The sequence below is a fragment of the Lolium perenne genome, chromosome 6 (genome assembly GCF_019359855.2).
Source record: "Lolium perenne isolate Kyuss_39 chromosome 6, Kyuss_2.0, whole genome shotgun sequence".
NCBI lineage: Eukaryota > Viridiplantae > Streptophyta > Magnoliopsida > Poales > Poaceae > Lolium > Lolium perenne.
The window spans coordinates 128010466-128082554 of NC_067249.2; the positions used below are offsets into that span (position 1 = coordinate 128010466).

At 46.4% G+C, this 72089-nt stretch overlaps 3 protein-coding genes and 1 long non-coding RNA gene across 4 annotated transcripts; 2 read left to right on the forward strand and 2 right to left on the reverse strand.

Annotated features, from left to right (window-relative positions):
- Nucleotides 1–13909: 13909 nt before the first annotated feature.
- Nucleotides 13910–15287, reverse strand: LOC139830042 (E3 ubiquitin-protein ligase PUB23-like). The gene has a single exon (XM_071821439.1). It carries the CDS (start codon nt 15194–15196, stop codon nt 13922–13924), a length of 1275 nt encoding a protein of 424 aa, XP_071677540.1. The 5' UTR covers nt 15197–15287; the 3' UTR covers nt 13910–13921.
- Nucleotides 15288–22586: 7299 nt separating this feature from the next.
- LOC127334581 (E3 ubiquitin-protein ligase PUB23) lies at nt 22587–25850 on the forward strand. Its single transcript, XM_051361075.2, has 2 exons — nt 22587–23739; nt 25449–25850. The coding sequence occupies exons 1-2, from the start codon at nt 22678–22680 to the stop codon at nt 25662–25664; spliced, it is 1278 nt and encodes a 425-aa protein (XP_051217035.1). The 5' UTR covers nt 22587–22677; the 3' UTR covers nt 25665–25850.
- A 10698-nt stretch (nt 25851–36548) lies between these two features.
- On the forward strand, nt 36549–38502 carry LOC127334582 (uncharacterized). The gene is made up of 3 exons (XR_007872274.1): nt 36549–37092; nt 38046–38094; nt 38209–38502. It is a non-coding gene; the product is annotated as an uncharacterized lncRNA (long non-coding RNA).
- A 1273-nt stretch (nt 38503–39775) lies between these two features.
- Nucleotides 39776–41335, reverse strand: LOC139830041 (E3 ubiquitin-protein ligase PUB23-like). The gene has a single exon (XM_071821440.1). The coding sequence runs from the start codon at nt 41238–41240 to the stop codon at nt 39957–39959; it is 1284 nt and encodes a 427-aa protein (XP_071677541.1). The 5' UTR covers nt 41241–41335; the 3' UTR covers nt 39776–39956.
- Between the last annotated feature and the right edge of the window lie 30754 nt (nt 41336–72089).

The window sequence follows — 72089 nt, forward strand, 5'->3', positions numbered from 1 at the left end:
CTGAGTAGCCCATGTCAACATGAGGACTTTGCAAAGTCTCCACAAGGGTGGCCACATTCTCGAACTAAAAGAAGATGTCTCTTTTTGCAAGGATTGTGTTTGTAGGGCTTGCGTACAAGGAAAAATGCATGGAGCTCCTCACAAGGCCAAGACTATCATCTCTACCACAAGATGCTTGGAGCTCCTACATGTTGATCTCTTTGGTCCACCATCTCATGAAAGTCTTGGAGGAAAGAAGTATTGCCTCGTCATTGTTGATGACTATTCACGCTATTGTTGGGTATTCTTCTTCAAGTACAAGAGTGAGACTCAACGGACCATGATGGAGTTTGCCAACCAAGTTCAACGCATGTACGACAACAAGATCCTCGCAATAAGGTGCGACAATGGAACGGAGTTCAAGAACTATACTTTGGATGACTTCCTCGGCGAAGAAGGAATCCAACACCAATACTCCACGCCATATACTCCCCAACATAATGGGGTCGCCGAAAGGAAGAATCGAACCTTGATCGAAGCCGCTCGAACCATGATGATGGAATACAAGTCCAACTACAATTTTTGGGCGGAAGCTATCTCTACCGCATGCCACGCTACTAATCGTCTGTACTTTCGCAAAGGTCTTGAGAAGACACCATATGAGATCCTCACCGGCAACAAGCCAAATGTGTCATACTTCAAGGTCTTCGGATGCAAATGCTATGTGCTTGTCAAAGACACACGTCTATCTAAGTTTGATTCAAGAGCTCAAGAAGGAATTTTCGTTGGCTCTGCTACGGATTCTCACGCCTATATAGTATTCAACAAGTCAAGTGGGCGTGTTGTAGAATCTTGTGATGTGACATTCGATGAAGATGATAGATCTTTGGAGGAGCGAAGTGCTTCTTGTGAGAAAGGAGATGCAATTCCCTTGGATACCATAGGAAGAATGGGTGTTAGCATTCGCCGACCTCAAGAGCTACCTTCTATGAGTACCGGGGAAGGACCAAGTTCCACCCAAGTGGAGCCATCTACACCACAAGGCCAAGCTTCTTCCGTTGATCTTATAAATGCAAGTCAACCTCTACAACAACCTCAAGATCAACCTCGACATCTACAACAACAATCAAGTCCAAGTTCACCTCAACAAGCTCAAGAACAACATTCACCGCAAGCTCATCTACCACAACAACCAACATCAAGTGACCAAGGTCAAGCTTCAAGTTCTTCTCCGAGTGGTTCGAGGATAATCTTTATGGACAATACTATTTCCAATACCCCCGAGCCGTCCGGATCTCATGACAATGATGCCCCTTTCAACGACAATGGAGGTCAAGGCGAGGACCTAAACCGTGATGAAGGCCAAGATGACTCACAAGAATCATCACCTTTAGCCGACACTCGCCGTAAAGACCCTACTACAAGACACTTGCGTCTCAAGTCTCATTCCTTGCATAATATCATTGGTGATCTAAAGAGAAAAGTGACCACCCGGAGGCAACTAGTAAACTTTTGCGAGCACCACGCCTTTGTCTCTATGGCGGAACCACTTAAAGTTAATGAAGCTCTCAAAGATCCCGATTGGTTGAATGCAATGCAAGAGGAACTCAACAACTTCAAGAGGAATGATGTGTGGACTCTCATGAAGCGACCCGATCATTGCCGCAATGTTATCGGCACCAAATGGATCTTCAAGAACAAGCAAGATGAAAGTGGCATGGTCATCCGCAACAAAGCAAGATTGGTGGCACAAGGCTATTCTCAAGTCGAAGGCGTGGACTTTGGTGAAACCTTTGCACCCGTTGCAAGGCTTGAGTCCATCCGTATCCTTTTGGCCTTTGCCTCACATCATGGCTTTAAGTTGCAACAAATGGATGTTAAGAGTGCTTTTCTTAATGGTCCTTTACATGAGGAAGTATATGTGAAGCAACCCCCGGGGTTCGAGGACCCCCATTTCACGGACCATGTCTTCAAGCTCAAAAAGGCCCTATATGGACTCAAACAAGCTCCTAGAGCTTGGTATGAGCATCTAAAGGAGTTTCTTGAAGACCATGGTTTCGAAGTGGGGAAAATCGATCCCACTCTTTTTACTAAGAAGGTCAATGGGGAGCTTTTCGTATGCCAACTCTATGTATATGACATCATATTTGGCTCTATTAACACAAAATTCAGTGATGAGTTTGCTATGTTGATGACAAATAGGTTTGAGATGTCAATGATGGGTGAACTCAAGTACTTTCTTGGGTTCGAGATCAAGCAAATGCGACAAGGCACCTTCATCAATCAAGCAAAGTACCTCCAAGACATGCTCAAGCGCTTTGATATGAAGGACGCCAAGGGCATTGGAACTCCGATGCAACTCAAGTGTCAACTCTCTCTTGACGAGGCCGGCAAGGCAGTGGATACCAAGCTCTACCGTTCGATGATAGGTTCTCTTCTTTACCTTTGTGCCTCTCACCCGGATATAATGTTAAGCGTTGGTATGTGTGCACGGTTTCAAGCAAGTCCGAAGGAAAGCCACCTAGTGGCGGTCAAAAGGATCTTTCGATATTTAGTTGATACCCCACACTTCGGATTATGGTACCCAAGGGACACGGACTTTGCTTTGATTGGCTTCACCGACTCCAATTGGGCGGGCGACAAGGTTGATAGGAAGTCTACATCCGGAGCTTGTCACTTTCTTGGAAGATTTTTGGTGTGTTGGTCCTCAAAGAAGCAAAATTGTGTCTCCGTCTCCACCGCGGAAGCCGAGTATATTGCCGCGGTGAGTAGTTGTGCTCAAATCTTGTGGATGAGGCAAACCTTGCGGGATTATGGACTCGAGTATAGCAAGGTGCCTCTTTTGTGTGACAATGAGAGCGCAATCAAGATCGCCTACAATCCGGATCTTCATGGCAAGACGAAGCACATTGAGATACGGAACCACTTCATCCGGGATCACATTGCTCGCGGAGATATTGTACTATCCTATATTGGCACCAAGGAGAATTTGGCGGACATCTTCACGAAGCCCTTGGATGATAAGCGTTTCATTGAGTTAAGGCATGAGCTAAATATCATTGATCCATCGAACTTTGCTTGACCGTCGTGCGCACATACCACTCGTAACCTTTATATCTAGATGAAAGGCACGCATGAACATAGGGGGAGTGCGGTTTAAATCCATTGAGCTATCCCTCCCCCCATAATGCATAAACAAATCCAAAACATTTGCTATTTGTCAATTGAGTGACTTATGAGCTTCATGTTGAGTTGTAGTCCGTGAGTCCTAGATACATCTACGCGACCTCACACTACTATACTCTTACATGGTGGCTTCGGCCACCAACCCCCCTCTTTGAGGGGTTTTTCGGTTCTTTGTGTTTCATTGTGACCTTCGTTTGTCTTTCTTCTTTGGTTTCTTTGTCTTGTTTTTGAAGAACCTCTTTCAAGCTTGTTTTCTCGTGATTTTTGCAAGCTTTGTTGTTTGTTCTTTTTCTCCATCCTTATAGTTTCTTTACCCTCCTTTTTGGTGTTCCGATGCCAAAGGGGGAGAAGTTCCTATGTGGATGGGACCTTTGTTGTTTGTAGCCTTTTTGGTTCTAGTTGCTTATCTTTTCTTATGGCTACATCAACAACCCTATGGAGGCATCTTGTGGTGAGTTTGGGTATTCTCAAGGCTATGGTATGATAACTTCACCTTATGGTGAGTTTGGGTATTCTCAAGGCTATGGTATGATAACTTCACCCAAATCTCTTTGCATGATCTTATATTGCCTCCATATTGTGCATATGCTACTTGAACATGTCATTTATCTATGTTGCATATGTGCTTGGTTTGTAAAAACTAGGGGGAGTGATGTCTCTATAACATGTGTATTTGTATTCAAATACATATTCATGATATGCACATGTGTAGGGGGAGCTCCATCGAGTTTTTGCAAATCTAAGTATCTCATCATAATATCATATGTTATTGTCAACTCTTGTGTTGTCATCAAACACCAAAAAGGGGGAGATTGTAAGAGCAAACTTTAAACCCCAAGTTTTGTGTGTTTGATGACAACACTTGAGTAATCTCACCGTGTGCCTTGAGTATCATTGTTAGATTTGCAAGAGCACGGTGACCTCGCTGGACACGTCAAGATCGGAAGAATGAAGCGTAGTTGATAGGTTTTCTGGTTTTGTGTGTGTTTAGCGAGGTGACATGGATGGAGGGAAAAAGGGGAGAAAACCAGTTTTAGCCAGGCCGGTACTACCGGTACCTGTAGCGGTAGTACCGCTACCCCTATAGGTACCGCCCACGGTACCGCTCTGAGTTCTGCGCTCGAAGTGTCCCACAGTACGAGTTGCGGTACCCCTGCAGTACCTGGAGCGGTAGTACCGCTCACGAGCGGTAGTACCACTCACGGTACCGCCTAGGTACCGTAAACTAGTTACGGCAGTACCGCTCTGGTACCGCTCCGGTACCGCTTTGGATCCAGTAAGGTTTGCACCCCATTGCGGTACCTCGAGCGGTACCTCCAGCGGTAGTACCGCTCTGCGTCCATGTTGACCAGATCTGGGGAATTCGAACTCAGAGCGGTAGTACCGCTTCCCAGAAGCGGTAGTACCGCTTAGGCAAAAACTGGACATAACGGTTGGATTTGGAGGAGCATATTTAAGGGCTCCTTCTTCCCCAACACGATTTTATCTCTTCCCTCTCTCTCTCCTCCATTGTTGCTGAGCTTAATCCTTGGGGATCTCCCTCACCATCCAACCAATCTTGCCCAAACTTTGAGGATTGGTGGAGGAGACCCCGATCTATAGTTCTACCAAGAGAGATTTCACCAATACTAGCTATTCCTTAGTGGATCTTGGTGGTAGGGTGGTAGGGTTCCTATTGTGGAGCATTGGAGAAGGGTTCCTATTGTGGAGCATTGGAGAAGGGTTCCTATGGTGGAGCATTGGAGATGTGCAGCTATGGAGTCTAGCTTGGTGATGTACTAGCTCCATAGGGTGTTGGGAGCATCCTTGTGTGTGGAGCTCGCCCCAACCTTGTGAAGGAATCACCGCCTCGACTGGTGCCTTAGTGGAAGAGGGAGAGCATCTTCGTGGAGCTCTCTCGAGGAAGAAGGTGAGGCCTTCCTTCATGGTGTGGCCGTCTAGTCTCTTGTGTGAGACTAGCACCTCCTCAACGCAGACATACTTCCTATTGTGGAAGGAACTGCGGGAAACAAACCTCGCCTCGCCTCCGCGCTCCCGGTTGTCTCGCTCCTTACTCTCGTTATCTTCTTGATTCCTTTACTTGTTGTACTTGTCCGAGAATCATTGTAGGATCACCCCTATCGCTAAAGTTCTCACCTTTACCTTCCGTTGCATAAAAATAGAAAAAGACTAAAACTTGCCGTAGCGCCATTCACCTCCCCTCTTGTTCGCTACGATGCATTCACGTTCTTTAATAAAGAACAAGTATAATAATTAAATTTGTGGGGGTTCTATGGTTTTCTATGGTTCCAATTGGTTTCTGGAGTAAGGATTAGATGGATTACAACAAAGTTGGACTCATCAACACCTAGGGCTTGTAAGGTTGAGTTAAGCCTAGGCATCCTAAGTAATTATTTATACATGGTTGCTATCAAGGTTGGTTATATCATACTGGTGATAGATGGCTATTGTCTATAGATCCTAATAGACATGGTTGATGGCTTTTCCTTATTTACCTGAAAAGAATAACTTTTGAAGAACATAATTCTTAAATAATAAGAAGTGTTTCAATTAAGGTTGAGGTTGTTAGGGTTTGCTATTGGATCCATTAAGTAAGGAATAATTGGCTTCTAAATAGGATGGTTCATAATTATGAAGTACTTGTAGGGTTTAGTGGACTATGGTTATGTAATGGTAAATATTGGGCATAGATGCTATTGGTGTTCATCACAATGATGTGATGCTAAGCATGGATAATTAAGGATGATGGTTTTGGTCATAATAACTAGGGTTTGCACTTGGTTAACCCTACATTATCATCTACGTTTTATTAGGATGAGTTCATGGTATATCAACTTACAAGTACTATGGCTTCTATTATTTTATGGGAAGAAGAACAAGTACTTAGTTGCTAATTGTGGGTCTATAATTCAATAGGAAATAACATGATCACAAGTTATAACCTAGGGCTTAGGTTTATTAGCAATTTAGGGTTCACAAAAAAAATAATAGAGCTAGGGTTCCTAATGGAATTAGGGTTTTAGGGTTTTACATGAAATGGTGAGGTTGTAATCTTTATTCAACATGTAATTAGGGTTTCCTAATCTACCATATAGTTAGTAAGGTAATAACTTCATTATAACGTTGAATTTATTAATAACTTTGGAATAAAAACAATATTGGATTTGACATTTTGTTATATTTGAACAATTTAATAATTAGGACAATTACTAATTAGGGTTTAAATCCTTTTAACAAGGATTTAATCATTATTAGTAAAGGAAAATTAGTTTTAAGATTTTCCTTATTTCCTTACTGGTTTATGTTTATTAAAAAAATTAACTAATTATTGAATTTGATTTGAATTTGGAATAAAAGAAAAGACTTAATTATTAAGTTTAAAACAATTAAATTTTTATTAAAAATAAAAATTTCATTTTATATTTTTATTAGATAGAGATTACTTTTTTAAGAATTTTGATATCTTATTTACATTTTTCTGAGTTATGATGGATTTTCTAAATTACTTCAAAGTTTCAGACATTTTCTGTAATTTGAAAATAAACTAAAAACAACTAAACCTACCCGGCTAATGTACCCACAGCCACTAGCTAGTGGGCCAGCTGGTCCACGTCAGCGCCACGTAGACGTGGATCGGGTCAAATCGCCAACATGGCCAGGGAAGCTCGCCGGCGATCGGACGAAAGTGACAACGTCGGCGCTAGGCTACTCCCTCAGGCGAACTACCAGACCGATTCGACTCAGCATGGTGTGGTGATTACAATGGTAGCGGCGCCCCCTCGAAAAGGTCGCCGGAGTTGCTCCGGCGAGCTCCGACTACGGCGGCGCCCGATGACGGACGGTGCTAGCATGCTACGGTGGTTGCTAAAACAAATTAAAGGGCTCCAGAGATGCGTCGTCTCACCCTGAGTACGATGCACTGCTCTTCGAGGTTGATTGGCGACGGAGGTGTTCTCTAAAGCGTGGATTCCAGCGATCACCGGCGACAGAGAAGTCGTCGATTCCCCCGATTCCTACCTCCCCTCCTTGATTCCTTGTGCTAGGTGAACGAGTCGAGGATGGTGACGATGGTGGTGACCACGCCGTGGCTTGGGAAGGATCCAATCAACGGCAATCGGAGATGACCAGAGGTCATAGTTTAAAATAGCCGGCTATTGGAAATAGCGGCAACATTTCTAGGAGCTATGAAAGGCTATAGCTGAGCTATAGCGGCTAAATCATCCATTTAGTGGTTTTGCTAATTCATGGGGAAAAATCAAAATTTATATATATCTCTATCAAGAATTCATAAATTTGATAATTTATTGGCATTAGGCATAACATATTAACACGGTTACATAAAAACTATGAATAAACACAGTTCGGTCCACATATTACAACATTATAAGTAGCAACAATTTCTAGTTTTCCTTTTTTCCTTTTCTTTCCCACTATATTTACAGCATTATAGCCTTAGCGGCTATTTTTTTACCTGTTTTTGGGGCTAATAGCGGGTTTTTGAGGCTAATAGCGGATTATCCCGTCTTAGCCTTTGAAGGGCATAGCTGTAGCGGCAGGTCCCTCTGGCCAGCTATAGCCGACTATAGCCGGGCTATAGCCGGCTATTTTAAACTTTGCCAGAGGTGCTAGGGTTTCGGGTGGCGGTGAGAATGGGGAAGAAACGGAAGAACACGAATAGAGGAGGACTTGGCGGGGTACTTATAAGCTCTCCGACGTGTGCTGGCAGTCAACATTGGCGGCGACTACGGGACGTGGAGGCTGGCCAGCGCCGTGGTGCTCTCGCGCGCATCGAGCAGGCAGAGACTTATCCGTTCGAATCGGTAAGTTGGACTGGTTCTGGTGGGCTTGGCCTTCGGTGGGTGCTCCATGGGCTGCTTGGTGGGCTGTGGTGCTGGGCTGCGGTGGACATGTAAGCCTGTTTCTTTCTTTTCTTTTATTTCTGTTTTCTTTTTTCTGTTTTCCATATTGTTAATTTAAATACTGTTTTTGAATTCAAATATTTTGTAAATTTTAATGTTTGAATTCAAGGGAGATTTACTCCAGGCATTTAAAATATTGTTGTTATATATTAGCAATTTTAATATGGTACTAAAACATTGATTTGTTAATTCCAGTTGATATTTGAATTAATTATCCATATAGGCCTGAATCTGAATATTGTCTTTACAAATATTCAAATTATTTCCCAAATGATTGTTTTCTTATTTTATGACATGTAGGGTTTTATTGGGTTTTATCTTGCAAGAAACAATTTCAAGGTAATACTTAGTTACAGATTTCAAATAAGAAAGTGATTTTAATGGCATGATTTCATGTGCTAAAATATCTCTAAGGACTTGATCTCCTATTTAAGAATGTTGTCACTTGCTTATTATTTTATGTGCATAACTATGTGTTAATGAATTGGAAATTCTACTAAAACTCCTTCCAAGTTTAGTACTATTATTATTGGTTTTAGCACTAGGTGTTTCTTATGTTCAATTATTGAAGCATAAGGTTTAACTAGTGAGAAATTGTAAGGTTCTAATGATATTCACCTAATGGCATATGGTTTGGAACTCAAATGTGAACTAAGTTTATATTTTTGATCACCCAAATGATGCACAGACTATGGTTTAGTCTCCCCTATCCATGATAAGGTGGTTACTTGCTTAATAGTTGATGTTCTCCTTTAGTTACTAAGGACTTGAGAACTGGTTTTGTCTTCTCCCAATTAGTTTCTATTACTATCCTCAATATCATTAAAGTAACTAAAGTGGTTATGGTTCTTTTTATAGTTAACTTTGGTTATATGGATGAATGGTTTCTCACCATATAAAGTATAGAGTTTGACTCTAAGGTTTTCTTAGGTTCTTTAATTTAGGAATAAATGAAATGTAGAAGTGATAGGATTCTACTTATGATCACCAAGTGATTCACAAGTTAAGGTTGGGATATAAGCCTAGGGTTGCTTACTAGTTACCTCCCTATGATTTTATGTGGTGAATAATATCTTCTTATCCTATTAGGCTTTTACTTATCCTCACATACCTCAAGAGCATGATCAGGTATTAGACATGATCAACTTGTTCTTAATTACTCTACCTCAAGTTCTTAGGTTTATGATCATTACTCAATTTATAATGATCAAGGTTTGGCTTCCTAAGGTATTGTTCATGAACTAGGTTTCTCACTTCTTAGGTAAAGTATTGTCTTGATCAATTAGGTATAGTACTTCTTTGATACTATCATGGGTGGACATGTCTATGATAGTTTCAACAAGTTATATCCCAGAAGAATGACTGAGATAATTACTTACGGTTCTTATCAAGGAATGATGATTTAATCATTTGGATAATATGAATAGTTCTCTCCCTCAAATCCAAGTGTTGGCTCAACTATCTTGAGTGTAACACCAGGTATTGAGCTCTCTTAGATAGGAATGGTTATTCTAAGTTTGATGGTGTTCTCCTAAATCTCCTCCTTACTTTATCAATTCATGGATACGGTATTATTCTATTTGATGGTTATTTCACCACTCCAAGATGAAATGGTTTATCTCCTAATCCTTTAGTTCAAGGTTGTCCTTGATTCTTAATTAGGTAAAGCTAGGATTGGTATGAATGATCTCTCATTTGGGAAGGACTTGAATAATATCCCAAGGTTATGTTCCAAAGGTAATAATGTGATCATCATATCTAGGGTTAACATAATTGGGTTCTCTCTCTAGTGAATGTCCTAATTAATATCCTAGGGTTCTTCTTAAAGATGATGATTTGCATACATGGATGTATATCCAAGGTTTAGCTCAAAGTTGATCATTGCTTCTCTAATAAATAATATAGAACTCTCACTTCTCTAGGTTTGATGTTTAATAAATTGGAATAGAGAAGAATACATACTTCTAGAGTTGATCTCCTTTGCCCTGTTTCCAAGAATTAAGTGGAATGAATACCATGAGGTTCATGGTAGGAACATAGATTGGTTTAAGACATGTAAAAGATAAGTAAAGAATGGTTTCTCGATTTATTGTTACTTGATTGACAATTAAATGTATGTTCATATGTTATGGCAAAGAATACCATATTTTGATCTTTTATAAGATCAAGTAATTGATCCTTGATTAATATATTCTTGTGTTGGTTTTAGTTCCATTTGATCTAACCCCTTAGATCAAATCATCTTTACCCAAAACAATGTTTTAACAAAGGTCACATTGAGGTTTATAACACTTGACTTGATGAGCTACTTCAATTCCATCAAGGTCAAGTGAAACTTCAGTTACTGTGACTGTTTTACTTTAAAGTGCGAAAATTCCCCGGATTTTCTATGCATGAATGCAATGCACACATCTGTTTCCTCTATTTTTGTAACCCCAAATCCTGGGATATTACACGTTGCCAGCGGCGCGTCCAGATCCGAGTTATGCCCATCCGAGTTCCTCCGGTAAACCTCCATGGCCCTATCAAACTAACCAAAGGAAGCAGAATCATTTCATCAAACATAATGTAGGCGCTACAGATTATGGAAGAAAGAGTCATACCAGTTGGGAGACGTCGGCGCCGCTGTCGGCTCTGGTCACTAAGTCGTGATGGTATCCATGGAAGGAGTTCACCGACGCCTGGATGATGGCCCATCGCGTCGACATTTCCTTTTGGCTCCTCTTCATTGTCACTTTGTTGTAGTCGCTCTTGATGAGCTTGCGCTCATCGAACTCGGCATTGATCCTCGCCCAATACTTCCCGTATTTTTGGTTGGCGCCGATGATGGAGTCATGGCTCACCGTCGCCCACGACTCGCACAGACAAAGATCCTCCAAAACCGTCCACTTGGGGCCTCGTGTGCCCGACGCCTTCTTCTTCTTTTTCTTCTTCACGCCGTCCGTGTCTACCTCCACGAGATCATCATCACCGGCACCCTCCTTGTCCTCTTCCTCATCGTCGTCGTCGTCCTCGTCCTCGTCCTCCACCTCCTCCTCTTCATCGTCCTCCTCGTCCTCACCCCCGCCCTCTTCCTCAGCACCCTCAGCACCGGCGCCGTCGAATTCGAGCGGGCCCCTGCGGCCAGTGAAAGGGTCGCCGTCCGGACCGGGTCCTGGCTCGCCCTGCTCGTACGCCAGGGAGTAGAGGTTGTTGGGGTTGAAGCCGCCATGCGGCAGCGCATCATGGTAGTGGGGCGACAAGTTAGGCGTCACGCACCCGGGAGTGGCGGAGGGGCCGTAGAAGGCGGATGACGACGGAGAGAACACTCCCGGAACGTACGCCGGCGCGTTCGTATTCCATGGGCTCGCGTTGGTGGCGGCGAGACACCCGTGCTGGCGCGCCGCCAGAGCCTTCTTCTCCTGCTCCGCCGCCCTCCGTCCTTTCCGCTCCGCCGTCGCCATCCTCCGTCGTAGACAATCTTGCTGCCATTGATCTTCGGTCCATCCTTCCGGCTTCTTCTTCGGAGACGGCGCCTTCTGCGGCTTCGCGAACGGCGCTTTCGCCCCTTTCTTCGCATTGCCCGGCGGCTTCTTGGCCGCTTTCTTGGCCATCTTTTTGGGGGCTGTCGGCGGCGCCATGGAATGGGGAGAGGGTAGCGGCGGCGGGTGGACAGTGGGAGGGAGAAACAAATCGGCGGGATAGGAGAAATGAATCGGCAGCGGGATATGTGTTGGGAGGCCAGAAATGCGCGGCGGGATAGGCGCGATATGGCGGGAGGGGCGGGATTTGGCGGGAGTGGGAGACGACTTTTCACTGAGCCGCTGACGCGTCGGGCCCGCATCGCTTCGCCTCGCTTTTCGTTGTGTCCGGCATGCCGGAGCGTCCCCTGTGGGGCGAGGACGGACTCGAGGCGCCGGACACCGTATCGGGGCGCGCCGAACAAAATGGGCTTTGGGGGACGCGGCTAGAACAGTTTTTTGGTCCGGCGCGCTTCAAATTCCTTTGGGGACGCTTTGAAGGACGCTCTTATGATGTACTCCGTACTCCGTATCACTTCGTTTCCGGACGTGCCATTTTCTCCATAAGTCATGGGATCATCATCCGCATGGTCATAGCCGCTATGTGTCCGTGTTCGTGAGAGTTCTAGACTTCTAACACGATAGCTCCCACACCTCCGCCATGGTCTGACACAAGGTCATGGCCATTAAACACATGCATAACGCATGGAATGTATCTCCCCGTTCTCGCACATTTTTTGACAAAGCAAATATATTAGTATTACCAATTACGTTAGCCTCCGCAACAACAAAATGTCAAAAGATATCACGGATGCATACAACCAAAAAATAAAAATAAAAACCAAAGTGGACAATTCCTTGCAGCTAGAGCGCAAACCACCCCAAAAACAACATCTAGTATCTAAAAACGATGCCTCCAAGGAGAAAATAGTGCACCAACGACGTCGTAGTCCGATTAAAGATCTTAGATTTTCACCAGGGGTGGACCTAGAATACAATTTGAGAGGGGGCAAATATGTGCTAAATAGGGAAAATCAATTTGCTAAGTGGGAGTAAATCACATTCTATGCTTGGCATCACAAGGGAACTCAAATGTTGAGTGGGCGGCTGCCTCCATTGGCTACACGCTAGATCCACCATGGTTTTCATCCCTAGACACTACGGGAAAAGGAGGCATAGCTGTGCGGCCAATTGCACGGCAAAGGCGTCTAAATGCACGGTAAAACCTTTGCCGTGCGCTCAAAACATGGCCGGCAACGTCCAGACGCTTTGCCGTGCAGCATTTCATTGTCGTGCGGCCTGCAGGGTCTTTGCCGTGATGTGTTTCTTTGCCGTGCGTTCTGCTCAGACTTTGCCGTGCGTACGTTCTTTGCCGTGCGCCACTGCTGAGTATGCCGTGCTATTTTTCACTGCCGTGCGCTGCTCTAAATCTTTGCTGTGCGACTTGTGTTTGCCGTGCGTGATGTTTGCTGCGCACGGCAAAGATTTCTTTACCGTGCAGAGGCTCACGGCAATGATTGTCTGCACGGCAACGACAAATTTTCCCGTAGTGAGAGAAAGTCCGCGCTCTCAAAATAATGCTTTCAACCAGTTTAATGTTAGGTACAATAAATTAAGGTCTGACGTTGGGTTCCACCCTGAAAGATAAGACTTTGTTCTCCTCCAGTGCTGCCACCCTCACACGCCGAGGACACTTCTGCAAATAATGAATCACCGGTCGAAGTATTCATCGCCTCGAAGACTCGGTCCGTCCTTACCATTCCTCCAATCGTAGCTGCCATGACATTCTCTGCCATTATCACCCCATGAAAATCGAAACATCAACATGTCTCATGATGTCAACGGACAACGGAGCTTTGCGCCACACCCTCCTCATGCCGCACGGACTGATAATAAGGGTGTGCACGACCGGATCCCATCTAAGCGTTCCGTAACTCGTCAACGACCAGATCAAGTAGGACATCAATCACCATCTTTGCGGGAGAAGAACCCTAGGATCGCCTCCTTATTCAAAACCATCAGACCCCCACACCGCCGGTCAGATGAGCGAACGAGAACACAACTGTGGCTCTCGTGTAGCAGAAGTGAACACATGGCAACATCAAATAATCACTTGATTTAGACGTAGGAAAGCCTTCATGATTTATTCCAGAAAATGTACACCGGGTCTGATAATAGTCTAATTAATGAAGAAACAACATGAATTTGTATGTTCAAATTACAACCAATTAATCAGTTTGAAGAATGTGCGATGCCACATTGTGCAGATAATTACAACGACCAAGTTAAAGAGAGCAATTTGCTCGTCGTAGATATGATCTAGGCGTGATCAAATCATCAGGAAGGGTAATGCGCCTTCAAGTGTGGCTGCAGGCACGGCGAGTTCTTCCAAACCCTAGCGTGCGTCGTGAGCAGCTCCTTGGCCTTGGCCCTGGCCCGCTCGCCGGAGTCCACCTGCAGAAGAAGCAGCAGCTTCGCCACCACCCCGACGGCCAGCATCTCCTGAAGCACGGCCGGCGTCGGGGAGTGCTTGGCCACGGTGTGGAGAGCGCGCACCGCGCTCTCGGTGGTGGCCGGCGACACCCTCATAGCCTTCTTGGACACCACGGCCAGCCCGGCCGGATGCGCCACCAGCTCGGACCGCCCCTCCGCGCACCCGCAGAGGTGGTCGATAGCCACCACCGCCAGCTCGGCCGAGTGCCGGCTGGCCTCGTCGAGGAGCAGCTCCACGAGGACGGTCATCGCGCCGGCCTCCACGGCCTTGACGCGATTCCTGCCCCACGGGCAGAGCCGGCACAGCACGTGCAGCGCCGCCTTCACGGCCTTGGCGGACACCCTGTCGGACACGACGCGCACCACCTCCTGGACCACGTCGGGTCGCACCGCCATCAGCCGCGCCGGCTCCATCACCGACACCATCGCCTTGAGCAGCAGGACGGCGTACGTGCGTGAGCGGTAGCTCGGCCGCCGCAGCACGTGCAGGACGGTGTCCAGGAAAGCGCCGTTATTTCTCTCTAGGATCTGGAGCAGGCTCTTCTTGGAGGGCTTGAGCGAGTAGATGACGCTCAGGGCGTCCTCCTCCGGCGGGCTCGTGGACGTCGGGGAATCCAGCGATAGTTCGAGCAAGTCTTCAACCGACCTTGAGGCGGCGCAGTGGTGCCTGACGACGGAGACGAGGAAGTCGACGGCGCCAGGCGTGGCTTCGACGCAGCGCTTGTTGCGGTCGCTCTCGGCGGCGATGGCCTTGATCTCCCTGAGCGCTGCCAGCTCCTGGCGCCGGCCCGCGCCGCGCGCCTCGTCGACGAGCGTGGCGACGCGGCAGGCGTCGACAGGGGCGCGCGGGGTGGGGAAGCGCTCGACCTCGTGCAGGGCGCACCAGGCCTGGATGAGGCGGCGGAGGGTGTGGTTGGGCGTGGCGTCGCGGTCCTCGGGCGCGAGCTTGCGCTGCGTGACTGGGCAGGTGACGTGGTGGGCGGCGTCGAAGAGCCAGCGCTCGATGCTGGCGCGGTCGTAGGTGATGCCGGTGGCGAGCGTGACCGGGTCTCGCATGATCTCCAGCGAGATCGGGCAGAGGAAGTAGGGCGGCACCTCCACCGACGACCCTTCCTCCATTGCTGTCGGGTTGGAGAGAAGTCTACCTGCCGAGAGATTGCAAGTGCCCTTGGAGAGTTGGAGATTGAGTTTAGAAGCTAGCTGAGACGAATGAAGATTGACGAAGTTGTTGGAGTTGAAGAAATGGGAGAGATGCCCGTTTTATAGTGGAGCCTGAAGCGAAGAAGTCCGCGCGTGTTAAATGATAATTAAGTAATCCAACACTCAGATTAACGTGATGAATTCCTGGGAGTTGAGCTAGCTTGCCCCCGCTGACCATGGAGAGGAGAGCGGCTCCACGTTTTGACTTTCGAATTGATCCTTGCTCTATTCTCATCCCTTTGCTTGGTCTTTCACTTTTCTTCGGCAGTACCAGTAGCCTCTCGCTCGCGGCCGCAGGGTCGATCTAGTATTAGCAAAGGTAAGTTCGCTCACGAGTCGCGATCGCCTTATTTTTCTTCCTCTCTCAGATCGCGCGCATCGATCAGTTGGCTGATTAGCTATTGTACACAACAAAGGACCGCGTAAACATGCATGCAAACAGCCACGAATTCAGAAACACCACGAGTGGATGCACCTTGATGGATGCTATCAGCACGCGGAAAAGAATGACATTTATTTGCATTAGCTTAGCTAGCTAGTACACGCAAAGAATATACTACCTCTATCAATAAATAGAGTATCCAAATACGTTTAGATTTAGACAAACCTTCGGATGTCCATTCATGAACGGAGTATGTGATTAGTCGATATTTATTTTTAGACAAAGTGCATGCTCACCTACTTGGACAAAACCAAGAAATCCTAAGATTTTTTTCTCTACAAAATAGAATTTCCTAGCCAATTAATAACCAACTAATTTATAAATCCAATTTTGTTTACATGTCCTGCACTCTTTTCTCGACTTCCACACTAGGTATCATCGGGAAATAAATAAAACAATAGCTCTCATGTACAGTGATATGGGCATACCTTACCCACTATTAACATGACATGATGTGGCTCAATGAAAGGCCCATGAAGCCCATGGCACAACAAGTAATCGAAGCCCCGGAACCTGGCGTGCAACGCAAGGACAAGCTCATACAGGGATAGTCGAACATGTAACCGACCTAGAGTCCTGAGACCCAGCCTCCTATATAAGGATCGGGAGGGGTCGATGGGGAGGACGATTCCACAACACGCGATCTAGAGCACACTATAACCATCATGGCAGCCTTGTAACACTAATCATCATCAGTCAAGAGAAAACAAGAATCACATAGGGTTTTCCCTCCGGGAGCCTGAAGCTAGGTAAATGATGTCCCGTGTGTTGTTTTGTTTGCACGCTGACAAATAAACTAGCACATCGTCTTCCCTAAAACCAAAGTCCATAATTCATGGGCATTGACGTGGTACCCCCACGTCAATTGATGCCGTATGTGGAAAGCTTGTGCAATGCAGTCATGGCTTTTGCAGTTCCAACCTTCAAGATCTACGACTAGGCGATCCAGGAGGAATCGATCTACTTCGGTACATGTTTAGTGATTCATTCGGGATCATAGCACAATCATCTAGCTTAAGGATTTGATCTGTATTTACTTAAAAACTGATGTTGCTTGCGGCTGTGAGGACAATGGTTGGACCATTAGGCTCTTGTCACCTCTGGCTTTAGGGGCAAGGGTATTTACGGATGTGCTACTCACAAATCTCTTATCTCTATTTTATTTGTTACACATTTATATGTATGCATAGCTGCAGGTGAAACCTTAACCTTGGCCTATTTCCATCATTGAACACAATCCCCTTAAAAGTAAACTAGATAAGTCCGGTAAACTGAAGATAAAATACACTAGCAAGTCTTGTAGACGTTTACTTCATAACCATTTAGTAGTGCTTCCCAAGGTTCGATTAAACCTAGGTGTTCTAGGGAAAAAGCTTACCATATTACAATCCGTAATCCAGATCGAAGGTATCATTTATGTCGGGACCCATGAACTAATTGCTATGATGGGATATTTATGTCTTAATGATTTTGATACTTGCTATGATAATTGCTCTAGGGCCCATCATAAGGGGTGTATTTTCTCATATCTATGGCTGCAGCTAATTTAGGCTCCGCCCCTAAGGAAATGAAACTTGACAAGATATTCACCATGTTGTGTAGAAATCTAAATGCTAGTAAATCCATGTCGCGCTCGGGAACACTTGTCACATATAAGTTCACACACACTTGAGCTTGTCCTCTTGCTGCATAGAGGATTGGATTTTCTTTTATTGTGAGCATTTACATATTGCTATTTACTTTCAATACTTAATTTTATTGCAAACTAGCACATGGACCCTCGCAAATGCGAGGGCATCACCTTTATTACTTTAAAAGTGACTATTATTTGCTTTTATATTCTACAATCACTTTCAATTTAATTTATTTCCTTCGTCATTAAAATATACACTATGTTTAGATATGGACACATTCATAAATGATTGATTTTGAAAAAAATTACCTAACTACATTTCCAAGAAATACAAATAATAACTATGCAAACTTTTTTATGGCAACAATTTATTATTTTACCGTGAATTTGCATTCAATATATACGACCAGAATTTTTTGAGAAATATTTGAATTGCTGACTCAATTTTTTGAGAAATGTTATAATTTTAATTTACAGTTACTGACTCGTTGAGGTTTATTTTTTACAGTCATTTTACATTAATTTTTATTATTGCATAAAAATAATTCATTCGAACAATTTAACGAAACAAATTTTTATGTCAACAAATTATTATTTTATGTGAAACATATTAAACTTATGGATCATTTATATATTGTGTGACAACCTGAGATATATCCGTGATGTGTCGTGATAGTGCAGTTAATATATACATTTGAATCTTCTTGTACATAGAAGGAAGAAATAAAGCTCGTGTTGATATAATATATATAACCGAACATTTGTTTGAATATTTATTTAATCTTGTTCACTCGTTGAGGTTTTTTTTGTACAACCATGATTAGGTTTTTTGTCTTACTAAATATTATTATACACGTTAACATGAGATATTTCATCGGGGCACATAAACTTAGATCTGTAAGTAGGCAGGTTGGTAATTCTTCCTCTCTCTCTCTCGCATATGTTTGTTGCTTGCGTACATATAAAGGACTCTAGCTGAATCAATAAAGTCCAATATATGAACAATATATGTGACTTGTTGGACGTACCTGTCAAACATGACCACAATGTATGGCTAGTTCATGTTACCTAAAATCTTCAAATCTTAGTCACTAAAAATGTAGATATTACAACCAAAATTATTCTACCTTTTTTTTTACCGACCTACGATTTAATACTCTCTTTTTTCGGACATGAACCTGTTGATGCAGCCAGACATAAAGAAACGGGCTCTATCCATACGATCAAATCTCTCTTTTTTTACTTTTTATTTAACATCCCATACGTATCCCTTCATGTTAGCAAGCCATGAACTTTGGACTCGACCATTCAACCATTGAAGTGGTTTAGAAGAGTCCACTTTTTCATTATTGCCGCAACACGATTTGTGTTCCATTTTTTTTTGTGGCTCATGAACCTTTTTTTACGGCCGGCCGGCCGGGAAACACACGTATAAAATCTATTCATAGGATACGTATCGATGGATCCAATGAGAAAAAAATAAAAATGAATTATTTGAGGTGTGGGGCCTGCCAGGACATGTGTCTCTCATCTATTGGACCTGCATAATAATACGTGCAGGGCTTTCTCCTGGTTGGCTCTCCCGGGGACAGGAGAGCCGAACCAGGAGAGCCCTGCACGTATTATTATGCAGGTCCAATAGATGAGAGACACATGTCCTGGCAGGCCCCACACCTCAAATAATTCATTTTTATTTTTTTCTCATTGGATCCATCGATACGTATCCTATGAATAGATTTTATACGTGTGTTTCCCGGCCGGCCGGCCGTAAAAAAAGGTTCATGAGCCACAAAAAAAAATGGAACACAAATCGTGTTGCGGCAAAAAAGAAAAAGTGGACTCTTCTAAACCACTTCAATGGTTGAATGGTCGAGTCCAAAGTTCATGGCTTGCTAACATGAAGGGATACGTATGGGATGTTAAATAAAAAGTAAAAAAAGAGAGATTTGATCGTATGGATAGAGCCCGTTTCTTTATGTCTGGCTGCATCAACAGGTTCATGTCCGAAAAAAGAGAGTATTAAATCGTAGGTCGGTAAAAAAAAAGGTAGAATAATTTTGGTTGTAATATCTACATTTTTAGTGACTAAGATTTGAAGATTTTAGGTAACATGAACTAGCCATACATTGTGGTCATGTTTGACAGGTACGTCCAACAAGTCACATATATTGTTCATATATTGGACTTTATTGATTCAGCTAGAGTCCTTTATATGTACGCAAGCAACAAACATATGCGAGAGAGAGAGAGGAAGAATTACCAACCTGCCTACTTACAGATCTAAGTTTATGTGCCCCGATGAAATATCTCATGTTAACGTGTATAATAATATTTAGTAAGACAAAAAACCTAATCATGGTTGTACAAAAAAACCTCAACGAGTGAACAAGATTAAATAAATATTCAAACAAATGTTCGGTTATATATATTATATCAACACGAGCTTTATTTCTTCCTTCTATGTACAAGAAGATTCAAATGTATATATTAACTGCACTATCACGACACATCACGGATATATCTCAGGTTGTCACACAATATATAAATGATCCATAAGTTTAATATGTTTCACATAAAATAATAATTTGTTGACATAAAAATTTGTTTCGTTAAATTGTTCGAATGAATTATTTTTATGCAATAATAAAAATTAATGTAAAATGACTGTAAAAAATAAACCTCAACGAGTCAGTAACTGTAAATTAAAATTATAACATTTCTCAAAAAATTGAGTCAGCAATTCAAATATTTCTCAAAAAATTCTGGTCGTATATATTGAATGCAAATTCACGGTAAAATAATAAATTGTTGCCATAAAAAAGTTTGCATAGTTATTATTTGTATTTCTTGGAAATGTAGTTAGGTAATTTTTTTCAAAATCAATCATTTATGAATGTGTCCATATCTAAACATAGTGTATATTTTAATGACGAAGGAAATAAATTAAATTGAAAGTGATTGTAGAATATAAAAGCAAATAATAGTCACTTTTAAAGTAATAAAGGTGATGCCCTCGCATTTGCGAGGGTCCATGTGCTAGTTTGCAATAAAATTAAGTATTGAAAGTAAATAGCAATATGTAAATGCTCACAATAAAAGAAAATCCAATCCTCTATGCAGCAAGAGGACAAGCTCAAGTGTGTGTGAACTTATATGTGACAAGTGTTCCCGAGCGCGACATGGATTTACTAGCATTTAGATTTCTACACAACATGGTGAATATCTTGTCAAGTTTCATTTCCTTAGGGGCGGAGCCTAAATTAGCTGCAGCCATAGATATGAGAAAATACACCCCTTATGATGGGCCCTAGAGCAATTATCATAGCAAGTATCAAAATCATTAAGACATAAATATCCCATCATAGCAATTAGTTCATGGGTCCCGACATAAATGATACCTTCGATCTGGATTACGGATTGTAATATGGTAAGCTTTTTCCCTAGAACACCTAGGTTTAATCGAACCTTGGGAAGCACTACTAAATGGTTATGAAGTAAACGTCTACAAGACTTGCTAGTGTATTTTATCTTCAGTTTACCGGACTTATCTAGTTTACTTTTAAGGGGATTGTGTTCAATGATGGAAATAGGCCAAGGTTAAGGTTTCACCTGCAGCTATGCATACATATAAATGTGTAACAAATAAAATAGAGATAAGAGATTTGTGAGTAGCACATCCGTAAATACCCTTGCCCCTAAAGCCAGAGGTGACAAGAGCCTAATGGTCCAACCATTGTCCTCACAGCCGCAAGCAACATCAGTTTTTAAGTAAATACAGATCAAATCCTTAAGCTAGATGATTGTGCTATGATCCCGAATGAATCACTAAACATGTACCGAAGTAGATCGATTCCTCCTGGATCGCCTAGTCGTAGATCTTGAAGGTTGGAACTGCAAAAGCCATGACTGCATTGCACAAGCTTTCCACATACGGCATCAATTGACGTGGGGGTACCACGTCAATGCCCATGAATTATGGACTTTGGTTTTAGGGAAGACGATGTGCTAGTTTATTTGTCAGCGTGCAAACAAAACAACACACGGGACATCATTTACCTAGCTTCGTGCTGGAGGGAAAACCCTATGTGATTCTTGTTTTCTCTTGACTGATGATGATTAGTGTTACAAGGCTGCCATGATGGTTATAGTGTGCTCTAGATCGCGTGTTGTGGAATCGTCCTCCCCATCGACCCCTCCCGATCCTTATATAGGAGGCTGGGTCTCAGGACTCTAGGTCGGTTACATGTTCGACTATCCCTGTATGAGCTTGTCCTTGCGTTGCACGCCAGGTTCCGGGGCTTCGATTACTTGTTGTGCCATGGGCTTCATGGGCCTTTCATTGAGCCACATCATGTCATGTTAATAGTGGGTAAGGTATGCCCATATCACTGTACATGAGAGCTATTGTTTTATTTATTTCCCGATGATACCTAGTGTGGAAGTCGAGAAAAGAGTGCAGGACATGTAAACAAAATTGGATTTATAAATTAGTTGGTTATTAATTGGCTAGGAAATTCTATTTTGTAGAGAAAAAAATCTTAGGATTTCTTGGTTTTGTCCAAGTAGGTGAGCATGCACTTTGTCTAAAAATAAATATCGACTAATCACATACTCCGTTCATGAATGGACATCCGAAGGTTTGTCTAAATCTAAACGTATTTGGATACTCTATTTATTGATAGAGGTAGTATATTCTTTGCGTGTACTAGCTAGCTAAGCTAATGCAAATAAATGTCATTCTTTTCCGCGTGCTGATAGCATCCATCAAGGTGCATCCACTCGTGGTGTTTCTGAATTCGTGGCTGTTTGCATGCATGTTTACGCGGTCCTTTGTTGTGTACAATAGCTAATCAGCCAACTGATCGATGCGCGCGATCTGAGAGAGGAAGAAAAATAAGGCGATCGCGACTCGTGAGCGAACTTACCTTTGCTAATACTAGATCGACCCTGCGGCCGCGAGCGAGAGGCTACTGGTACTGCCGAAGAAAAGTGAAAGACCAAGCAAAGGGATGAGAATAGAGCAAGGATCAATTCGAAAGTCAAAACGTGGAGCCGCTCTCCTCTCCATGGTCAGCGGGGGCAAGCTAGCTCAACTCCCAGGAATTCATCACGTTAATCTGAGTGTTGGATTACTTAATTATCATTTAACACGCGCGGACTTCTTCGCTTCAGGCTCCACTATAAAACGGGCATCTCTCCCATTTCTTCAACTCCAACAACTTCGTCAATCTTCATTCGTCTCAGCTAGCTTCTAAACTCAATCTCCAACTCTCCAAGGGCACTTGCAATCTCTCGGCAGGTAGACTTCTCTCCAACCCGACAGCAATGGAGGAAGGGTCGTCGGTGGAGGTGCCGCCCTACTTCCTCTGCCCGATCTCGCTGGAGATCATGCGAGACCCGGTCACGCTCGCCACCGGCATCACCTACGACCGCGCCAGCATCGAGCGCTGGCTCTTCGACGCCGCCCACCACGTCACCTGCCCAGTCACGCAGCGCAAGCTCGCGCCCGAGGACCGCGACGCCACGCCCAACCACACCCTCCGCCGCCTCATCCAGGCCTGGTGCGCCCTGCACGAGGTCGAGCGCTTCCCCACCCCGCGCGCCCCTGTCGACGCCTGCCGCGTCGCCACGCTCGTCGACGAGGCGCGCGGCGCGGGCCGGCGCCAGGAGCTGGCAGCGCTCAGGGAGATCAAGGCCATCGCCGCCGAGAGCGACCGCAACAAGCGCTGCGTCGAAGCCACGCCTGGCGCCGTCGACTTCCTCGTCTCCGTCGTCAGGCACCACTGCGCCGCCTCAAGGTCGGTTGAAGACTTGCTCGAACTATCGCTGGATTCCCCGACGTCCACGAGCCCGCCGGAGGAGGACGCCCTGAGCGTCATCTACTCGCTCAAGCCCTCCAAGAAGAGCCTGCTCCAGATCCTAGAGAGAAATAACGGCGCTTTCCTGGACACCGTCCTGCACGTGCTGCGGCGGCCGAGCTACCGCTCACGCACGTACGCCGTCCTGCTGCTCAAGGCGATGGTGTCGGTGATGGAGCCGGCGCGGCTGATGGCGGTGCGACCCGACGTGGTCCAGGAGGTGGTGCGCGTCGTGTCCGACAGGGTGTCCGCCAAGGCCGTGAAGGCGGCGCTGCACGTGCTGTGCCGGCTCTGCCCGTGGGGCAGGAATCGCGTCAAGGCCGTGGAGGCCGGCGCGATGACCGTCCTCGTGGAGCTGCTCCTCGACGAGGCCAGCCGGCACTCGGCCGAGCTGGCGGTGGTGGCTATCGACCACCTCTGCGGGTGCGCGGAGGGGCGGTCCGAGCTGGTGGCGCATCCGGCCGGGCTGGCCGTGGTGTCCAAGAAGGCTATGAGGGTGTCGCCGGCCACCACCGAGAGCGCGGTGCGCGTGTTAGCATAAGCCGTTGTATGGCGACGGCGACATGACGCAGCTAGCGGGCGCAGCGGAAGCATGACGACGCCCAGGTCTCGCGGAGGAGCAGCGGGCTCACGAACGAGGAAGACCGGATCGTGAAGCGTTTGTGCGCGGGGCGATCGGTGAGTGCGTTGAGTCAGTTTGTACCGTTGTAGCTAGCTGCATGTCGTGTGTGCATGATCCACTAGGATAGGTGAGTGCTGTTAGTGGTGTGAGTGCATGGGGTGCGTGGGTGCTGCGCCACCGGACGGCTATAAAGCCAGCCATGTATTGATCGTTTGAGTAAGGGGAGTTGCAGCAATGTAGCCAGCTGAATAGAAAAGATTCGGGCGTCTGTGCGCCCGCGGCGGCGCTCCGTGCGCCGGCCCGTGAAAAATTCTGTGCTGTGTCTCCACTCCTTCTTCTACCTTCGTCTGTGCGAGAGAGAGAGAGAGAGCACCGGCGTTTGTCGCCGGAGGGGCTGGTTCGGCGTGTGTCGCCGAGGCCAGCCCCAACATGTGGTATCAGAGCCTCGTGCTCGGGCCGTGGCGCGGCGAGGCTGCGGCGGATGCGGCGCGGCGGCGGCGGCCGTGGCCGTGGCGGAGGTGAAGCCGTTCGTGCGGCAAGGTGAAGGCGGCTCGGGCGGCCGCGTCGTCGCGTCGGAGCGCGACATGGGCGCGAGCCGAGGGTGCGCGGATCACCGGAGGAGCAAGGCGACAAGATCGCGTCCTGGGCACGCAGGGCCGGCCGTGCCGATCGCGTTGGTGCGCGAGGAGGACACGAGCTGGGGCGTGCTGGAGCGCGGCGACGATCGCCGAGGAAGGAGAAGACATGGTCCAGCCGCGCGGCCGGCCGTGGCGATCGCGTCTGAGCGCGTCATGCGCGAGCTGGGGAGTGCTGGTCATGGGGCGAGTGGGTGCGTGTGTGCGCGGCCGTGGCGACGTATGTGCGAGCCACGGCTATCAATCCCCACTCCCTGTAATCTCCATTGGCAACTCCAGGAGGTCGAGCTCGGGTTGCAGAATTAGTAAGAGGCGTATGTGCGCCAGGGCGTTTGTGCGCCGGGAAGAGAAGCTGCGGCGTGTGTCGCCGGAGATGAAGAAGGGCGTTCCCCGCGTCGACGAGGAGCGGGCGTCCTGTACGTCAGGATGGCGGCGCAGTCACGGCTTAGGGGGGTGAATGTTAGCATAAGCCGTTGTATGGCGACGGCGACATGACGCAGCTAGCGGGCGCAGCGGAAGCATGACGACGCCCAGGTCTCGCGGAGGAGCAGCGGGCTCACGAACGAGGAAGACCGGATCGTGAAGCGTTTGTGCGCGGGGCGATCGGTGAGTGCGTTGAGTCAGTTTGTACCGTTGTAGCTAGCTGCATGTCGTGTGTGCATGATCCACTAGGATAGGTGAGTGCTGTTAGTGGTGTGAGTGCATGGGGTGCGTGGGTGCTGCGCCACCGGACGGCTATAAAGCCAGCCATGTATTGATCGTTTGAGTAAGGGGAGTTGCAGCAATGTAGCCAGCTGAATAGAAAAGATTCGGGCGTCTGTGCGCCCGCGGCGGCGCTCCGTGCGCCGGCCCGTGAAAAATTCTGTGCTGTGTCTCCACTCCTTCTTCTACCTTCGTCTGTGCGAGAGAGAGAGAGAGAGCACCGGCGTTTGTCGCCGGAGGGGCTGGTTCGGCGTGTGTCGCCGAGGCCAGCCCCAACAGCGCGCTCTCCACACCGTGGCCAAGCACTCCCCGACGCCGGCCGTGCTTCAGGAGATGCTGGCCGTCGGGGTGGTGGCGAAGCTGCTGCTTCTTCTGCAGGTGGACTCCGGCGAGCGGGCCAGGGCCAAGGCCAAGGAGCTGCTCACGACGCACGCTAGGGTTTGGAAGAACTCGCCGTGCCTGCAGCCACACTTGAAGGCGCATTACCCTTCCTGATGATTTGATCACGCCGAGATCATATCTACGACGAGCAAATTGCTCTCTTTAACTTGGTCGTTGTAATTATCTGCACAATGTGGCATCGCACATTCTTCAAACTGATTAATTGGTTGTAATTTGAACATACAAATTCATGTTGTTTCTTCATTAATTAGACTATTATCAGACCCGGTGTACATTTTCTGGAATAAATCATGAAGGCTTTCCTACGTCTAAATCAAGTGATTATTTGATGTTGCCATGTGTTCACTTCTGCTACACGAGAGCCACAGTTGTGTTCTCGTTCGCTCATCTGACCGGCGGTGTGGGGGTCTGATGGTTTTGAATAAGGAGGCGATCCTAGGGTTCTTCTCCCGCAAAGATGGTGATTGATGTCCTACTTGATCTGGTCGTTGACGAGTTACGGAACGCTTAGATGGGATCCGGTCGTGCACACCCTTATTATCAGTCCGTGCGGCATGAGGAGGGTGTGGCGCAAAGCTCCGTTGTCCGTTGACATCATGAGACATGTTGATGTTTCGATTTTCATGGGGTGATAATGGCAGAGAATGTCATGGCAGCTACGATTGGAGGAATGGTAAGGACGGACCGAGTCTTCGAGGCGATGAATACTTCGACCGGTGATTCATTATTTGCAGAAGTGTCCTCGGCGTGTGAGGGTGGCAGCACTGGAGGAGAACAAAGTCTTATCTTTCAGGGTGGAACCCAACGTCAGACCTTAATTTATTGTACCTAACATTAAACTGGTTGAAAGCATTATTTTGAGAGCGCGGACTTTCTCTCACTACGGGAAAATTTGTCGTTGCCGTGCAGACAATCATTGCCGTGAGCCTCTGCACGGTAAAGAAATCTTTGCCGTGCGCAGCAAACATCACGCACGGCAAACACAAGTCGCACATCAAAGATTTAGAGCAGCGCACGGCAGTGAAAAATAGCACGGCATACTCAGCAGTGGCGCACGGCAAAGAACGTACGCACGGCAAAGTCTGAGCAGAACGCACGGCAAAGAAACACATCACGGCAAAGACCCTGCAGGCCGCACGACAATGAAATGCTGCACGGCAAAGCGTCTGGACGTTGCCGGCCATGTTTTGAGCGCACGGCAAAGGTTTTACCGTGCATTTAGACGCCTTTGCCGTGCAATTGGCCGCACAGCTATGCCTCCTTTTCCCGTAGTGTCTAGGGATGAAAACCATGGTGGATCTAGCGTGTAGCCAATGGAGGCAGCCGCCCACTCAACATTTGAGTTCCCTTGTGATGCCAAGCATAGAATGTGATTTACTCCCACTTAGCAAATTGATTTTCCCTATTTAGCACATATTTGCCCCCTCTCAAATTGTATTCTAGGTCCACCCCTGGTGAAAATCTAAGATCTTTAATCGGACTACGACGTCGTTGGTGCACTATTTTCTCCTTGGAGGCATCGTTTTTAGATACTAGATGTTGTTTTTGGGGTGGTTTGCGCTCTAGCTGCAAGGAATTGTCCACTTTGGTTTTTATTTTTATTTTTTGGTTGTATGCATCCGTGATATCTTTTGACATTTTGTTGTTGCGGAGGCTAACGTAATTGGTAATACTAATATATTTGCTTTGTCAAAAAATGTGCGAGAACGGGGAGATACATTCCATGCGTTATGCATGTGTTTAATGGCCATGACCTTGTGTCAGACCATGGCGGAGGTGTGGGAGCTATCGTGTTAGAAGTCTAGAACTCTCACGAACACGGACACATAGCGGCTATGACCATGCGGATGATGATCCCATGACTTATGGAGAAAATGGCACGTCCGGAAACGAAGTGATACGGAGTACGGAGTACATCATAAGAGCGTCCTTCAAAGCGTCCCCAAAGGAATTTGAAGCGCGCCGGACCAAAAAACTGTTCTAGCCGCGTCCCCCAAAGCCCATTTTGTTCGGCGCGCCCCGATACGGTGTCCGGCGCCTCGAGTCCGTCCTCGCCCCACAGGGGACGCTCCGGCATGCCGGACACAACGAAAAGCGAGGCGAAGCGATGCGGGCCCGACGCGTCAGCGGCTCAGTGAAAAGTCGTCTCCCACTCCCGCCAAATCCCGCCCCTCCCGCCATATCGCGCCTATCCCGCCGCGCATTTCTGGCCTCCCAACACATATCCCGCTGCCGATTCATTTCTCCTATCCCGCCGATTTGTTTCTCCCTCCCACTGTCCACCCGCCGCCGCTACCCTCTCCCCATTCCATGGCGCCGCCGACAGCCCCCAAAAAGATGGCCAAGAAAGCGGCCAAGAAGCCGCCGGGCAATGCGAAGAAAGGGGCGAAAGCGCCGTTCGCGAAGCCGCAGAAGGCGCCGTCTCCGAAGAAGAAGCCGGAAGGATGGACCGAAGATCAATGGCAGCAAGATTGTCTACGACGGAGGATGGCGACGGCGGAGCGGAAAGGACGGAGGGCGGCGGAGCAGGAGAAGAAGGCTCTGGCGGCGCGCCAGCACGGGTGTCTCGCCGCCACCAACGCGAGCCCATGGAATACGAACGCGCCGGCGTACGTTCCGGGAGTGTTCTCTCCGTCGTCATCCGCCTTCTACGGCCCCTCCGCCACTCCCGGGTGCGTGACGCCTAACTTGTCGCCCCACTACCATGATGCGCTGCCGCATGGCGGCTTCAACCCCAACAACCTCTACTCCCTGGCGTACGAGCAGGGCGAGCCAGGACCCGGTCCGGACGGCGACCCTTTCACTGGCCGCAGGGGCCCGCTCGAATTCGACGGCGCCGGTGCTGAGGGTGCTGAGGAAGAGGGCGGGGGTGAGGACGAGGAGGACGATGAAGAGGAGGAGGTGGAGGACGAGGACGAGGACGACGACGACGATGAGGAAGAGGACAAGGAGGGTGCCGGTGATGATGATCTCGTGGAGGTAGACACGGACGGCGTGAAGAAGAAAAAGAAGAAGAAGGCGTCGGGCACACGAGGCCCCAAGTGGACGGTTTTGGAGGATCTTTGTCTGTGCGAGTCGTGGGCGACGGTGAGCCATGACTCCATCATCGGCGCCAACCAAAAATACGGGAAGTATTGGGCGAGGATCAATGCCGAGTTCGATGAGCGCAAGCTCATCAAGAGCGACTACAACAAAGTGACAATGAAGAGGAGCCAAAAGGAAATGTCGACGCGATGGGCCATCATCCAGGCGTCGGTGAACTCCTTCCATGGATACCATCACGACTTAGTGACCAGAGCCGACAGCGGCGCCGACGTCTCCCAACTGGTATGACTCTTTCTTCCATAATCTGTAGCGCCTACATTATGTTTGATGAAATGATTCTGCTTCCTTTGGTTAGTTTGATAGGGCCATGGAGGTTTACCGGAGGAACTCGGATGGGCATAACTCGGATCTGGACGCGCCGCTGGCAACGTGTAATATCCCAGGATTTGGGGTTACAAAAATAGAGGAAACAGATGTGTGCATTGCATTCATGCATAGAAAATCCGGGGAATTTTCGCACTTTAAAGTAAAACAGTCACAGTAACTGAAGTTTCACTTGACCTTGATGGAATTGAAGTAGCTCATCAAGTCAAGTGTTATAAACCTCAATGTGACCTTTGTTAAAACATTGTTTTGGGTAAAGATGATTTGATCTAAGGGGTTAGATCAAATGGAACTAAAACCAACACAAGAATATATTAATCAAGGATCAATTACTTGATCTTATAAAAGATCAAAATATGGTATTCTTTGCCATAACATATGAACATACATTTAATTGTCAATCAAGTAACAATAAATCGAGAAACCATTCTTTACTTATCTTTTACATGTCTTAAACCAATCTATGTTCCTACCATGAACCTCATGGTATTCATTCCACTTAATTCTTGGAAACAGGGCAAAGGAGATCAACTCTAGAAGTATGTATTCTTCTCTATTCCAATTTATTAAACATCAAACCTAGAGAAGTGAGAGTTCTATATTATTTATTAGAGAAGCAATGATCAACTTTGAGCTAAACCTTGGATATACATCCATGTATGCAAATCATCATCTTTAAGAAGAACCCTAGGATATTAATTAGGACATTCACTAGAGAGAGAACCCAATTATGTTAACCCTAGATATGATGATCACATTATTACCTTTGGAACATAACCTTGGGATATTATTCAAGTCCTTCCCAAATGAGAGATCATTCATACCAATCCTAGCTTTACCTAATTAAGAATCAAGGACAACCTTGAACTAAAGGATTAGGAGATAAACCATTTCATCTTGGAGTGGTGAAATAACCATCAAATAGAATAATACCGTATCCATGAATTGATAAAGTAAGGAGGAGATTTAGGAGAACACCATCAAACTTAGAATAACCATTCCTATCTAAGAGAGCTCAATACCTGGTGTTACACTCAAGATAGTTGAGCCAACACTTGGATTTGAGGGAGAGAACTATTCATATTATCCAAATGATTAAATCATCATTCCTTGATAAGAACCGTAAGTAATTATCTCAGTCATTCTTCTGGGATATAACTTGTTGAAACTATCATAGACATGTCCACCCATGATAGTATCAAAGAAGTACTATACCTAATTGATCAAGACAATACTTTACCTAAGAAGTGAGAAACCTAGTTCATGAACAATACCTTAGGAAGCCAAACCTTGATCATTATAAATTGAGTAATGATCATAAACCTAAGAACTTGAGGTAGAGTAATTAAGAACAAGTTGATCATGTCTAATACCTGATCATGCTCTTGAGGTATGTGAGGATAAGTAAAAGCCTAATAGGATAAGAAGATATTATTCACCACATAAAATCATAGGAGGTAACTAGTAAGCAACCCTAGGCTTATATCCCAACCTTAACTTGTGAATCACTTGGTGATCATAAGTAGAATCCTATCACTTCTACATTTCATTTATTCCTAAATTAAAGAACCTAAGAAAACCTTAGAGTCAAACTCTATACTTTATATGGTGAGAAACCATTCATCCATATAACCAAAGTTAACTATAAAAAGAACCATAACCACTTTAGTTACTTTAATGATATTGAGGATAGTAATAGAAACTAATTGGGAGAAGACAAAACCAGTTCTCAAGTCCTTAGTAACTAAAGGAGAACATCAACTATTAAGCAAGTAACCACCTTATCATGGATAGGGGAGACTAAACCATAGTCTGTGCATCATTTGGGTGATCAAAAATATAAACTTAGTTCACATTTGAGTTCCAAACCATATGCCATTAGGTGAATATCATTAGAACCTTACAATTTCTCACTAGTTAAACCTTATGCTTCAATAATTGAACATAAGAAACACCTAGTGCTAAAACCAATAATAATAGTACTAAACTTGGAAGGAGTTTTAGTAGAATTTCCAATTCATTAACACATAGTTATGCACATAAAATAATAAGCAAGTGACAACATTCTTAAATAGGAGATCAAGTCCTTAGAGATATTTTAGCACATGAAATCATGCCATTAAAATCACTTTCTTATTTGAAATCTGTAACTAAGTATTACCTTGAAATTGTTTCTTGCAAGATAAAACCCAATAAAACCCTACATGTCATAAAATAAGAAAACAATCATTTGGGAAATAATTTGAATATTTGTAAAGACAATATTCAGATTCATGCCTATATGGATAATTAATTCAAATATCAACTGGAATTAACAAATCAATGTTTTAGTACCATATTAAAATTGCTAATATATAACAACAATATTTTAAATGCCTGGAGTAAATCTCCCTTGAATTCAAACATTAAAATTTACAAAATATTTGAATTCAAAAACAGTATTTAAATTAACAATATGGAAAACAGAAAAAAGAAAACAGAAATAAAAGAAAAGAAAGAAACAGGCTTACATGTCCACCGCAGCCCAGCACCACAGCCCACCAAGCAGCCCATGGAGCACCCACCGAAGGCCAAGCCCACCAGAACCAGTCCAACTTACCGATTCGAACGGATAATATTGGAGACGAAGTCTTCGTCTTCGTCTCTGCCTGCTCGATGCGCGCGAGAGCACCACGGCGCTGGCCAGCCTCCACGTCCCGCAGTCGCCGCCAATGTTGACTGCCAGCACACGTCGGAGAGCTTATAAATACCCCGCCAAGTCCTCCTCTATTCGTGTTCTTCCGTTTCTTCCCCATTCTCACCGCCACCCGAAACCCTAGCACCTCTGGCAAAGTTTAAAATAGCCGGCTATAGCCCGGCTATAGTCGGCTATAGCTGGCCAGAGGGACCTGCCGCTACAGCTATGCCCTTCAAAGGCTAAGACGGGATAATCCGCTATTAGCCTCAAAAACCCGCTATTAGCCCCAAAAACAGGTAAAAAAATAGCCGCTAAGGCTATAATGCTGTAAATATAGTGGGAAAGAAAAGGAAAAAAGGAAAACTAGAAATTGTTGCTACTTATAATGTTGTAATATGTGGACCGAACTGTGTTTATTCATAGTTTTTATGTAACCGTGTTAATATGTTATGCCTAATGCCAATAAATTATCAAATTTATGAATTCTTGATAGAGATATATATAAATTTTGATTTTTCCCCATGAATTAGCAAAACCACTAAATGGATGATTTAGCCGCTATAGCTCAGCTATAGCCTTTCATAGCTCCTAGAAATGTTGCCGCTATTTCCAATAGCCGGCTATTTTAAACTATGACCTCTGGTCATCTCCGATTGCCGTTGATTGGATCCTTCCCAAGCCACGGCGTGGTCACCACCATCGTCACCATCCTCGACTCGTTCACCTAGCACAAGGAATCAAGGAGGGGAGGTAGGAATCGGGGGAATCGACGACTTCTCTGTCGCCGGTGATCGCTGGAATCCGCGCTTTAGAGAACACCTCCGTCGCCAATCAACCTCGAAGAGCAGTGCATCGTACTCAGGGTGAGACGACGCATCTCTGGAGCCCTTTAATTTGTTTTAGCAACCACCGTAGCATGCTAGCACCGTCCGTCATCGGGCGCCGCCGTAGTCGGAGCTCGCCGGAGCAACTCCGGCGACCTTTTCGAGGGGGCGCCGCTACCATTGTAATCACCACACCATGCTGAGTCGAATCGGTCTGGTAGTTCGCCTGAGGGAGTAGCCTAGCGCCGACGTTGTCACTGTCCGATCGCCGGCAGGGAGCTTCCCTGGCCATGTTGGCGATTTGACCCAGTCCACGTCTACGTGGCGCCTGACGTGGACCACTGGCCCACTAGCTAGTGGCTGTGGGTACATTAGCCGGGTAGGTTTAGTTGTTTTTAGTTTATTTTCAAATTACAGAAAATGTCTGAAACTTTGAAGTAATTTAGAAAATCCATCATAACTCAGAAAAATGTAAATAAGATATCAAAATTCTTAAAAAAGTAATCTCTATCTAATAAAAATATAAAATGAAATTTTTATTTTTAATAAAAATTTAATTGTTTTAAACTTAATAATTAAGTCTTTTCTTTTATTCCAAATTCAAATCAAATTCAATAATTAGTTAATTTTTTTAATAAACATAAACCAGTAAGGAAATAAGGAAAATCTTAAAACTAATTTTCCTTTACTAATAATGATTAAATCCTTGTTAAAAGGATTTAAACCCTAATTAGTAATTGTCCTAATTATTAAATTGTTCAAATATAACAAAATGTCAAATCCAATATTGTTTTTATTCCAAAGTTATTAATAAATTCAACGTTATAATGAAGTTATTACCTTACTAACTATATGGTAGATTAGGAAACCCTAATTACATGTTGAATAAAGATTACAACCTCACCATTTCATGTAAAACCCTAAAACCCTAATTCCATTAGGAACCCTAGCTCTATTATTTTTTTTGTGAACCCTAAATTGCTAATAAACCTAAGCCCTAGGTTATAACTTGTGATCATGTTATTTCCTATTGAATTATAGACCCACAATTAGCAACTAAGTACTTGTTCTTCTTCCCATAAAATAATAGAAGCCATAGTACTTGTAAGTTGATATACCATGAACTCATCCTAATAAAACGTAGATGATAATGTAGGGTTAACCAAGTGCAAACCCTAGTTATTATGACCAAAACCATCATCCTTAATTATCCATGCTTAGCATCACATCATTGTGATGAACACCAATAGCATCTATGCCCAATATTTACCATTACATAACCATAGTCCACTAAACCCTACAAGTACTTCATAATTATGAACCATCCTATTTAGAAGCCAATTATTCCTTACTTAATGGATCCAATAGCAAACCCTAACAACCTCAACCTTAATTGAAACACTTCTTATTATTTAAGAATTATGTTCTTCAAAAGTTATTCTTTTCAGGTAAATAAGGAAAAGCCATCAACCATGTCTATTAGGATCTATAGACAATAGCCATCTATCACCAGTATGATATAACCAACCTTGATAGCAACCATGTATAAATAATTACTTAGGATGCCTAGGCTTAACTCAACCTTACAAGCCCTAGGTGTTGATGAGTCCAACTTTGTTGTAATCCATCTAATCCTTACTCCAGAAACCAATTGGAACCATAGAAAACCATAGAACCCCCACAAATTTAATTATTATACTTGTTCTTTATTAAAGAACGTGAATGCATCGTAGCGAACAAGAGGGGAGGTGAATGGCGCTACGGCAAGTTTTAGTCTTTTTCTATTTTTATGCAACGGAAGGTAAAGGTGAGAACTTTAGCGATAGGGGTGATCCTACAATGATTCTCGGACAAGTACAACAAGTAAAGGAATCAAGAAGATAACGAGAGTAAGGAGCGAGACAACCGGGGGCGCGGAGGCGAGGCGAGGTTTGTTTCCCGCAGTTCCTTCCACAATAGGAAGTATGTCTGCGTTGAGGAGGTGCTAGTCTCACACAAGAGACTAGACGGCCACACCATGAAGGAAGGCCTCACCTTCTTCCTCGAGAGAGCTCCACGAAGATGCTCTCCCTCTTCCACTAAGGCACCAGTCGAGGCGGTGATTCCTTCACAAGGTTGGGGCGAGCTCCACACACAAGGATGCTCCCAACACCCTATGGAGCTAGTACATCACCAAGCTAGACTCCATAGCTGCACATCTCCAATGCTCCACCATAGGAACCCTTCTCCAATGCTCCACAATAGGAACCCTTCTCCAATGCTCCACAATAGGAACCCTACCACCCTACCACCAAGATCCACTAAGGAATAGCTAGTATTGGTGAAATCTCTCTTGGTAGAACTATAGATCGGGGTCTCCTCCACCAATCCTCAAAGTTTGGGCAAGATTGGTTGGATGGTGAGGGAGATCCCCAAGGATTAAGCTCAGCAACAATGGAGGAGAGAGAGAGGGAAGAGATAAAATCGTGTTGGGGAAGAAGGAGCCCTTAAATATGCTCCTCCAAATCCAACCGTTATGTCCAGTTTTTGCCTAAGCGGTACTACCGCTTCTGGGAAGCGGTACTACCGCTCTGAGTTCGAATTCCCCAGATCTGGTCAACGTGGACGCAGAGCGGTACTACCGCTGGAGGTACCGCTCGAGGTACCGCAATGGGGTGCAAACCTTACTGGATCCAAAGCGGTACCGGAGCGGTACCAGAGCGGTACTGCCGTAACTAGTTTACGGTACCTAGGCGGTACCGTGAGTGGTACTACCGCTCGTGAGCGGTACTACCGCTCCAGGTACTGCAGGGGTACCGCAACTCGTACTGTGGGACACTTCGAGCGCAGAACTCAGAGCGGTACCGTGGGCGGTACCTATAGGGGTAGCGGTACTACCGCTACAGGTACCGGTAGTACCGGCCTGGCTAAAACTGGTTTTCTCCCCTTTTTCTCTCCATCCATGTCACCTCGCTAAACACACACAAAACCAGAAAACCTATCAACTACGCTTCATTCTTCCGATCTTGACGTGTCCAGCGAGGTCACCGTGCTCTTGCAAATCTAACAATGATACTCAAGGCACACGGTGAGATTACTCAAGTGTTGTCATCAAACACACAAAACTTGGGGTTTAAAGTTTGCTCTTACAATCTCCCCCTTTTTGGTGTTTGATGACAACACAAGAGTTGACAATAACATATGATATTATGATGAGATACTTAGATTTGCAAAAACTCGATGGAGCTCCCCCTACACATGTGCATATCATGAATATGTATTTGAATACAAATACACATGTTATAGAGACATCACTCCCCCTAGTTTTTACAAACCAAGCACATATGCAACATAGATAAATGACATGTTCAAGTAGCATATGCACAATATGGAGGCAATATAAGATCATGCAAAGAGATTTGGGTGAAGTTATCATACCATAGCCTTGAGAATACCCAAACTCACCATAAGGTGAAGTTATCATACCATAGCCTTGAGAATACCCAAACTCACCACAAGATGCCTCCATAGGGTTGTTGATGTAGCCATAAGAAAAGATAAGCAACTAGAACCAAAAAGGCTACAAACAACAAAGGTCCCATCCACATAGGAACTTCTCCCCCTTTGGCATCGGAACACCAAAAAGGAGGGTAAAGAAACTATAAGGATGGAGAAAAAGAACAAACAACAAAGCTTGCAAAAATCACGAGAAAACAAGCTTGAAAGAGGTTCTTCAAAAACAAGACAAAGAAACCAAAGAAGAAAGACAAACGAAGGTCACAATGAAACACAAAGAACCGAAAAACCCCTCAAAGAGGGGGGTTGGTGGCCGAAGCCACCATGTAAGAGTATAGTAGTGTGAGGTCGCGTAGATGTATCTATAAAATCTATTCATAGGATACGTATCGATGGATCCAATGAGGGTTCGGCTCTCCTGCAGGGAGCCCTGCACGTATTATTATGCAGGTCCAATAGATGAGAGACACATGTCCTGGCAGGCCCCACACCTCAAATAATTCATTTTTATTTTTTCTTTGGCTGAAACTTTCCTTATCCTATCGACTCCTCAGTCCTCACTTTGACGAACTGTTCTGGAGGCTACTGGTTAACCCAACTGAGCACGGTGAGATTGAGGAGCGACGGCGGCCTCAACGATTGAGCGCGCGGCAGCACCCTTGGCGGAGCTCGCGTGGCGCCCTCAGCGGAGCTCGCACGGCGGCCACGACGGAGCTCGCGCGGCGGCCTCGACGGAGCTCGCGCGGCGGCCTCGACGGAGCTCGCGCCGGAGGCCTTGGCGATTGCGCTGCTGACGGCGAGCTCGGCGGAGCTCGTGGCGGCGGGCTTGACGATTGAGCTCGCGGAAGCGACCTCGGCAATTGAGCTTGCAACCGCGTCAAGTTGACTCTCGATTGAGCTTCTCAGAGGCCAAATCGTGGTGCGCTCGCCGCCTGGACGCGGGAAGGGGAATCGCTGCTGGTCCGGGTTAGTAAGAAGAGGGCAAGGGCCGCACCAGGAGAGATGGTGACTTCAGGAGAAGCATCCTGCGTGAAGGCCTGCTCGCCATCAACCAGAAAGTAGGGATGCGAGCTTGATGCAAGCTCCTATGACAAAGGTGAGTGATAGTTCATCAGTTGAATTACCATGTACGGCTCACGCCCCTTGTAGCATATGTATTTGTTTACTATGACACATCAAATTTTGTGGACAACTGCAATGGGGATCACAAATTGCTGGAAATTCCTTGTAGGAAATTTAATGTTGAAGACAACATTTAACCTGAGAACTAAACGAAAGTAAGCTTAACCAATATTCTTACGTATCCAGCAGTAATATGAATGGTAAGATCAATACTACATCCCGTTTTTGGGTAGAGCAATACTGGCAAGCAAACTTCAGATGTAGCCAATTAAAAAGGATTATCTTGTTGATGACTTGATTGGCTACCGGAGACCTGGAAGAAAACAAAAAAATGGGTTTTAGACATAAACTAGAATTTGTTATATTAGAGAAATATTGAACTGGTTAGTATAACTTGTTATTGAAAAATACCCTGCTTGGCAGCTCGTCATTTTGACATGGTATCCATTCCAAGTCTGATAACGCTGCAGAACCTGAACCCTACATACAATGTAATAAAAGTTAGTGCAGATCGAATGGCATGTGCATACTCACATCATTTTTTAACGCTTTAGTAAACAAAATGAGCTTTGCTTGGAGTTACGAGTTCATGATTATGAACTTCCTCAAAGCTGCTTACAACATATTTTCCAATTGCATTTATTTTTATAGTCATCTCGGCATTACAACCAACTCTTGTATCTGCTCGCTTCCGTTGGCATGGTTCGGAAGTAGTGCTCTTTTCTTTATAACCTGCTTTTGAGCATACAAATTTCTTTGTCCGAATAACATTAGTTGAGGATTTATCATGCCAAAATTTCCTGACACTGAAACCTTCATGTCCTGCATAGGTATTGTAGAACTCATATGCCATATGGTCATTCTCAAATTCCATACCTATCACCGGTTTTAACCTCTTCATGTAATGATCATCTGTACCATGGCCAGGGCCTGTCTCTTCAACGTTGGAGGTCTCATGATCTGCACAAACGGAAAGGTAGTAACATCACAATTTAAACTCCTCATTTGTTCTTCTTTAATCTTGTCTACTTCTTTAATCTTGTCTACTCAGTATGCTAGATCATTGAGACAAATAATTAATTATTTGCAGATTGAAGCTACAGCAGCATACCTGTTTGGGAAGCGTGAGGAGCTTCTTCCATGTTGAAGAAGAACACTGTCCTGGATTCTGATCCACGGAGAGGAACTTTCTTGTGAAGGTGTTCTCGATTTTTTTGATCGGGATGCAACTTCCAGCGAGATTGGTACGAGAAAGGGGATCACGCGGGAAAGGATCTCGGGGAGGGAACTGTTAGGCGGGAGGGTAACGATTTGTTAGCTGATTTTCTGGAGATTAACTGTATTTGGAGAGATACGCTGGTTATTTGAGGTGTGGGGCCTGCCAGGACACGTGTCTCTCATCTATTGGACCTGCATAATAATGCGTGCAGGGCTCCCTGCAGGAGAGCCGAACCCGATCAATGAAGTTTGAACCTTGGACTAAGACTCCACGTCATTTACTTGTCTATTTTTTTTTTGGCTCATGAACTGTTTTTTACGGCCGGCCGGAAACACACGTTATGGTCTCTATTCATAGGATACCTTATCACTTCATTGAACGATAAGTAAAGTTTAAACCTTGGACTAAGAGTCCAAGCCATTTAAAGTTAGAACTATGTCACGTCTTCTCTATGTATATAAACGTGTCAAATAGACCTACAAAGTTACGTAATTAATAACCTTTCGTTAAATCACAGCCATTACTTTTATATCTAACTGTTAAGATAATTTAGATGGTGTGGCTTAACGTGGTGGCTCTATTAGACATCCACTTATTTTGATTTTAGTATATAATAATAGATAGACTATACATCTAAAACACCAAACTACTGCATACTTTTTATTGTTTATTTATCAAACGTGCTAACCAATACCTTCAGCTCCTCGTGAGTTCGACAATCTTTATTATTGAAAAGTATTATAATTGATCTCCTGCACTTGGAAGCCATCATCAGTCAACAAACAATGCTTCAACCATGAGGCGACTGGGGGGGCCACCATTGCGAGGTACAACCACCGAAGGTCGGACCTAGAGTTTTCCACTTGGGGCACGAGACTCAGAACTCCAAGAACAATGCCAAGAATGAAGTCTAGTATTGTTACCACCACTTAGCAGGAATTGCTGCAAATGCGGCAAAGTGCTGATCACTGGATACACATACATCTTCACCCCATCCTTCTTGATCCTTGTCACCGCCATCACCTAGCGATCTCACTGAACATGCATGGACATGAAGAACCTATGACTATCGATCCACCTTGGCATGCCCCCCTCGGTCAGACCATGGAAATTACGGCTAACAACTGTAATCGATATACTAAGGTGCTGACACAAGTGGATCTTGGAGCCGCCAATGGTGCTCCACCAACAATGGAGCCACTCGGAGGCCCTGAATTCAGCACATCGACAACCAAATATTGGCCAGCGTTAATTTATGCATACCTTTATGCAGAAAATGGTCAAAACTATCCTTATGCTCAAATAGTCCACATATAGCCTTTGTTGATACAGTTTCGAGAATGAATACAAGGAAATGTGCCCTCTTGTTCAACTGGTAGGAGAAGTTAACACATGGGACACATCAAATAAGCACTTGATCCATGATTTATTCCAGAAAATGTACACCAGGTGTGATAAAGAGTCCAATGAAGAAACAAATTAACATGAATTTGTATGTTCAAATTACAAGCAATTAATCAGTGTGAATGTGGGATGACACGTTGTGCAGATAATTACAACGACCAAGTTAAAGAGAGCAATTTGCTCGTCGTAGATATGATCTCGGCGTGATCAAATCATCAGGAAGGGTAATGCGCCTTCAAGTGCGGCTGCAGGCACGGCGAGTTCTTCCAAACCCTAGCGTGCATCGTGAGCAGCTCCTTGGCCTTGGCCCTTGCCCGCTCGCCGGAGTCTACCTGCAGAAGAAGCAGCAGCTTCGCCACCACCCCTACGGCCAGCATCTCCTGAAGCACAGCTGGCGTCGGGGAGTGCTTGGCCACGGTGTGGAGAGCGCGCACCGCGCTCTCGGTGGTGGCCGGCGACACCCTCATAGCCTTCTTGGACACCACGGCCAGCCCGGCCGGATGCGCCACCAGCTCGGATCGCCCCTCCGCGCACCCGCAGAGGTGGTCGATAGCCACCACCGCCAGCTCGGCCGAGTGCCGGCTGCCCTCGTCGAGGAGCAGCTCCACGAGCACGGTCATCGCGCCGGCCTCCACTGCCTTCACGCGGTTCCTGCCCCACGGGCAGAGCCGGCACAGCACGTGCAGCGCCGCCTTCACCGCCTTGGCGGACACCCTGTCGGACACGACCCGCACCACCTCCTGGATCACGTCGGCTCGCACCGCCATCAGCCGCGCCGGCTCCATCACCGATACCATCGCCTTGAGTAGCAGGACGGCGTACGTGCGTGAGCGGTAGCTCGGCCGCCGCAGCACGTGCAGGAGGGTGTCCAGGAAAGCGCCGTTATTTCTCTCTAGGATCTGGAGCAGGCTCTTCTTGGAGGGCTTGAGCGAGTAGATGACGCTCAGGGCGTCCTCCTCCGGCGGGCTCGTGGACGTCGGGGAATCCAGCGTTAGTTCGAATAGGTCTTCAGCCGACCTGGAGGCGGAGCTTGTGGTGCAGTGGTGCCTGACGACGGAGACGAGGAAGTCGACGGCGCCAGGCGTGGCTTCGACGCAGCGCTTGTTGCGGTCGCTCTCGGCGGCGATGGCCTTGATCTCCCTGAGCGCTGCCAGCTCCTGGCGCCGACCCGCGCCGCGCGCCTCGTCGACGAGCGCGGCGACGCGGCAGGCGTCGACAGGGGCGCGCGGGGTGGGGAAGCGCTCGACCTCGTGCAGGGCGCACCAGGCCTGGATGAGGCGGCGGAGGGTGTGGTTGGGCGTGGTGTCGCGGTCCTCCGGCGCGAGCTTGCGCTGCGTGACGGGGCAGGTGGCGTGGTGGGCGGCGTCGAAGAGCCAGCGCTCGATGCTGGCGCGGTCGTAGGTGATGCCGGTGGCGAGCGTGACCGGGTCTCGCATGATCTCCAGCGAGATCGGGCAGAGGAAGTAGGGCGGCACCTCCACCGACGACCCTTCCTCCATTGCTGTCGGGTTGGAGAGAAGTCTACCTGCCGAGAGATTGCAAGTGCCCTTGGAGAGTTGGAGATTGAGTTTAGAAGCTAGCTGAGACGAATGAAGATTGACGAAGTTGTTGGAGTTGAAGAAATGGGAGAGATGCCCGTTTTATAGTGGAGCCTGAAGCGAAGAAGTCCGCGCGTGTTAAATGATAATTAAGTAATCCAACACTCAGATTAACGTGATGAATTCCTGGGAGTTGAGCTAGCTTGCCCCCGCTGACCATGGAGAGGAGAGCGGCTCCACGTTTTGACTTTCGAGTTGATCCTTGCTCTATTCTCATCCCCTTTGCTTGGTCTTTCACTTTTCTTCCTCCTCGAAATAGGCTTTCGCCCCGCTATATTAATATAGCACCGAACTGATACAAGATAGAGACCACCGCTGGGGCAAACAGCACAACAAAGCCCAGAAGAAAACACAAGAAGAAGAAAAAAGAAAGAAACGATGACAAAGTCGGATCGACGAAAACGCTGATGATCCGCAACCGCTGCGCCCTCCGGAAGATTCCCACCACGAGCTTAGCCCTCCGAAGCGCCGCATACCAAGGCAGCACCTTCAAGAAGGGATGCGACGATGACGACGCTGCTGCCCGGACAAGCCTAGGGTTTCCCCCGGTATGCGGAAGGGAAGTGGGAAGGGGAAACCCCGACGCCCCTCAAGAAGGAATGGTGGCGCCCGCGAGCGTCACCGCGTCGGTGTCGGCCGCCGACAAGGAATTCTCCCGTCCCCCAAAGTCCCACGGTCCCGGACACTCCGTCATGCTCCGCCAACCTTGCCGCCCACCAACTCGCACCACCACGGTCACGCAACCACCACCGCCGTCTCACCGTGACCCACTGACGAAGACCGACGAAACCGATCGGAAACACCCCGAGCCGAGGAGAGCCTGGGCAGCAGCCACGCGGGAGGACGCAACCTCCACCGCCAGCTGCGGTGACAGACCGGACGTAGCTACAGGAGCAAACCAGGCCCCTCTGGCCCGGCCGAGCCCGCCGAGCTCGTGAAGCTCCCGTGGCCGCGCTGCAGTCCACGTGCCGCCGTCCTAGCCACCCTCAGCAGGAAACGCTCCACCAGCCGCCGGGAGCAGGCCTCGGGATGCCAGACCAGGCCCGCCCAAGCCCAGATGGGGCCCAGACAGGCCCGCATCCGGGTCAGGCTGCGCCGCCCGCGCCGCCGCTGACCACCCCCGCCGCCCGCCGCCAAGGGGCCGCGCCGTCGCCACCATGTCACCCAACGCCGCCGCCACCCGGGAGGAGCGCGCCGCCGCCGGAACCCTGCCCACCGGAGCGCACCGGCGCCGGCACCGGGCGACCCGCGTCGCCCGCCTCGCGCGCGGTAGGAGCATGCCCGCCGCCGCCGGCACCGCCCGGGCTTTGCCCGGACGGCCTGTGCCGACGGCGGCGAACGGGGAGGCCGGAGGAGGGGGTCGAGGGGCGAGGAGTGCAGGGGCCCTCTGTCGCCGCCCGCGGGGAGCGACAGCGAGGGCCGGGAGAGAGGAGGGGAACGGGGACGGAGGCGGGGACGACCGGCGGCGGCGCGGGGCTGGGTGCGCGGAACCCTAGTCGCGGGAGCTCTCTATCGAGCCCAACCGTCTTTCACTTTTCTTCGGCAGTACCAGTAGCCTCTCGCTCGCGGCCGCAGGGTCGATCTAGTATTAGCAAAGGTAAGTCGCTCACGAGTCACGATCGCCTTATTTTTCTTCCTCTCTCAGATCGCGCGCATCGATCAGTTGGCTGATTAGCTATTGTACACAACAAAGGACCGCGTAAATATGCATGCTGTTAGGCAACCGACCTAGTCGGTCCATTAGGCCAGATTGTGGCGGTTAGGGTTTAGTCTTGACTCTCACGTTAACTTGTAACTCACGTTGATCCATCAATATATATACGTGTATGTTGAGACGAGGAGAGCCATCGAGCCTCAAGCGATTCAATCTGTTTCATGGTATCAGAGCGGGTCATCCTTTCCCTCTCCTAGCCGCCGCTGGCGGCTCTCCCTAAGCCCTAAACCTACACCTCTTCTCCCTCCTCTCGCCTCCCCACCATGACCCCCGATGAAATCGCCGCCAAGGAGCGCGAGCTCGCGGAGCGCGCCACTTCCCTCGACGCCCGCGAGGCCGCCCTCAACCAGCAGCTCATCGCTGCCAACCAGCTCAAAGCCGCCAACCCACCCAACTCCACCGCTGCCCTCACCTCTCCCATCCAAAACCCTACCACCGCCCACATCTCCAACCCCAACACCTACGCCACAACCATTAAACTGCATGTGCCAATCACCCTGAGCTTCGATGACGACAACTACACGAGCTGGCGCGAGCTCTTCCTCGTCGCCCTTGGCCGCTACGGTCTCACCGCCCACGTCACGGGCGAGTCCACTCCCTCCGACACCGGCCCAAACTCCCCTGGGGCCGCGACGACTACACCGTCCTCTCCTGGATCTACGGCTCCGTCTCCGTCGACCTCCTCAACATCGTCATGCGTCCCGGCGCCACCGCCCGCACTATCTGGGGCACCATCGAGGACCTCTTCCGCGACAACAAAAAGCACTGTGCCATTCAGTTGGAGGCCGACTTCCGCAACACACCGCAGGGGGACCTCTCCATCAGCGACTACTGCGCCAAGCTCAAGGCCCTCGCCGACTCCCTTGGCGACGTCGGGCAGCCCATCTCCGACGAGAATCTCGTGCTCACCCTCCTCCGAGGTCTTAACGAGAATTATGCGCATATTCGCTCGTTTCTGCCGTTTCAGGTGCCCTTCCCCACGTTCCTGCAGACCCGGTCCGCCCTCCTCCTCGAAGAGACGCAGAAGAAGACCGACGCCAAAAACGCCGTGGCCACGACGCTCTGGGCTTGCGGACAGAGCGTGCAGCCGCCGCCTGGCGGGCCTCGGCCTCCACCACCACCACCATCGGCGCCCGGGGGCGTAGGAGGCGTCGGCCGTGGCACTGGCCAGCTCTACGCCAAAAACAACTACCGCGGTGGCCGCGGTCGCGGAGGTGGCCGCGGCGGCCGTGGACACGGTCGCACCGACTCCCCCTGGCAGTTCAATCCTTGGACGGGCGCACCCACTCGTGCCAACCTTCAGCAGCAGCCACCGGCACCATGGCAACAGCCGCCCTGGACCCCTCGGCCATGGCCTGCTCCGGCCCCTGGAGTACTTGGTCCGCGCCCCAGCTTCCCTGCACCGCAAGCCTACGCTACATACGGGTAGCCCTCCACCAGCTACGGCCCTCAGCCGTCACCGCCACCGAGCTACAACCAACCGGCCTTGGATCCTGCCCTCGTCAACGCCCTGAACAATATGCAGCTCTCTGGAGGCGACTGGTACATGGATTCTGGAGCATCCTCCCACATGGCATCCGACCCCGGTAACTTATCCTCCCTCACACCTTGCTCCTCACAAACTTTCACTGTTGGCAATGGCTCCTCCATCCCTATCATCCACACCGGCTCCAAAACCATCTATTCCCCAACCAAACCTCTCTATCTAAATAACATTCTTGTTGTCCCTAATATTATTAAAAATCTGATTTATGTTTGGCAATTCACCATCGATAATTATTGTTCCATTCAATTTGATCCTTATGGTTTCTCTGTGAAGGATCTTCTCACAGGGACCGTGATGCTTCGATGCAATAGCTCCGGTCCACTCTACTCCATGTGCCAAGCTCTTCACCATGCCGCCTTCGTCCTCCACCAACACCCCGACCTTTGGCACCGTCGCCTCGGCCACCCCGGAAGCTCCACCATGTCGCGTCTTGCTCCACATACTTGCCATAATAAAACAGGCACATCCCTGTGTCATGCTTGCCAGCTAGGGAAAAATGTTAGGAAACCCTTTTATTCTTCGACATCTAGAACTTTTCGACCTTTCGAACGTTTGCATTGTGATTTTATTCTTCGACATCTAGAACTTTTCGACCTTTCAAACGTTTGCATTGTGATTTGTGGCTTCACCTATCCCTAGCACTTCTGGATATTGCTACTATCTTATTATAGTCGATGATTTCACACAATATTTTTGGAGTTTTCCCTTACGCAAAAAATCTGAAGTATATGCTACTTTTGTCGCCTTTCATGCCCTCATCACCACCTAATTTCAACTTTCTATTCTCTCCATCCAATGCGACGACGGCAAAGAATTTGATAACTCCAACCTAAACACCTTCTGCACTACCCACGGCATCATCTACCGATTCTCCTGTCCATATACATCCCAGCAAAATGGCAAGGCCGAACGCGCCATTCGCACCACCAATGATGTCATTCGTACCCTCCTCTTCCAAGCATCGCTGCCACGATCCTTCTGGACTGAGGTGCTCCATACCGCCACTTATCTCATCAACATTCGTCCCACCTCCTCCCAACCGCAAACTACACCATATATCTCTTTATACGGTTGCACACCGCGCTACCAAGATCTCCGCGTTTTCGGCTGCCTCTGTTATGTCAACACCTTCTCCACCGCCAAAAAGAAACTTTCACCTTGAGCCACGAAATGTGTCTTCCTTGGATACCCTTCTCAGCATCGTGGTTATCACTGTCTCGATCTCACTACACGAAAAATAATCATCTCTAGGCACGTCACTTTCGACGAGCTATTTCCCTACTCCACCCCAACCACCGAATCCACCCCTCAAAACAACAACGATTTTCTCCAACACCACCTAGCCTACCGTCAGCCTCCCATAGATGCCATGACTCCACCATTCACCGCGGCCACCCATGTCCCGCCTGGTCCTTCTGTCGACGCCACCGGCTCGTCTACATCTGCTCCTTCTCCTGCCCGGGACGACACACCCCGTGTCGCGGTCACCCATCCACCTCCTAAGCCCCTCATCGTTTACACTCGACGCCCCAGCCAGCCCAGAACCACTGCCCCGCCTCCTAACCCTCCATCTATACCAGCCCCTCACCGTACACGCAGCTCCACCGGCAGTCTTCCACCACCTATAGAGAAACTAAATCTTTTTGTCGTTCACTCCTCTCCTATTCCGCATAACTATCTCATTGCCCTCCGTGACCCTGCCTGGCGTCAGGCTATGCTGGAAGAATATGATGCCCTCATGCAAAATAACACATGGTCCCTAGTACCCGCTCCTCCAGGCGCCAACATCGTCTCCGGCAAATGGATTTTTCGCCACAAACATAATGCTGATGGCTCACTCGCTCGTCATAAAGCTCGCTGGGTGGTCCGAGATTTCGCCCAACAGCCTGGCGTTGACTTTGACGAGACTTTTAGCCCCGTAGTGAAACCCGCCACCATTCGCGTTGTTCTCTCTCTAGCCATCTCCCAACAATGGCCATTCCATCAACTCGATGTAAAAAATGCTTTTCTTCACGGCAATCTTACCGAAGAAGTCTATAGCCAACAACCCTCTGGGTTTCACGATCCACGTTTTCCAAACCATGTTTGTTGTCTTCAAAAATCACTCTATGGCCTGAAGCAGGCTCCGTGAGCCTGGTTCCAGCGCTTCGCTTCCCATGCGCGAAGCATCGGTTTCGTTGACTCAAAATCCGATGCCTCTCTCTTTACCTATCATCACACACACGGCACAACCTATCTCCTTCTATACGTCGATGACATCATTCTCACTGCCTCGTCCACCCCTCTCCTTCGTCATATCATCGCCATTCTTAGCTCTGCCTTCGCCATGAAAGACCTAGGACCCTTACATCACTTTCTGGGCATTTCCGTCACTCGCACTCCCACTACCTTACATCTCTCCCAACGTCAATACATACTAGACATATTATCTCGCCCCGGAATGCGTGATTGCCAACCCTCCTCTACTCCCATCGACACTAAACCTAAACTCGGCGCCTCTAGCGGCAACCCCTTTTCTGATCCTTTCCACTATCGCAGTCTTGCCGGGGCTCTTCAATACATTACTCTCACTCGACCAGAAATTTCATATGATGTACAACAAATCTGCCGTCATATGCATGACCCCAATGATTCTCACTTCCAACCCATTAAACGAATTCTTCGATACCTAAAGGGCACAATAGATCTCAGTCTTGTTCTTCACTCCACTTCCTTACACCAACTGGTTGCCTACTCAGATGCCGATTGGGCTGGATGCCCGGATACACGACGGTCTACTTCAGGGTTTTGTGTATATTTGGGTGATAACTTGGTGTCTTGGTCCTCTCGCCGGCAACCCACGGTTTCATGCTCGAGTGCTGAGGCTGAATACCGTGGCGTCGTCTCTGTCGTTGCTGAAACTTGTTGGCTGCGACATCTTCTACAGGAGCTTCGTCGTCCAGTGCACACTGCTACTATTGTTTATTGCGACAACGTCAGTGCAGTATATTTATCAGCCAACCCGGTTCAGCATCGCAGGACAAAGCACATTGAGCTGGACATACACTTTGTGCGGGAGAAGGTGACCATTGGAGCAGTCCGTGTTCTTCATGTACCCTCCAGCTCTCAGTACGCATATATATTCACCAAGGGGCTCCCTACAGCATTGTTCCAGGAATTCAGATCCAGTCTTCACGTCGACTACCCTCCTAGTTCAGCTGCGGGGGCGTGTTAGGTAACCGACCTAGTCGGCCCATTAGGCCAGATTGTGGCGGTTAGGGTTTAGTTTTGACTCTCACGTTAGCTTGTAACTCACGTTGATCCATCAATATATATACGTGTATGTTGAGATGAGGAGAGCCATCGAGCCTCCCGCGATTCAATCTGTTTCACATGCAAACAGCCACGAATTCAGAAACACCACGAGTGGATGCACCTTGATGGATGCTATCAGCACGCGGAAAAGACTGACATTTGTTTGGATTAGCTTAGCTAGCTAGTACACGCAAAGAATATATACTACCTCTATCAATAAATAGTGTATAAGATTTATCTAAATAGCTTAACTAGCTAGTATCCAAATACGTTTAGATTTAGACAAACCATGAACGGAGTATGTGATTAGTCGATATTTATTTTTAGCCAAAGTGCATGCTCACCTACTTGGACAAAACCAAGAAATCCTAAGATTTTTTTCTCTGCAAAATAGAATTTCCTAGCCAATTAATAAGCAGCTAATTTATAAATCCAATTTTGTTTACATGTCCTGCACTCTTTTCTCAACTTCCACACAAGGTATCACCGGGAAATAAATAAAACAATAGCTCTCACGTACAGTGATATGGTCATACCTTCGGTTCCTTTCACGAGGGAATCGATCTGGCGGTTGGTGACCTACGGTTTCGCGTCAACTCCTTCGGCACCCTCAGCCTTCCAGATCCGATCTATTCGGCTGCAACAGAGTCGACCACTTAATTGAATGTCGCGACATCCCCTGCAACGTCCGCTATCGGATCCTCTGGCGAGCTAGCGGACTCCTCGACCCTGCTTTACTATGTCGATGGTGACGCGTACCATGTGAAAAGCCCAAACGATCGCCTGCGGGACAACGTCAACGACTCCGATGAGAACGAAAGCTGCCCTCGCACCACACCTTCGTCGCGCTTCATAGGCGCTATCACTGAACCAAACACCGCCAAAGAAAATGAAGATTGAATGTCTCCGAGGAGGCCCGGGCCAGAGCAAAGAGGGTCGTAGAAGGGCCTATTCCTATATCGCTAGACTTAACGCTGGAAGAATTATTGGCATATGCTTGTGACGGTAAAGCACACGTCCGTTGGGAACCCCAAGAGAAAGGTGTGATGCGTACAACAGCAAGTTTTCCCTCAGTAAGAAACCAAGGTTATCGAACCAGTAGGAGATGAAGGCCACGTGAAGGTTGTTGGTGGAGGAGTGTAGTGCGGCGCAACACCAGGGATTCCGGCGCCAACGTGGAACCTGCACAACACAATCAAAATACTTTGCTCCAACTTAACAGTGAGGTTGTCAATCTCACCGGCTTGCTGTAAACAAAGGATTAAACGTATGGTGTGGAAAATGATATTTGTATGCGAAGAACCGTAAAGAACAATGTTTGCAGTAGATTGTATTCAAATGTAAAAGAATTGGACCGGGGTCCACAGTTCACTAGTGGTGTCTCTCCAATAAGAAATAGCATGTTGGGTGAACAAATTACAGTTGGGCAATTGACAAATAAAGAGGGCATAACAATGCACATACATATCATGATGAGTAGAGCGAGATTAAATCGGGCATTACGACAAAGTACATAGACCGCTATCCAGCATGCATCTATGCCTAAAAAGTCCACCTTCGGGTTAGCATCCGCACCCCTTCCAGTATTAAGTTGCAAACAACAGACAATTGCATTAAGTATGGTGCGTAATGTAATCAATACAAATATCCTTAGACAAAGCATCGATGTTTTATCCCTAGTGGCAACAACACATCCATAACCTTAGAACTTTCTGTCACTGTCCCAGATTTAATGGAGGCATGAACCCACTATCGAGCATAAATACTCCCTCTTGGAGTTACAAGTATCAACTTGGCCAGAGCCTCTACTAGCAACGGAGAGCATGCAAGATCATAAATAACACATATATGATAGATTGATAATCAACTTGACATAGTATTCCATATTCATCGGATCCCAACAAACACAACATGTAGCATTACAAATAGATGATCTTGATCATGATAGGCAGCTCACAAGATCTAACATGATAGCACAAGAGGAGAAGACAACCATCTAGCTACTGCTATGGACCCATAGTCCAGGGGTGAACTACTCACACATCAGTCCGGAGGCGATCATGGTGATGAAGAGTCCTCCGGGAGATGATTCCCCTCTCCGGCAGGGTGCCGGAGGCGATCTCCTGAATCCCCCGAGATGGGATTGGCGGCGGCGGCGTCTCTGGAAGGTTTTCCGTATCGTGGCTCTCGGTACAGGGGTTTTCGCGACGAAGGCTATAAGTAGGCGGAAGGGCAGCGTTGGAGGGCTGACGAGGGGCCTGTAATATCCTAGGTATTGGGGTTACAAAAATAGAGGAAACAGATGTGTGCACTGCATTCATGCATAGAAAATCTGGGGAATTTTCGCGCTTTAAAGTAAAACAGTCACAGTAACTGAAGTTTCACTTGATCTTGGTGGAATTGAAGTAGCTCATCAAGTCAAGCGTTATAAACATCAATGTGACTTTGTTAAAACCTTGTTTTGGGTAGAGATGATTTGATCTAAGGGGTTAGATCAAATGGAACTAATAATCAACACAACAACACCTTACTCAATGATTAATTGCTTGATCTCAAAACAGATCATAATATGGTAAACCTTGCCATAGCATATGAACATCTATTCAATTACAAACCAAGTAACAATAAAATGGAGAAACCATTCTTGACTTATCCTTTCCATGACTTAAACTAATCCATGATCCTACCATGAACCTCATGGAATTCATTTTACTTTAGTCTTGGAAACATAACAAGGAGATAAACTCTAGAAATATATATCTTTCTCTATTCCATATTATTATAATTAAACCTTGAGAGGTGAGAGTCCTATATCCTTTAGGGAAGCAATGACAAACCTAGAGGCAAACCTTGGATATAAATATCCATATGATCACAACATCATCTTCAAAAGGAACCCTAGGATATTATTCAAGACCATCCCTAGAGAGAGAACCCAATTATATTAAACATAGATATTGATGATCACATCATTCTCTATGGAGCCTAACCATAGGTTAGTATTAAAGACCTTTCCAAATGAGAGAGACCAATCATACAAATCATAGTTTTACCTATTTAAGAATAAGTGACAACCATTGAACTAAAGTATTAGAATTGTAAACCATTTCATCTTGGAGGGGTGAGATAAGCAAATATCGAATTGGATAAGATAATATCCATGAGTTGATGAAATAGGGAGGAGACTAATCCAACTGAGTTAACCAAGTGGAATCTCAGTCTAGATACCTAAGTAAATATTAGGAGTACACCATAAACCCTAGAATAAACCATTCCTATATGAGAGAAATCAACCTATGGTGTTATACTCAAGAGAGTTGAGGCAACACTTAATCTAAGGGAGAGAACTATCCATATATACTGATGATTAAATCATCATTCCTTGAGAAGAATCATAAGTAATTATCTCAGGTATTCTCCTTGGATATAAACTTTAGAGGCAATCATAGTAGTCCCATTCAAGAAGGTAAATTAGAAGTAATACACCCTAGTTGATCAAGACAATGCTTGATCATGGAAGTGAGAAACCTATTTAATGAGAGATCCTTTGGAAGCCAAACCTTGATCATTATAAATTGAGTGATGATCATAAACCCTAAGAACTTGAGGTAGAGATATTAAGAACAAGTTGATCATGCCTAATCCATGATCATGCTCTTGAGGTATCTGAGGATAAGTTAAACCCTAATCAGATAAGTAGATATCATTCATCACATGAAATTATAGGAAGATCACTAGTAATCAAATCCAGGCTTATATCCCAACCTTAACTTGTGATTCACTTGGTGATCATAAGTAGAATCCTACCAAATTTATATTCCACCTATTCCACAATTAAAGAACATCAGAAAACCTTAGAGAAAAACTCCATACTTAATATGGTGAGAAACCATCCATCCATATGACCAAAGTTAACTATAAAAAACTACAACAACTTTAGTTACTTTAACAATAGCTTAAGGATATAATAGAAATCTATTGGTATAAGATAAAAACCCAATTCTTAAGTCCTTAGTAATTAAAGGAGAACAGAAACAATTAAGCAACTAACCATATTACCTTGGTTAGGGGAGATTAAACCCTAGCAAATGCAATATGATGTCATCTCAACTCTACAAAACTAGAATTATATCCCAACCCTAGTTTATGCATCACTATGGTGATCATCATTTAAACCTAGGCCATAATTGAGATTGAAACCATGTGCTATTAGGTGGATATACCTAGAACTCTAGAATTGTTCACTAATTAAAATCTTATGCTTCAATTATTGAACATAAGAAGCACCTAGTGCTAAACCCTTTACTTAAACCAATGTGTGGTGATCAACCACTTATCTCTATAACCAAGACCAAGCCATAATAAGAGTAATTCCTTCTCTAGGTATTGTAAGGTGTTATTAAACTACAATATTAATACCAAACTTGGAAGTAGTTCAAGTAGAATTTCCAATTTATTAACACATAATTGTGCACATAAAATAACATGCAAGTAATCATTTCCCAAATGGAAACCAAGACCTAATTCAACCTCTGAATTACTTTGAGTTGAAAATATCAACATTAATCATTCCAAACAGAATTGATTCATAAGAAAAAGTAAATTAAAATATAAACTCATGTCCAATTGCTATTTTGAATAAGCACATATGTATAAACTCAATCTCATACCAGATAATTGTTTCAAATAAAATAGTGGTGTAATAAGCATTACACCAGATCTTAATAAAATTAACATATTGAAATACCTGCAAAATAGAAAAGAGTTTAAATATGAATTCAAATCTGAATTCAAAATAGAAATGCAAAATAGGAAATAAATAAAAGAGAAATGAGAGAAAAAGCTTACCTGGACCTTGCCAGCCGAAGGAGCCCAGCAGGAGTCCAGCAACACAGCCCACCAAGCAGCCCAAGGTCCAGCCTAAACCACAGCCCAACACCAGCCATACCCCTTCGCTTTGGATAAATACAGAGAGGACGTCGTCGTCTTTGTCTCCTCTCCTGCTCGCACGGGAGCTCGACACGGCGACGCCAGCGCCACGTCCCGCGGTCGCCGCCGACATTGTTGACCTCCAGCACACGCCGGGAACCATATAAATGGCGAGGACACCCTCAATTTCCCCTCTCTTTGTCTTGTTTGCGCCAAAATCCGAAACCCTAGCTCGCCGGAGACCATCTCGCCCCACCGTTTCAGACCACCCCTGAGCCCGCCGTTGAGCTCAGGAGGAGCGCCTTGGCGTCCTCGATCATCTGGTACAGCCACGCATCACGGGGAGCTCGGAGGTGGATTAATTTCGCCATTCCCTTCCGCGATACTGAGAGAGAAATGGCGACCGCCGCGTCTTCTCCGTCCTCCATCGACCTCGCTGACATGCCCGTCATGCTCACGGTGAGCCCACGCACCTACTGAGCCTCTTATTGCATCAAACCGTCGCCCATAGCCTCCTAGCAGCGTGTGCCCGTGTCCGTCGCCGTTCGGCCTTGCCGGCGGGCGAGCTCCGGCGACCGCTTAGGAGCGGCGCGGGTACCAATAGCTTCGTCTTGGCGCGCTGAATCGGTTGGTGTGTGTACCCCGCCCGCGCAAGCCCTGGAACGGCGGCGCCGTCGTCAACTGCCCCGCCGGCCACCGTGAGCTGTGCCACGTAGTTGCCACAGTGGCAGCTGACGTGGTCTAGCCCCACCAGTCAGTGACTGTGTGGGTAAACCCAACCGGGTAACTTTAGTCATTTCAGATTTTAATTTCAAATTCATTAATTACTGCAACTTTGCAAATTCATATAAAATTCAATATAGCTCATAAAAATATAAATGATACATCAAAATTCATAAAAAAGGAAACTCTACCCAATAAAAATATAATATGAAATTTTTATTTTTAATAAAAATTTAATTGTTTTATACTTAATAATTAAATCTTTTCTTTTATTCCTAATTAAATTAAAATTCAATAATTAGGAAAACCTTCTAAAATAAATAAAAACCAGTAAGAAAATAAAGAAAACATTAAAGCTAATTTTCTTTATTTGTTATTTTGATAAATCTTTATTAGTGGAAATTTAAACCTTAATTAATAATTACCTTAATTATTAATTCATTAAAAATAATAAAATGCCAAATCCAACATTATTTTTATTTCAAAGTTATTAATAACTTCAAATTCCTTAATGAAGTTATTAATCAAAGAATTATAGGGTAACCAGAAAACCCTAGCTCCATATGGTAGAAAAACAGGAATTCATCATTTCATGTATAAACCCAAAACCCTAATTCAATTAGAAACCCTAGTTCCACTATTTCATATGAACCTTAATTTGTTTCTAAACCTAAACCCTAGATTAGAACATGTGATCATGGTATCTACTTCCAAATCATAGAACCATAGTAGCAACTAAATACTTGTCTTGGCCACATAAAAATGTAGAAAACCTATCACTACTATATGGGTATCCCATTTGTTCACCTTCATCAGACCTAAATAATCAAATAGGATCAACCAAGTGTAAAGCCCTAGTTCCTATTCCCAAGATCACCATCCTTAACTGTCCATGATTAGCATCACACCACTGGGAGGAAACCAAATAGCAACCATGCTTATTATCTTGCATTACCTAACCATACTCCACTAAATCCCACTAGTGTTGGATACTTATTAACCATCTGTTGCCTACCAAAACCCACCGGCGAGCAGCGACGGGCAACACAGGAGAGCCGGGAGGCTCCCAGGACTGCGCTGGGCCCTGGTCCCTCGGGCGACGGCCCGCAATGCTCCGGCACACGTCCTAGCTGGTGCGAGGGCGTGCCACCTGACCTATACCTGGTCAGGAAGGTGTTGGATTGCTTCGATTAGTTTCCTGCATGGCGAACACGCAAACATTAAATACAAGCCCCGATCGGCTCTTAGGTTACTCTGTGAATCGGCTCAAAGAGCCGATTGACCCATGGTACACGTTGGATTTACGTTAACATGGGGGTCCTGCTTAATCAATACCAAGATAAATCAATCTACGACAGTTTAGGGTTTTCACCGCATAACCGGAACATCCTACACATAGATGAGCCTGGTAGATACGTAAGATAATAGAAAACTAGTCCTAAAGAGGCCTAAAAACCAACATAACATCGATTCCCGGATCAATCCCTCTAGGATCAGCAAACTATGCCTTACGCACTACTGGATCGTTCAACCCGTTTGCAAGGCCTAATCATGCGGATATCAAACTAATCCTTGGAGAACAAGGAGCAACTATAACAGATCGGTTCTACTAAACAAAGATTTAGCAAGATGCGGCCCTTACACCCAAGATAGGCGCAAAGGCAGCTAGATGTTGAGGGGCAGCATAGCTAAGCAAGTATATCAGAAAAGTATCCACGTCAGCCCCAAAACATCTACGATAACAGTGTTGCTAGCCATCAACAAGGCTTCAGCACGAACAACACCAAGCAACGAATAAACAGATACTGCCTAGATCGCAAGACGCTTACCCGGAAGAAACCCTCGAAACAAGGGGTGGCGATGCGCCTAGATTGGTTTGTCGTGAACGTGATTGTCCTCCTTTTTCAATAACCCTAGATACATATTTATAGTCCGTAGACTTTCTAACTTGGGAATAAACCCAACCGTGTACGAGCTAAACTCTATCTCTTAATTCTAACCGACACATAATCTACCATAATTTACAGATACACGGGCAATCTAGCCCAAATTCTCGCCCAAAGCCGGTTCCGAAACTCTTTAGGTGTATATCCTCTAAGCCCATCTCAATCACGGCCCATCTCCTTCTCTGGCTAAATTCTGGTGATAACACATGCCCCCTGGTTTTGGCAATGATAATTCCAAAACCACTCTGTTTTTTCTTCGTTGGGTCACTGATGTCTACGGGAGCTTCTATTCTTGTAGACAGTGTTGGGCCTCCAAGAGCAGAGGTTTGTAGAACAGCAGCAAGTTTCCCTTAAGTGGATCACCCAAGGTTTATCGAACTCAGGGAGGAAGAGGTCAAAGATATCCCTCTCATGCAACCCTGCAACCACAAAGCAAGAAGTCTCTTGTGTCCCCAACACACCTAATAGGTGCACTAGTTCGGCGAAGAGATAGTGAAATACAGGTGGTATGAATATATATGAGCAGTAGTAACAGTGCCAGAAAAGTGCTTGCTGGCGTGTAGTAAGTAAACATGCAGTAAAACAGTAAACAAGCGGAGATTGCAGTATTTGGAAACAAGGCCTAGGGATACTACTTTCACTAGTGGACACTCTCAACATTGATCACATAATAAAACCACTCTACACTCTCTTGTTGGATGATGAACACCGCTATTTGTGTAGGGCTACAAGAGCACCTCAATGCCGGAGTTAACAAGCTCCACAACATTCGATATTCATGTTTAATTAACCTTAGAGTGCATGATAGATCAACACAACTATACCAAGTACTAACATAGCATGCACACTGTCACCTTCATACTATGAAAGGAGGAATAGATCACATTAATACCATCATAGTAATAGTTAACTTCATAATCTACAAGAGATTATAATCATAAACTACGCCAAGTACTACATGATGCACACACTGTCACCATTACATCATGGAGGAGGAATAGAGTACTTTAATAACATCACTGGAGTAGCACATAGATGAATAGTGGTACAAAACATATTGCAATCATAAAGGGATATAAATAAGCACTTCACTATGCTATCCATAACAGTGAATAAGTATTCTGTGAAATATAGCCTAAGAGACCCACACGGTGCATACACTGTCACCTTTACACACGTGGGACAAGGAGTCTCCGGAGATCACATAAGTAAAATTCACTTGACTAGCATAACGACATCTAGATTACAATCATCATCATATGGATCTCAATCATGTAAGGCAGCTCATGAGATCATTGTATTGAAGTACATAGAGAGAGAGATGAACCACATAGCTACCGGTACAGCCCTTAGCCTCGATGGAGAACTACTCCCTCCTCATGGGAGACAGCAGCGTTGATGGAGATGGCGGTGGTGTCGATGGAGAAGCCTTCCGGGGGCACTTCCCCATCCCGGCGGCGTGCCGGAACAGAGACTCCTGTCCCCCAGATCTTGGCTTCGCGATGGCGGCGGCTCTGGAAGGTTTCTCGTACCGTGGTTTTTCCCTGTCGAGGTTTTAGGTCGAGGGGGCTTAAATAGGCGAAGAGGCGGCGTCAGAGGGTCGAAGAGGCGATGACACCATAAGGCGGCGCGGCCAGGGCCTGGGCCGCACCGGCCTATCATCTGGGGGGTCTGTGGCCCCTCTCTGGCGGCTCTCGGGTGTTCTGGATGCTTCCGAGGATTCTAAGATGCTGGGCGTTGATTTCGTCCGATTCCGAGAATATTTCCTTACTAGGATTTCTGAAACCAAAAACAGCAGAAAACAGCAACTGGCCCTTCGGCATCTCGTCAATAGGTTAGTTCCGGAAAACGCATAATAATGACATAAAGTATGCATAAAACATGTAGATATCATCAATAATGTGGCATGGAACATAAGAAATTATCGATACGTCGGAGACGTATCAGCATCCCCAAGCTTAGTTCCTGCTCGTCCCGAGCAGGTAAACGATAACAAAGATAATTTCTGGAGTGACATGCCATCATAACCTTGATCATAATATTGTAAGCATATGTAATGAATGCAGCGATCAAAACAATGGTAAATGACATGAGTAAACAATTGAATCATAAAACAAAGACTTTTCATGAATAGTACTTCAAGACAAGCATCAATAAGTCTTGCATAAGAGTTAACTCATAAAGCAATAATTCAAAGTAAAGGTATTGAAGCAACATAAAGGAAGATGAAGTTTCAGCGGTTGCTTTCAACTTGTAACATGTGTATCTCATGGATAGTTGTCAATGCAAAGCAATATAACAAGTGCAATATGCAAGTATGTAGGAATCAATGCACAGTTCACACAAGTGTTTGCTTCTTGAGGTGGAGAGAAATAGGTGAACTGACTCAACATAAAAGTAGAAGAATGGCCCTTCGCAGAGGGAAGCAGGGATAAATCATGTGCTAGAGCGTTTCAAGTTTTAAAATCATATAGAGAGCATAAAAGTAAAATTTTGAGAGGTGTTTGTTGTTGTCAACGAATGGTAATGGGTACTCTAACTACCTTATCAACCAGACTTTCAAGAGTGGCTCCCATGAAGGACGTTATCTCTACCAGTAAGGTAGATCATCCCTCTTCTCTTTTGTTTACACATGTATTTTAGTTTCATTATTGATGACACTTCTCCCATCCTTTTGCTTACACAAGCCATGGCTAACCGAGTCCTCGGGTGCCTTCCAACATTCACATACCATGAAGGAGTGTCTATTTGCAAAATTAAGTTGCTTGCTGATGAATCAGAGCAAAACATGTGAAGAGAATTATTAATGCAAGTTGTAATTAATTGAGGCTGGGAACCCCATTGCCAGCTCTTTTTGCAAAATTATTGGATAAGCGGATGAAGCCACTAGTCCATTGTGAAAGTCTGTCAAAAGTAAATGATAAGATCGAAAGATAAAACACCACATACTTCCTCATGAGCTATAAAACATTAACACAAATTGAGAAGCATTTTGAATTGTTTAAAGGTAGCACACGAAGTATTTACTTGGAATGGCAGAAAATACCATGTAGTAGGTAGGTATGGTGGACACAAATGGCATAGTGGTTGGCTCAAGGATTTTGGATGCATGAGAAGTATTCCCTCTCGATACAAGGTTTAGGCTAGCAAGGTTATTTGAAACAAACACAAGGATGAAGCAGTGCAGCAAAACTCACATAAAAGACATATTGTAGACATTATAAGACTCTACACCGTCTTCCTTGTTGTTCAAACTCAATACTAGAAATTATCTAGACCTTAGAGAGACCAATTATGCAAACCAAATTTTAGCAAGCTCTATGTATTTCTTCATTAATAGGTGCAAAGTAATTGATGCAAGAGCTTAAACATGAGCACAACAATTGCCAAGTATCAAATTATTCAAGACATTTTACCAATTACTACATGTAGCATTTTCCGTTTCCAACCATATAACAATTAACGAAGCAGTTTCAACCTTCGCCATGAAAATTAAAAGCTAAGAACACATGTGTTCATACGAACCAGCGGAGCGTGTCTCTCTCCCACACAAGCATTTATTCAAACAAAAACAAAAATAAAAACAAACAGACGCTCCAAGTAAAGTACATAAGATGTGACCGAATAAAAATATAGTTTCAAGAGAAGGAACCTGATAATTTGTCGATGAAGAAGGGGATGCCTTGGGCATCCCCAAGCTTAGACGCTTGAGTCTTCTTGATATATGCAGGGGTGAACCACCGGGGCATCCCCAAGCTTAGAGCTTTCACTCTTCTTGATCATAGTATATCATCCTCCTCTCTTGACCCTTGAAAACTTCCTCCACACCAAACTCGAAACAAACTCATTAGAGGGTTAGTGCATAATCCAAAACTCACATGTTCAGAGGTGACACAATCATTCTTAACACTTCTGGACATTGCTCAAAGCTACTGAAAGTTAATAGAACAAAGAAATCCATCCAACTTAGCAAAAGAAGCAATGTGAAATAAAAGGCAGAATCTGTCAAAACAGAACAGTCCGTAAAGACGAATTTTAAAGAGGCACCAGACTTGCTCAAATGAAAATGCTCAAATTGAATGAAAGTTGCGTACATATCTGGGGATCACTCACGTAAATTGGCATAATTTTCTGAGTTACCTACAGAGAATTTTGCCCAGATTCGTGACAGCAAAGAAATATGTTTCTGCGCAGTAATCCAAATCTAGTATGAACCTTACCATCAACGACTTTACTTGGCACAACAAAACACAAAACTAAGATAAGGAGAGGTTGCTACAGTAGTAAACAACTTCCAAGACACAAATATAAAACAAAGTACTGTAGCAAAATAACACATGGGTTATCTCCCAAGAAGTTCTTTTCTTTATAGCCATTAAGATGGGCTCAGCAATTTTAATGATGCACTCGCAAGAAATAGTATTTGAAGCAAAAGAGAGCATCAAGAGGCAAATTCAAAACAAATTTAAGCCTAACATGCTTCCTATGAAAAGGAATCTTGTAAATAAACAAGTTCAAGAAACATAATGCAACAAGCATAGAAAGATAAAACAAGTGTAGCTTCAAAAATTTAAGCACATAGAGAGGTGTTTTAGTAACATGAAAATTTCTACAACCATATTTTCCTCTCTCATAAAGATTTTCAGTAGCATCATGAGCAAACTCAACAATATAACTATCACATAAAGCATTCTTATCATGAGTCTCATGCATAAAATTATTACTCTCCACATAAGCATAGTCAATTTTATTAGTAAAAGCGGGAGCAAATTCAACAAAGTAGCTATCATTATTATTCTCATTATCAAATATAGGAGGCATATTGTATTCATAATCAAATTTATCCTCCATAACAGGTGGAACCAAAAGACTACTATCATTATAATCATCATAAATAGGAGGCAAAGTATCATCAAAGTAAATTTTATCCTCAATGCTTGCGGGACTAAAAATATCATGCTCATCAAAACCAGCTTCCCCAAGCTTAGAATTTTCCATATCATTAGCAACAATAGTGTTCAATGTGTTCATGCTAATATGTTCCATGGGTTTTTTAATTTTCGGATCAAACCATCCATGTCTTAAATCAGGAAATAGAATAAGAAGCTCATTGTTGTCCATTATGCCTTACTAGTGTAAACAAGAAACAAAAAGATGCAATTGCAGGATCTAAAGGAAATAGCTTCGAGCACAAACACAATGGCGCCAGAAAAGTATTGTTACCTGGAACCGGAGTATGAGTGCCTTTTACCTTTCCTCCCCGGCAACGGCGCCAGAAAAGTGCTTGATGTCTACGGGAGCTTCTATTCTTGTAGACAGTGTTGGGCCTCCAAGAGCAGAGGTTTGTAGAACAGCAGCAAGTTTCCCTTAAGTGGATCACCCAAGGTTTATCGAACTCAGGGAGGAAGAGGTCAAAGATATCCCTCTCATGCAACCCTGCAACCACAAAGCAAGAAGTCTCTTGTGTCCCCAACACACCTAATAGGTGCACTAGTTCGGTGAAGAGATAGTGAAATACAGGTGGTATGAATATATATGAGCAGTAGTAACAGTGCCAGAAAAGTGCTTGCTGGCGTGTAGTAAGTAAACATGCAGTAAAACAGTAAACAAGCGGAGATTGCAGTATTTGGAAACAAGGCCTAGGGATACTACTTTCACTAGTGGACACTCTCAACATTGATCACATAATAAAACCACTCTACACTCTCTTGTTGGATGATGAACACCGCTATTTGTGTAGGGCTACAAGAGCACCTCAATGCCGGAGTTAACAACATTCGATATTCATGTTTAATTAACCTTAGAGTGCATGATAGATCAACACAACTATACCAAGTACTAACATAGCATGCACACTGTCACCTTCATACTATGAAAGGAGGAATAGATCACATTAATACCATCATAGTAATAGTTAACTTCATAATCTACAAGAGATCATAATCATAAACTACGCCAAGTACTACATGATGCACACACTGTCACCATTACATCATGGAGGAGGAATAGAGTACTTTAATAACATCACTGGAGTAGCACATAGATGAATAGTGATACAAAACATATTGCAATCATAAAGGGATATAAATAAGCACTTCACTATGCTATCCATAACAGTGAATAAGTATTCTGTGAAATATAGCCTAAGAGACCCACACGGTGCACACACTGTCACCTTTACACACGTGGGACAAGGAGTCTCCGGAGATCACATAAGTAAAATTCACTTGACTAGCATAACGACATCTAGATTACAATCATCATCATATGGATCTCAATCATGTAAGGCAGCTCATGAGATCATTGTATTGAAGTACATAGAGAGAGAGATGAACCACATAGCTATCGGTACAGCCCTTAGCCTCGATGGAGAACTACTCCCTCCTCATGGGAGACATCAGCGTTGATGGAGATGGTGGTGGTGTCGATGGAGAGGCCTTCCGGGGGCACTTCCCCGTCCCGGCGGCGTGCCGGAACAGAGACTCCTGTCCCCCAGATCTTGGCTTCGCGATGGCGGCGGCTCTGGAAGGTTTCTCGTACCGTGGTTTTTCCCTGTCGAGGTTTTAGGTCGAGGGGGCTTAAATAGGCGAAGAGGCGGCGTCAGAGGGTCGAAGAGGTGACGATACCATAAGGCGGCGCGGCCAGGGCCTGGGCCGCGCCGGCCTATCATCTGGGGGGCCTGTGGCCCCTCTCTGGCGGCTCTCGGGTGTTCTGGATGCTTCCGGGGATTCTAAGATGATGGGCGTTGATTTCGTCCGATTCCGAGAATATTTCCTTACTAGAATTTCTGAAACCAAAAACAGCAGAAAACAGCAACTGGCCCTTCGGCATCTCGTCAATAGGTTAGTTCCGGAAAACGCATAATAATGACATAAAGTATGCATAAAACATGTAGATATCATCAATAATGTGGCATGGAACATAAGAAATTATCGATACGTCGGAGACGTATCAGTCACGCGTGGCAGAGCAGAACCGCTGCAGTATCCTTCATCATGATGCCTTGCCTTCTCCACTTCTCTGTACTGCACGACTTGACAGATTCGACACCACGTCCTCGGAAACCGCCGCAGCATTGAATTATCTCCACTATATCCCCTTTATTTAACCGCATCGAGCAGTTCGCTTCTTCATCCCCTTGTTCATTAGCAACCGAAAAGCCCTCCTCTGCACCATGGACTCCTCCTCCTCCTCTGCCTCCTCTGGTCTTTCCTTTCAGTCCGATTCCTCCAGCGAGCCGATGCCGGAGTACGACCCGATAAGGGCGTACGAGGCCCGCGCCCCAGAGTGGTGGGACGAGAGAGATTGGGACTTCACCATTGGGTCCGAGGATGAGGAATCCCTGACCGACGGGGAGGACAACCTCCAGTTCCTCGTGGACGGGGAGTTGGAGGCGGAAAGCGAGGACGACCTCTTCTCCTGAGACGACTTCACCTCCTCCGACGAGGAGGAGGAAGAGGAGGACGACAACTCCTCCGACGAGTACCCGCCGGCGAAGCGCTTCCGCGCCGGGTCGGAGGACGACGACGATGACGACGACGAGGAGGAAGACGAAGCTCCTGCCGAGGGCTTCGGCAGCAGCGGCGAGGACTCCGCCGGCAGCAGCGCCGACGGTAGCCACGACGGCGACGACGAGGGAAGCGACGGCCCTTAGATTAGAATCTACTAGCATATGATTAGTAGTAGTAGATCCTTCTTTTGTTCTTCCTTTTGTGAGCAATCGGCTCTTCTCTGTAAAAAACCCTCTTCATCAATGAAGAACGTCTTCGTATTGATTTTGCCGATTGTCAAACTAGGTCAACGCTCAAAGAGCCGATGGCAACGCATCGGTCCTTTACCATAAAACGTGAGTAAGGCCAACTCAGTTGCCTATTCAAACGGTAGCCTGCGACCCTTGTCTGAAGGAGCAAACTCAGATCCCCAAATCGCCCATCGAACGGGTTCAACTCACAGCCACGCGAATCCCAGATCCCAAACGTGCGGATTCAACTCCACAGCGAATCTGATGGCGGAATCATCCAGCACCAACGCTACGGTCTCTGGCCTGAAGGTAATCCTTAACTGATCCTCACCATCCGAGCATAGTGTTAGAATTAACGGCAAACTCCTGAATTAATGCCTTATTTCATCATTAATTTTAGGTATCAGACATTCTGTTGCCGCATCCTTCTCTTCCAAATTCTCTTTGCCTTGGCCCCCGTTCTACCGAGAGTCCTGCCCATTTGATTTCTTGCGAGGCCAATAGGATTCCCTTCGTAAACCAGAACTTAGATCTAACTTCTTGGGCCGACTGCTTACGAGCCTGGCCTAATCCTCATGAAGATTGGGTTTCTTGGTACAGTAGAGTATCAAAAACTCACCAAGCCAAATGGGAAACCACAGGAATAGCCGATGCTTTATCTTTGTCCTTATCTCCCCTTGAGAAATATGAAAACCTCCTGAAAACCATCGGCTACTTTTGGTCTGATGCCCTGAACTGTTTCATGTTTGGCCACGGCCCCATGACACCAACTCTGCTGGATGTGGTCATGATTACTGGTCTAGACATTTCATCCCCCAGCCCATCCGCTTTTAGGCTGCCAAAGGTTCCTTTCAAACTTTCTTCCAAAACAGAGTGTACTAACTGGGGTGCCTACCTTAGACGCTACATGAAAACCAAAGGCCCGGTAACAGAGAAAGAACACACGGCCTTCCTGAACTTCTGGCTGGAACACTTCATATTTTGTGGCCCTTCACTTGCCCCAACCAAGAATTACCTTCCTTTGGCCTACGAACTTGCCAGAGGCACTCAGCTTGGGATCGGCAAGCTGTTCCTTGGAGAAGTCTATCGATATCTCCAACTGATGTCTGTCAACCTGTTCTCCCAAAAGACAGTCAAAACAGGAGGCCCCTAGTGGTTTATTCAGCTATGGGCTCAGGTGTATTTCCAGAACCATATCCCAAACTTCCCTTCCTTGGCCACCTGCAGCTTTCCAAATGCTAATGGGAAGCCAATCCGATGTACTAGCTACGGCCAAGCTCTGTATAGCCTTCCAGGTAGTAAACTGATCCCCAAGGAAACATCAGAATGGTTCAGAACTTTCTACCAAGGCCTGGACAACCCTCTCTTCTTTCCTTACAAGGAGTCTGAAAATTTTGAAAATCCAGTCTCCTTTAGGCTAGACAGCTTTGCCGATGACCCCAGCACCCGGCAGTTGTATTCCATCATGATCCGTCCCTGCTTCCTTCCAGTTGGCATGAGCACCTCAAACAGGATCATCAAACCTGGTTATGAGTCTTACCAGCCGGTCGTAGCAGCCCGACAGTTTGGTCTTGGGCAGGGGTCTCCTCATTTCTTCCTCCACCACCTAACAGAGAGCAGAGCTGAGTTGCCTGATGTCCTCACCGGTCAGAGGTGTTACTCTTTCTTTGATGCTCTCACCATCCCAATCCCTCACAACCTCTCTTTCACCTCATCAACTGATGATTTTGAGACCTGGTGGTCAATGTGGAAGACCCATGCCTTCAGGAGAGCTCTGGGACCGTTGCTGAAACAACTTGATGCTGACTATGATATCCCTGCAGACCAGGTACCACCACTCACAAATTTTCTTGCAATGGCTCACAATGATTTTAATAACCCTTGCTCTGACTCTTTGCAGCAACAAGATGGTCCAGAACCGGTTCGTGATGACGGCTCCCCCTTCAAATTCCTCCCACCAGCACCGGTGGTCCTCTTCTGCAAAAACTCGCCATCCTTGAAAAAGGTTGTGATGCAGAGCCAGCCGATTTCACCAGAATCGGCTTCCAAGAGCAAAATATCTTCAGGGCCAGCTGCCCCCCGAGCCTCAATCAAGGCGAGAACAGTAGTGAGGAAAGTAGCTGCCAGGAAGACCTTGAAGCGCCAAAACCCTATCCCAGCTCAAGAAAGTCTGCACCTAAGCTGGCCCATGCCCTGACTGATTTCATTTATCCTTGTAGGCTTCTGCAACATGCTTGTGCTTACTAACTCTACTTTCATAGGCCTCCACCGAAGACAACTCCAGCGAGGAAACGCAATCCAGCCGAAGGGATTCGAGCTCAGGTAACTCTGGGAAAATCACCATGCAGAGCCAGCCAGATTTGCCACCATCGGCTTCCAAGAAAAGATCAATCCTTGAACCTGCTGCCCCCCAAGTTCCAATCAAAGCAGGGCAGGGAGGTCTACGCACAAAGAGCCGATGCATCAAGAGAGCTCGAAAGGAACCGCAAGCCCCTTCATCAAACCAAGAGGCTTCAAATGTAATTGCCCTCCAACTCTCCCTGGCTCATCTCTCCTGCTAATTTATTGCTGCTCACATCGGCTCAACACCTCCTTTGCAGACTGATGACACTTCTAGTGGGGAAGTCAAGGAAGTACTGATGCCCTCCACAGAACTGGATGTAGCAACCTCTAAAGGTGACGTTGACCAGGTTGCCAACTTGGCCGAGCTCCAAGCAAAAACACGAGAACCGATTGCTTCATCATCGGCTGTCCCTCTGATCTTAGGAGAGGTAAACCCCCTTTGTTTGGCTTGCCCTTCCCCTGGTCTTCATACTGACGCTGCTCTTTGTCGTTTGTCAGGGTTGTGACCTCTCGGGCTTGCTATCGTTCGATCCTGAGTCCATCGAACCAGCTCCTTCTACGGCATGCGATGAACCAGGACCCAGTGCTATCCTTGGTCAATTCCAGCGTGTCAAAGCCCTGCTCTCCTCCTCGATTGAGACGTTGGTCGAAGACCCCGAGGAAGTGAATAACATCCTTGAAGAAATCCAGCCCCACCTCCCGGTAACGCTGCAGGTGAAACTCTGGCCAGTTGTGACTCTGTCTGCCTACAAGTCAAGGGTGAAGTTGGCTCGTCAGAGAATCGAACTACGCCACGCCCAACTTCCTCTGAAAGCCGATATTGCAGACAAATGTCAGCGGCTTAACGAGAAAAAGGCAACTTTGGACGCCAAAACTGACACCTCTGTCAGCACCGCCGAACTTGAGACCTTGCGAAAGGAGTTGGAGGACCTTGAAGAGAGGGTCCGGGCAACCAAACAGCTTATCCATGACAAGGAAGCTCTTATTTCCCACTCCCAAAAGGAAGCAGAAAGCCTCAAAGCTCAACTGAAGACCGATCTGGCAGAGATACGTGCCCTGAACAAACAACTGGTGACGGGCAAAGATGAAGATGATGAGGCCGAGATCGCCGCAGTAGATCGCGTCCGTGATTACGCCCTTAGTGCCTTCGAGGCATTCCTTCGGTAGAGCTTGTCCATGTAACTCATAACCTCTAGAGTAGCATCGGCTTTTGTACTTCTAAAGTCGATGGCTGCGCATCGGCTGTGCTTGTATTTTATTTTTTTACTGGCCGACTTGGTGCATCGGCCCCATATTTCACTATTCGTTATCCCATATTAGGTGCCCCCCGAGCCGAATCTTTCAAGTAATGGGAGATACCGGCTTTCCAGTTATCCGATTCCAAGATGTGTACCTGAACATCGGCTCCACCTGCTACATCCTTGTAGCCTGACGCCACCTGTGTGAGATCATTCGCCTCGGCATTCTCTCAACAAAGCTATCATCAGGCTCCTCCGATGCGGATCTAACTTTTTGCTGATAAATGTTGGTCGTGGCTTATCCCCAGGACCAATGTCAATCTCTTCTAGCTCATTAGCCGATGTAAACCCATACCCTAGCTTTCCGTCACCTGCTAGATCAATGCTGTACACAGGCAAAACGTATGGCGAGGATAATTTGGGCCGATTGCTGGAATCGGCCCCCTTTATGATTGCATTGCTCAATGAAGGTTTACAACTTATTTGTATTTCACTACAGGAAGGAGTCTCCCTACTACGACTACGTGACATACTTGAGGTGAGATCATTGCTTTCTATTTTTGGGGGCCGATCGCAGGGATCGGCCTTGCCACGTACGTCCATCGACTTTGCTCTTGCTACTCCGTCAGGCCGGTGGATAAGACCAGCCTCACCCCATTTTTTGTAACTTCGATGCGCTCACAGCCGTCTAAACTGATTCCAGAGAGCGGCTCTTGGCCATCTGCATCCCAAATGTTCATGCCAGCTATTGAGATCTCGATTGAGTCATCTGCATGGACGACCTCCACTTCATCTCCATCCCACTGTATCAGGCATTGGTGCATTGTGGACGGAATGCATCAGTTGGCGTGAATCCAATCCCTCCCTAGCAGGACAGCATAAGTGCTTTTGCTGTCGACGATGAAGAATGATGTAGGGATGGTTTTTCGGCCTACGGTTAGATCCACGTTCAAAACGCCTTGCATCTCTGATGCTTGGCCGTTGAAGTCGCTTAGTGTGACATTGGTTTTGATCAGATCTGAGTTAGAGCGTCCCAAACGCCGTAGCATGGAGTATGGCATTATATTGACTGCCGCTCCCGTGTCAACCAGCATCTTGCCGATAGGCTGCCCATTGATATAACCTTTTAGGTACAGGGCCTTCAAATGTTTGTAGCTCTTCTCTCGTGGCTTTTCAAAGATAACTGGTCGTGGGCCGCAGTCAAACTGCGCTATCGGCACTTCTTCAGCTCTTGGAGCACAAAACTCCGAAGGGAGTATGAACACCATATTTGTGCCAGCCGATGCCTCCGCATCGGCTTTTACTTGTTTGGGGCGCCATTCTTTCTTCTGTGGACGACTCTCCGCGTCCAACGTTTGCTGAATTTTCACGGCTAGATCGGGCCGCGCTTTCCTCAAAGTGTGCAGGTATTGCGCCTCGGCTTGCTCCAAGCTACGTAGTCGCTGAACCCTACGCTTTTGGGAGTGACTGAGTCCATCAGGGCACCACCTTGGCCGGTGGTATCTATCCTCTTCTTCATCTTCTGACTCTTCAAAATCTTCCTCCTGAGAGGACTCAGCTCGCCTGCTCTGAGGTGGGAGAGGCCCTAGACGCTCGAAAACTGACACCTCTCCTGCGTCCTTCTTCCGCTGTCTACACTCCGGGCAATTGTCGATTGTAGGCAATCGGCTCATTCCTGAATCCCAGCAGTGCTTAAAGAAAGGACAGTCCCAGTGTCTATCCACGTCTTCCTGCTCCCGTGACTTCCTTTCCGCGCGGTGCTCATATCCTTCGTCGTTTCTGTCATACCGACGATATCTTCCATTGTCTACGTCAGACCGACGATATCTTTCGTCGTCTCTGTCGTACCGCCGACGTCGGTCGTACTGACATTCATACTTGTTAAGGAGATGCGCGGAGAGAGGACGTTGGTACCGCACGCTTCTCACCTGTTCCTCGGTGAGGTAACGTCTGTCGTCATATCGGGGCCGGTCGCGTGGGCCGGCCTCCTCCTTTTCCTTGCTACGGGAGTGACCGCTTTCTTCTTTATCCTTGCCATTGTGGTATACAGGCCCTGCCATGTTAACGTCGAACGAGAAATCTAGCCGACGCCTTGCGGAGTGATTGAGTTCCACCATGTTGACGCCAGGGAACGGGTGTGTGTCCACTTTCATGGCAAACTGCCCAAAGATCAAATGGCCTTGTTCTATCGCCGATTGGATCTGCTGACGCAATACTTTGTAGTCATTGGTGATATGGGTGAACGAGTGATGCCACTTGCAGTACGGTCTCCCGTTCAGTTCTTGCGCTGTAGGGATCTTATGGCCTTCGGGCAACTTCAGCTGTTTTTCCTTAAGCAATAAATCGAATATCTGCTCAGCTTTGCTCACATCGAAGTCAAACCCTTTTGCAGGCCCTTGTTGTTTCACCCATTTGCAGGACACGGGAGCTGCCCCCCGAGCCCATTCAGCCACGGCTACTTCCTGGTCTTCTGTAGAATCCTCGACTTCTTCTGTCTCGACGAGGCTGACCGGACGCTTGAACTTGTCTTGGTACAATTCTGGGTGGCGCTGCTCATACAAAGTTAATTTCTGGACCATGTGCGCCAGTGAATTGTGTCTACTTGGAAAGCCAGATCCTTGATCGGCATTGCGAGGTTCAATGCTGCCAGATCGACTGCTTCTTTCTCAGTTAAACGAGCCGAATAACATCGGTTCCTGACAGTCCTGAAACGCTGAATGTATTCTGACACCATTTCTCCCCGCTTCTGCCGCACCTGTGCCAGATCGGCAATGCCAGCCTCGGTAGCGTCTGAGCGATATTGAGTATGAAACTGTTCCTCCAGCTGCTTCCACGTCCGGACTGAATTTGGTGGCAATGAGGTGTACCACCCAAAAGCTGATCCTGTAAGAGATTGTGCGAAAACCTCACACGTAACGGGTCTGATGCTGAAATCATGCCCAACTGTGCCAAATATCGGCTCACGTGCTCAATTGAGCTAGACCCCTCTGATCCATTGAATTTTGAGAATTCAGGGAGCCGATACTTGGGCGGCAGTGGGATCAAATCATACTCGTCAGGGTATGGCTTGGCATAGCCGATTGTTTTTCTCTTTGGCAGGATGCCGAACTGGTCTCTCAAGATTGTACTGATTTGTTCCATGGTATGAGCTGCAGGGACCGAGCTTTCATGACTCGTTCCGGTGGCATATTTAGCTAGCCATGCCTGTTTATCGGCGTCTGCTCCAGAAATCCCTCCTACCGTGATCTGGTTCGTGTGCGCCAAGTTATTCCAGTCCGGCACGTATGTGCACACGTATCCATGTGGGACTTCTTTAGGCGGCTCATACAGGAATTGGCAATCGCCAGGATCGCCTCCAACCTTGTAGACGATGTACGCTGGTGAACCCTGTGGCTCTGGAGCTGCAAGCGCGAATGGCAGCGGCGGTCTGGTCTGGAACGGTAGTTCTCCCTGGTAAGTCCCTAGGACAGGCCCTGACGGAGAGTACTGATGCTTCATGATTTCCTGAACCACGCGGACTGCAATGCGCTCGAAAGCGTTCACCAGGCTCTCAGAATGACGGTGTAGAGAATGAGCCACCATGTAATTAACTTCCTGACGCAGAGCTCTGGTGCGTTCCTCTGAAGGGGTAGACAGATCTACTTCATCGAGAGCACCATCGGGTGAGAACCCTTTCCACCTGATGCCATGTGAACGGGTCTTCGTGAAAGAGCCGATGAGATCGGATTCGAAGATGGCTTTAATCTCATCATATTTCTTCTTGTGCTCCTCAGGCAGATCTTCGTACTTGACTGGTTCGTCTGCCATCTCAGCTGCAGATGTCGATGTCGTTGTTGTAGACCGTCCCACCGGGCGTGCCAGAATGTGTTGCCTACCAAAACCCACCGGCGAGCAGCAACGGGCAACACAGGAGAGCCGGGAGGCTCCCAGGACTGCGGTGGGCCCTGGTCCCTCGGGCGACGGCCCGCAATGCTCCGGCACACGTCCTAGCTGGTGCGAGGGCGTGCCACCTGACCTATACCTGGTCAGGAAGGTGTTGGATTGCTTCGATTAGTTTCCTGCATGGCGAACACGCAAACATTAAGTACGAGCCCTGATCGGCTCTTAGGTTACTCTGTGAATCGGCTCAAAGAGCCGATTGACCCATGGTACACGTTGAATTTACGTTAACATGGGGGTCCTGCTTAATCAATACCAAGATAAATCAATCTATGACAGTTTAGGGTTTTCACCGCATAACCGGAACATCCTACACGTAGATGAGCCTGACAGATACGTAAGATAATAGAAAACTAGTCCTAAAGAGGCCTAAAAACCAACATAACGTCGATTCCCGGAACAATCCCTCTAGGATCAGCAAACTATGCCTTACGCACTACTGGATCGTTCAACCCGTTTGCAAGGCCTAATCATGCGGATATCAAACTAATCCTTGGAGAACAAGGAGCAACTATAACAGATCGGTTCTACTAAACAAAGATTAAGCAAGATGCGGCCCTTACACCCAAGATAGTCGCAAAGGCAGCTAGATGTTGAGGGGCAGCATAGCTAAGCAAGTATATCAGAAAAGTATCCACGTCAGCCCCAAAACATCTACGATAACAGTGTTGCTCGCCATCAACAAGGCTTCAGCACGAACAACACCAAGCAACGAATAAACAGATACTGCCTAGATCGCAAGATGCGATCTAGGCAGCATGACGCTTACCCGGAAGAAACCCTCGAAACAAGGGGTGGCGATGCGCCTAGATTGGTTTGTCGTGAACGTGATTGTCCTCCTTTTTCAATAACCCTAGATACATATTTATAGTCCGTAGACTTTCTAACTTGGGAATAAACCCAACCGTGTACGAGCTAAACTCTATCTCTTAATTCTAACCGACACATAATCTACCATAATTTACAGATACACGGGCAATCTAGCCCAAATTCTCGCCCAAAGCCGGTTCCGAAACTCTTTAGGTGTATATCCTCTAAGCCCATCTCAATCACGGCCCATCTCCTGCTCTGGCTAAATTCTGGTGATAACACCATCCTATTTAGGAGTCAATCATTCCTTACTTAGTGGATCAAGTAGCAAACCCTAGACAACCTCAATCCTAATTGTAATACTTCTTATTTCTTAAGAAGTATGTTCTTCAAAAGTTATTCTTTTAAAGTAAATAAGGAATCATCATCAACCCCACCTAACAGGACCTATAACCTCTAGCTACCTAGCACCAACATGGTAAACCAACCATGATAGCAACCATGTATAAGAAATATCTTAAGTTGCT

Bases quoted from the DNA above. Each gene is read 5' to 3' on its own strand.
- LOC127334581 (XM_051361075.2), top strand. From the start codon at position 22,678: ATGGAGGAAGGGTCGTCGGTGGAGGTGCCGCCCTACTTCCTCTGCCCG. The intron at 23,740-25,448 runs GTGTTAGCATAA...CAGCCCCAACAG, and splicing joins CCACCGAGAGCGCGGTGCGC to CGCGCTCTCCACACCGTGGC.
- LOC139830041 (XM_071821440.1), bottom strand. From the start codon at position 41,240: ATGGAGGAAGGGTCGTCGGTGGAGGTGCCGCCCTACTTCCTCTGCCCG.
- LOC139830042 (XM_071821439.1), bottom strand. From the start codon at position 15,196: ATGGAGGAAGGGTCGTCGGTGGAGGTGCCGCCCTACTTCCTCTGCCCG.